The sequence below is a fragment of the Gopherus evgoodei genome, chromosome 4 (genome assembly GCF_007399415.2).
Source record: "Gopherus evgoodei ecotype Sinaloan lineage chromosome 4, rGopEvg1_v1.p, whole genome shotgun sequence".
Lineage (NCBI taxonomy): Eukaryota > Metazoa > Chordata > Testudines > Testudinidae > Gopherus > Gopherus evgoodei.
The window spans coordinates 126,901,751-126,972,798 of NC_044325.1; the positions used below are offsets into that span (position 1 = coordinate 126,901,751).

A 71,048-nucleotide genomic window follows, 5' to 3' on the forward strand; every position below is an offset into this window, starting at 1 on the left:
TATTGTAAAATGTCCATCTATGTCATAGAGTCTTAGCGTTTAAGGCCAGAAAAGACCACCAGATCATCAAGTCTGACCTCCTGTAGATCATAGGCCAATAATACCATCCAGCACCCACACACCAACTCCAACAACTAGGCCAAACAATTACAGCCCTCTGGACACTAAACTATTGTGTGCCACAGGCAGAGAACAGGAGCAACAGAAGTGTTGAATAAATATTTCTATTCTGTATTTGAGACTAAACAGATGCTAGTCTCATTGTACAGTTCCATTCCACTGGTTATCTCTGGAGGGTATTAAACAGCAACTACTAAAGTTAGACACTTTTAAATCAGCAGCTCCAGTTAACTTTTATCCAAGGGTTTTTAAAGAGTTGACTGAGGAGCTCACTGCACAGTTAATATTGATTTTCAGTAATCCTGAATCACCAGGGAAGTTCCAGAAGACTGTAAGAAAGCTAGTGTTGTGACAATTTAAAAAAAATAGTAAAGGTGATGACCCAAATAATTATAGGCCAGTCAACCTGGTATCGATCCCAGGGAAGAGAATGGAGTGGCTGATAAAGGACTTGACTAATAAAGAATTAAAAGAGGGTAGTATAATTAATGAAAATCAGTATGGGCTTATGGCAAGAAGATCCTGTCAATCTAATGTAATCTTATAAAAAAAAATTAAGTTTGGTTGTTAAAAGTAATAGTGTTCAGAGCAGCCCAAAGTGGGGACACCTTAGCCCCTGGCCTAAGTGAACATGACATGATTGGGGGTCAAGATCCCCAGGAATCGTGGGCCCAGCCTTGTGGAGAACTCTGCCACACTGGAGACTGGAAGAGGAATCTTCAAGGTCAGGCAGGCATCTGAGTAAAGGGAAATGGAGTGAGGACTCAGATCCTTCCGCTAGCCAAATCCAGTGAGGTAGTGTATAGGCCAGTAAAGTTCCCCCAATAGTGGGATCATTCCCCCTGCTTACATCTGGATGCTCTACAGGAGGAGAACAAGGCAATAATCAATGAAGAGACAGATCGTTGGTTTCTAAATCAAGCTCAGATGTTTTTCTCAAAGACATGTGCTAGTTCCAACAGGAATGTATCCAGGGTAGTCTCTGGCCTGGATTATGCAGGAGGTCAGACTAGATAATCACAATGGTCCCTTCTGGCCTTAGAATCTATTTATATCCAGGGCTGAGTCTTGCATCTCCTGGGGAGCTTAGAAATCCCCATCACAAGGCGCTTCTTTGGCTACCCAGTGAGAAGCCCTGCCTCACCTGTTTTCATAGTCTCTCAGTCATACGCACCCAGGCTGGTTCCCTTTCACCACAAGAATATTTATTCTTCAGTTCCATAGGCACCGACTTCCCCACTTTCCCACAGGAGCTCGACTCCCGCATCTGTCCCTGGGCCTGCCCCCCTCCACTCCTTCCATGAGGCCCCGCCTCTGCCCCGCCTCTTCCCACCCCTTCCCTGCCCCCATTCCAACTCCAGCCCCGCCCCAGCCCCGCCTCTTCCCCTGTGCACACCACATTTCTGCTTCTCCCTCCGCATCTCCCGAAGCGTGCTAACATTGCCAAACAGCTGTTTGGCAGTGGCCGGGCGGGAAACGCTGGGAGGTAGGCGGAGGAGCGGGGACGTGGCATACTCAGGGTGGAAGGAGGAGGTGGGGGGAGGGGAGCTTGGCTGTCAGTGGGTGCAGAGCACCCATTAATTTTTCCCCAGGTGTGCTCCCAAGCAAAACAGAACCTGACACAGGTACACAGCAGGAGAAGACTTACCAGCAGCCTTCTCTCCTCTTCCAACTCACCCTCTGAGATCCAGTGCTTTCCATTACTCCCAGTTACATAGTCAACTCTCTCACTACTCCAGCAATTACCACCAGGTGTCAGCAATCTCCCCAGCAGATGCCGGCTAATTGCTTCCAATTAACTTCTTCATGCTGCAGTCACCTCAGCCACCATGCTGCTACAGCCAACTCTCCGTCACCCCTCCCCCTGCCATGTAACAAGTTCTGATGTTGTCAGTGGTGCCCAATGGCAGTAATAGTGCAAGACCTGGGGGCCTGCCCATCAGGCAAAATTCTTACCTGGTTTTGGTTTGAATTCCCTTCCTTAGCCTCCCTCACAGGCCATCCCTCTCAAAGCTATTAAGGCCACTTGGCTTCCCTTCCCTGCAGAATGCAATCATCATTCAAAGGTTCCCCACTTTTGAGCCTCTTCTGTGTTGTTCCTCAACTAACTTGAGAGCGTCACGTGTGATGCAAGAGCCTCCCTACCAATTCTGCCAGTGCAGACCCTTCTCCTGCAAAATGGCTCGTGCACATTGACTTGTGTTTGAGAATGGGAGGGGGAACAGACTCACCAGTCGTAACACTGATTCCTTCCCAAAGAGCTTCTCCATGTTGCAGAGAACATGGGCTGACCTGGTGTCACGGACTCACAGATCGTGCCCACTCTTGGCCCTGTGCGGTCCGTGGGGGGTGCCCCTTTCAGTGAGACATCCCTTCTCGGGGGTCCACTCTCTCTCGGGGTCAGGCCCCTCCACCTCCTGGAGCTGCACCTCTCTGAGCCTTAGCACGTCTGTCTCTGCCATGGGCCCCCTACGGGAGTCCACGCACTCTGGACCCCCTGGGCCTCTTCACCCCCGAAAGGGCTGATGCAACCCTGTTCTCTAGACCGGAGTAACTCAGCCAGCATAAAACAGGAGGGTTTACTGAGAGTTGAACACAGCACAGAAAACTCTCAGAGCCTCAGGCCTGGCCTCTCACAATAACAGCACATCCCAGTCTCCCTGCATCCAGGTGGACTCTGCCTGCTTCCCCTCACCAGCCCCGAGCCCCCCTGCTTCCCAGCTGGGCCTCTGATATCCCCGGCTTCAAGCCCTGCCTCTGTCCATTGTCTTCTCTCCGGGTAAACAGGGTCGTAAACAGGAAGACCTGGGTCTCCTCTCCTTGCAGCTCTCCTCTGGCTGGAACCGGCTCGTCAGGTCACCGGGGTCCTCTCTCTGCAGCCCTCTGTCCTCCCACTGGCCAGAACCGGTTGTGTCTCCTGAGCTGGGGACCCAAGTCCCTCGCCTGTCCTCTGTAACAAACTCCCTCTCCTCTCACTTCGTTAAACCAGTAACACCCAGGGACATTGAGTCCCACTCCCTGTGCAGGCAAAACCTGGAAAACAAAGAAAACCCCAAGAAAACCCCCCACTTCGTCACACCTGGCTGTTGAAATCTGGAGGAACGTCCATGACTATCCCATTGGCAAACATTGATAATTCCATATGGACAGTATAGGAGCTTCAAGAGATGAGGAAGATGAAGAGAAATTTGTTTACAAGCAGAGCGGTTCTCAATGACTGTGGGGCTTTTTCCAATCCCTCATTTGTGCATGGATTAGTGCAGAGTTCCTGTGGGTGGTATCTATTGATTCCTTCCGAGGGCAGTGGGGGTTGCCCTGGGTTCTATGCTTGGTGTCACTCTCTGGATCCTTTGTTTTGATCCTGTGACCTGCATTCCCATTCCTGTTTTTCCATTCGTTGTCTCCCTAATCAATTACGTTCTGGGTTTTCTGGACCCTTCTTCCTCTGGAGGGGTGGGCCTTTTGTTTTTCTCATGGGCTCCACCCACCATCCCAGGATTCAAATAGGTTCATGCTTTGCAAATGGGTTCTTTGTTTCCTTTCCCTTTGGAAAGGGGAGAAACAAACAGAAGACTCAGGAGACAGAGAGAGAGAGGCAGAAGAAGAATGGAAGTAGAGAGAAAAATGGAAAGATAGAGAAGCTGGAAAAAGAAAATGAAGGAAGTATTTTTTCTCCACAGAATAGCCAAACTATTTTTGCTAAAACTTTATTATAAAGTTTACCTTTGGGCCAAAATATCAGCCTGAAAGATAAAAGTTTTGGAAAGTTATGACTGAAAACAGGGGATTTGGAAAATGGAAACAGTTAGGCAACCTAAACTAGAGGTATCACTAATGTTCCACCTATAACAGTATATGATCCTCAAAGCACAGACTAATGTAATAACACAGGCACTGAAGGTATGTCTATATGCAACAAAAGCCCATGCTTGAGCCTGGGCTCAAGCTAAACCCCCTTAGCTTCTACACTGCTATCATGCTAATCCAGTACTAACCCAGGGCTTGCAGAAATTTAACTTTGACCCATTTGGGGCGGGACACATTCTGAGTCCTCCCACCACACACACACACACACACACACACACACACAGAGCAGGAGTTTGCTCTTCTCTTCCTCTCTCCCCACCACCATGACCCCAGGGCTGAAGGAGTTCTCTGCCCCCAATGATCATGTGAGGCCCATTCTTGCACCCCCTACTTGTGCACGCCCCCGTCTTGAACCCAGAGTCCAGGACCCTGCAGGGCTGGATGGTCTGAGCTTGAGTTAAGCCAGGACCCAGGGTATGGGTCTTGTTGCTTTGCAGTGTACCCACAGCCCTGCTAGAGTCAGACCCCAAGAGTTGGCTGGAAGTATCCCACAATTCCACAGGACTACTGCCTTAGTCCTCTCTGTCTCACAATCTGCAATCTTCTCTATTGAAAATAGAAGCAACCCCCACTTTTTCAAGGGCAGATCTCAGGTCAGCATTAACCCATTCCTTTCTGATCGCCGATCTGCACGCACACTACGAGAGAGCCTCCTCAGTTTGCAATGAAGAGCGAACTGACCAAGCCTTTTGCAAAGCGAGCTGCTTCCTGATAACATGCAGGTCAGGCAGTAATGTTTTCCCACAGTGCACCACGGTTCTAGGGCTAGAGTAGCCACATTTCAGAGGCGGGATGGAGGGTGCCAAGGACTCTGGGCATGATTACTTTGACTCAGGTCTGCACACTGCTATGTGGACACCAGAGACCTAGGCTCAAACACAGGTTAGAAATGTCTTAATGTAGGGTTAAAAATACAATGTAGATGCTCAAGTCCCGTGTTTCCTAACACAGGCCAGTTGACTCAAATCCCCGTCTGCAGTGTAGACATATACCCACAGAGGGCAGAGCTAACATTGCATGTACAGGTAATTCTGGTCTTTCAATTAGCTTAACTGGGCAACTTTTGGCTCAGGCTACCTAGTCTCTACCTACCAGTGCTGATGAACATAGGCACCCACTCCATGGGTGCTTGGGAAAAATGGTGGGTGCGGTGGGTGCCCTACCAGCTCCCCCCAACCACCCCCGTCCCCAGCCAGGGCTGGCTTTAGGAAGTGCGGAGCCTGATTCGAATACCTGGCGGCGGTCCGGGTCTTTAGCAAAACTGAAGTACCCGCCGCCAAAGTGCCACCGAAGACCCGGGCCACCATCGGGTTAGTAAAAATTGAAAAGTTAGGTGCTTATCTCTAGGGTGTGGGGCTCTCTTAGGCACAGGGCCCGATCTGGGGGAATCGGCCTAAAGCTGGCCCTGCCCCTAGTGGACCCCATTGATCAGCACCTCCCCCGCCCTCCCAGCACATTCCGCCCACCGTGATCAGCTGTTCTGCAGCATACAGGAGATGCTTGGGTGTGGGAGGCAGAGGATAGGAGTGAGTGTGTGGTGTACTTGGGGAAGGGCAGGAAGAGGCAGGGCCTTGGGTGAAGGGGTGGAGTGGGGACAGGGCCTGGGGCAGAGTCAGGGGTTAAGCACCCCCTGGCACATTAGAAAGTCAGCACCTATGATAACAAAGAACAGAATGCTTTCCTGTACTTTTAATCACACAGTTGTGATGCTGATTCTAGCTTTCTTAAAGGCAATTCACATGCCATAGGAAAAAACTCACTGCTTTCTAAGTTTTTTATTAGACAAACATGCTGATCGTGATCATTCTCTGCTCACCATTAAAGGCCCAATCCTTCAAAGTGCCCAGCAGCTCACAGGACTGGGTGCTGTGATTCCATGTGCCAGCCAGCATCATTAGACACACAGCTAGCGTGTTTATATTGGAAACATGAAACCAGTTTTAAACCAGTCCTCTCTGGAGTACATTTCTCCCCTTGCACCTGGGCAGTCTACAACTACAGAAGCTGTACAAATTTTAAGCAATAAGCAAAGCCAACGGTTTTGAGTCCCCAGTACAAAAGCACGTCTTATAATCATGATATGAAGGCTGGAGTTTTCATATGAGCTGAAGGCGGTTGGTGTTTAACTCTGTCGGGTTCCTATGAAAAATAATTCACAATCAAAAGGAACAAGGAAGGGATGATTAAAGATCTGAGTCTCTCAGATCAAGATTGTGGCTCCCTTACACAAGTGGCAAGTTGTTCCACTGGAACCAATAAGACTACTTCAATAAGTCTTCATTAGTAGAGCTGGGTGATTTTTTTCTGGTGTATAGTTAATTTTCCAAAGAAAAGCAGTTGCAGGTTGACTGAAACTGATGGCAAATTCGGGTTGAATTTGGCAGAAAAAAAATTGGGATGGGGGGGAAATGTTTCAAAGTTGAAATGTGTCAACATTTTATTTAGAAATTCAGCTAGATTTAACTAAAAAACCCAAAACACCAACAACTAAGAGTAAAAGACCCCAAAACAAACATTTTGGATTGAACAAACATTTAATTTGACCCAAAACAAAGTTTTTGTTGGCGGTGGTGGTGGCGGCGGCGGCTTTGGTTTCTTGCTGAAATTTAAAGATAGAGATTGTCATTTTGGGTTGATCTGAAAACAAAAAGCTTGTCAGATTTTTTGGGTCAGCCACCAAATCAAAAAAAGGCAATTAATCTCCCAGTTCTACTCACTAAAGTAAAGGCTCCACAAACTGCCCCTAAGGGAAGCCAGACTTAAGGTAGTTTGGGTTATTTAATAGTTACTTTCCACATTTTCTAACGTTGGGTTTCCTGTAAATTTAACCTTAACATTGAATTGCCTGGCTTTTAGGTAACTAAGATACCTGAAGGGATTTTTACCCTTATTTAATTGATACCTACCCTCAGCCTTTGCTGCCAAATTCAAGCTGATCTTCACCAGAACTTTCCAGGGTCCTTCCACTAAATGAAGGCTATTTTTCTAGGAAATTTCATCTTTCTACTGCTACCCATTTGGGCAAGAGAACCATTCAAAAGAGTGGCATTAGAATTATTTCATAATTCAGGAATGTCAGATATTTGTCACTCTTACAGTCTGAGATGTAGCGGAGCTACTTCCCCTTTTAAACTCCATGTGCACCTAAACACAGAAACCAGGGATTAGAAAATTTCAGCATAACAGGGTGAAATTTGGGAGCAAAGGAAAAAGAAAATCCCAACAACTATCAATAGAGGTTGCTGCTGCTATAATAGGGCTCTTCTGTTCTTCGTGCTCTGTCTGGGAAACACAACAGCTCATCACCATGTGACATTTCAACACAGTCACAATGGCTTCCAGGATTTCTAAAATTGCTGGGAAATCCATCTCATTTGGGAGATGAGAGGACAGCCCACCATCCCCATACACTCAGATCAAGTGAGATTGTAAGAACCAATTCACTATCCCTTTTCAACCCATTATTGAAAAAGCTGGCGTAAGAGTCATTTAGGATGCATTTTCCAAGAGGCTGGATAAAGCTAGTGAGTAATTATTGTCCATCTTCCCTTTTGCGTACTGTGAAAACACATGCGATCCCTGGACCAGACTCAAGGAGAGAGAGAAGGGCATCTTATCTGCAATGGGAGGGAGAGATTCAGGTGCCATGCATATACGCTGTTTACCCATGAAAGCTGCTTGGAGTTTGTTGGATGCTGTTGATAGACTGCTGCCATGGAGGACTGGTTCCATTGCTGAACTGTGGTTGTGGGGGTGACAGCAAAGGAAACACTTGGTCTGCGTTATGATACTGTGACTTACTCTGGAAGAAAAGACAAAATCATCACCTGGTGGGTCTCCTTGCCACCATCTTCCTTCTCCATCAACTCCCTCAGCCCAGACAAAGAACCCCCACCCTGATACAGGCACTGACTTAATATCTTAAGTCCTCACCTAGTCAGAGGAGACACCAGCTTTAGAAACAATGTTCTGGATTACAGAGAAGATCAGCATCAAGGCCAAGATGCCCTATGCCAAACCGCCAAAAAGAGAGAGATACAATTAGTGACACTATCCTCTGTGGACTAATAAGGCCAAAATCTGGTGTCAGCTACACTAGTGTAAATCCAGAGTCAATTCCACTGAAGTCAATGCAATACACCAACATAACCAAGAGCAGAATTCAGCCCACAGAGAGAAAGTAACACAAGGGCCTGAGTGGGGAGACCAAAACCAAAAACCTATCAGTTTGCATAAAACAAGACTTGAACCTTCTCTAATGTTTCAGAGAATTTGCTGAGCATTTACTAAAATTACTTTCTAACAATGTTCCTCATGCTACCATGCATCCAAGTTCCAGGCAGTGCCTGTCGTCGTTAAACATCTCCCATGCTAATACTAAGGTCAAGGAGATTCCAATGAACGTGGATAACTCTCCAAACCCAAGCGTTGACCCTCCTTAGATGCTGAGCCATCACCAGTTCTAAATAGCTCAGAAGACACAGAATTCATAGCACTTACCGTCTTGTAAGAACCGATGCTCTGACAGTAGTCCCAAGGGATGGGGCTTTCTTCACAGTGAAGAGGGAGAAGGAAGCTGACTACGCGGATTTTATCCAAAATCGGGATGGAAACTTTATACTTGTTTAGAATGCAAATCTTAATCAAATCAATTCCCAACATTATTCCTCCAGCTAATGAGGCAAGGAAGCTGATGGCACTGAACATATTGCTGCCTGCCTCCTGAAAGAGACATGCAGAGGGCATAGGTTAGGACAGTTATATCAATACCCAGACACTTGGCCACTGAGTTTTGAGCCATGTACATACATAAGCACAGCAACCCATATTTGCAACATTCCAGCCTTCTTTTGCCCTGTTCCCTCGGACTTTATCCCTCCACACACAGATTAAGAGAACAACAAAATACACATATGGCAGAGAAGCACTTCCTTTTAATAGACAGAGTGATTAGCAACACTCTATAGTTAAGATTGCCTGAGTGTGAAAGGGCTTTTCAGTTACTTAGAACTTATTCAAACTTTTCACTTTCTAGGCTGCAATTTTCCATATTTGTTTTAAGCCCATGAGTGAACTTTAGGGGAAAATGTGAACAAAAACAGTTCAGCAATTTTTTTTAAGTACTAAAAGAGAGAAAAAAAATTACATCTTACCTTGGCCATCGGAAATAAATGATTAAATTGCTAAATGAAGGACGGAGAAGTCAGGAAATGGCGAAGTTAAGTATGCTAAGCACACCTGGATTCTGTCTCCTTAATGGGCAATTTTACATAGTATCATAGGATTAGAGTTGTGCAAATCATGGATTTTTTGGTTCACTAGCAATTTTCAAAAATTAAAAAAAAATGTTTTCGCATCAAATTGAAATAAAACATTTTCAGCAAATCAAAAAAAATCATTTTGAGCCAAATGAAACATTTCGGCACAACTGCAAACATTTTAACATTTTTTGAAAATTTAAAAATAAAATTCAAGGATAATTTGATTTGAAAAGTCAGTTCAAACCATTTCAAAAATGTCAAAACATTTTTTTCTGATTTTTTTGTTTGTTTTCTAAATAAACAATTCAGTGAAAACACCACAAACTGGCAAAACACCACAAACTGGTCAAGTGTGTGTGCCTGCAATCACAGAGTTTGTGGAACGGGGTGGCACCCACCTCTTGCAAATGCCCCCGCCATCTGATGGTTTCTTTGGCAAGTCTTCAGTGACTCAGCCCTCCAGACAAGCCACACACACTGTTTGTAGGTGGAGCATAACAAACCCCTTCCAGGGTATGCCCTCTTTACTTCCCCCGACCCTGGTATGGGGCCATAGCCCCAAGACGTCCTCTCTGGAGACACTATCTTCCTGCAGCCCTCCCTGGGCTCAGTCCCAGCAGCCAGCCAGGAGCTCCTTCTTAGCACCTCCAGTTCCTTGCTGCACTGGCTGCTTTTTCAGCCAACCAGGAACACAGTCCCCTCTTTTCCAGCTCCAGGCAGCAACTGACTGACTCTGTCTCCACTGCTCCTTTTTATATAGAACTTCTGCCCCCTGATTGGCCACTCCTGCAGTCATTCTAGGCCACTTAGAGGACTTCTCTTCTGCTCCTGTCTGGGATGGGGTGTGACAGGACCATGAGGCCTCCAGCAGGGGCCCTTTGGGCCTACTCCACCCCATCACAGCACTGAAAATTTACACCCCAGCTTGCTGTGCACTAACTCTCCATCTAGATAAGCCCTTAGAATTCCAGTATCAGACCCTAGTTGTAGGTGGCCATCTAGGTTGCCATCCCCAACTCTCCTGAGATTCCTTCCTCTTCTCCAGAGAAAATATGGCATAGATCCACTTCCTGGTCCCTAATGGGACAATTAATGCCTCCACAGGCAGGCAAATATCCACATCCTCTGGGCCCTCTCCTTTTAAAGGGAAGACTAATTCTGCAGATGAATTTAGACAGGGTCCACAAGAGATCCTCAAACAAATGAAGTCTGGGGTGGGGGAGGGAATCTGATTGGTCTCTATAAATACATAAGGTTTGTAAACACCAAGGATGGAGATGAGATATTTACACTAAAGGACAATGCTGGCAAAAGAAGGAATGGAGATAAACAGGCCATGAATAAAATTAGGCTGGAAATGAGAAGAAAGTTTCAATTCATACAGGGAGCAAGGGTCTGGAACAGCCTCACGAAATCTGGAGTGGGGGCTAACAACCCAACTAGTTTTAAGATGGAGCTTGGCATATTTATGTGTTGGATTCTATGATGGGGTTTTCTACCATGTCAGGTGCCTGGACTCAATTACCCAGCAGGTTCCTTCCAGTCCTATCTCCTTTGTTCCTAAACAGCGGTTTTTGGGGAGTTATTTTAAATATCAGTCCAGAAGCTTTTTCCCAGACCCAAGTTTGGATCCACGTGACCTAGTGGTTAGATTTTTCAGTTTTCACCTAGGTGGCTGGGTCTTGACACCTGGTGTGGGGTGAAGATCCAAACCAAAATGACACAGCCAGCTCTGCTTCAGGAGGAAACAGCCTTCATCTCAGTTCATTGACTCCTGTCCAAGTCCCAAATGGAAACAAACAGAAACTTTTTCTCCAAGGATCAGATGGATCACTGCCCTCAGACCAGAAAGCTGTCGTCTCATAACTGCTGCAGACTGGACATCTAGGAGGCTAATGAGCCCTAGCAGACTGATCTCTGTCAATTAACCCTTGCCTTCCCTACCCTGAGTCCTATGGCTCTCTCATGCCCAGGTCTCTGAGGGATGGTATGTCCTGTCACACCCTGCCATATTAACCAAGCAGTTCAGATGTTGTTCAGTGAATGAGGCAGGAGGTCCACTCATGGAAGAGTTCAGGATAAAGAAAACTATTGAGCAGAGCTGGCTCATTCACTGAGCCTCATCCAACCCATGCTCTGAAATCAGACTCGGTCATGCAGAGAAAACAATCTACTGCAATAATGCAGATACACAAGGGGGCACCATTAAAGTTGTGTGGGCAACCTTAACTTTGGCATTTTCTAGCTTTTGCATGCATGATGCCACATGTAATGCATATTTTTATAGAATCATAGAAGATTTGGGTTGGAAGAGACCTCAAGAGGTATCTAGTCCAACCCCCTGCTCAAAGCAGGACCGACCCTAACTAAATCATCCCAGCTAGGGCTTTGTCAAGCTGAGCCTTTAAAACCTCTAAGGATAGATATTCCACCACCTTCCTAGGTCACCCGTTATAGGGAATCATGTTTCAAGCAAACTCACATGCACTTCTGTAGCAACCCATCTCTCGAGTGAGAGAGGAATTTGTTCAATTCTGAGTTTCACCATTACATGCTCCTCCCCATGGGACACCAGTTGTATCCCAGAGGGCATTCTTGACAGACAAGGGCTCTGATTTCTTCCCTTATTGTTAACCTGTAAGTATCTCCCAATAACAGGAAACTGCATAGCTCACTAGACCCTCTGCAATATTCTTTGCAGTTGCAGCTGCAGCTGAGAGGGACCCAGAAATGATGAACTGTAAATAAAAGAGGAAATGATCATTAATTAAGGTGAGGGTCACTTTAAAGTTTTAGATAAAGAGCTCCTCCCCCGACCCATCCATAGGTCTGAACATTCCATCCACCCACCCCATCCATCTACACCCACCAACCCCAAGCATACAGACCCATCCCTCTCACACCTATTCATAGCTTTCTCATCTGTCCATCTCATTGACTACATCCTTTCTGTGACAAATTAGCCCGATTAGAGTGCCCTTGGCTGGGACTAACATGTCACTTAGCCTACAGAAAGAAAGAAAGTTAAAATAAAACTACTTGGTCCTGTCCCTTGAATGTTGATTCAAGTGATCAGGGAGCAGCCAGTAGCCCCACTAGTGTGCCAGTGATCAGAAAGCAACCAGTGGTCCATGGCAAGACATATGACTGGGTCAAATCAAAACAAAAATAGGAACATCTTATGAAACATCTGTGTCACTGTTCTCTCTCTCTCTCTTTAATGGAAGGATGATGATTTATGATCTATTCAGTCCATAGGTAAATACAAGAATGCATCTGTCCAGTGTATCTATAATTAAGGTTGGATTCAGTTTTTCACTTAAAGCATGGATTCACCTGCTTTGTTGTCACTATCCAATATAGTATTTCTGTAACACACACTGAGTCTTTGTCATTTTCCAGTGGCTTGTTCATATAAAAAGTTTTAGACTTACACAGCTTCCAGCTATAGAACTTAGTTCTTTAGCATAATCAGTAGAGGCTTTCAGTGTTTCCTGGTTCAAATCCCACTGCTAGCCCTAGCAGGGTTGATTGCATATTGTTCTCCAAATTGCAGGGGTGGAATAAAGACTGAATTTGCTGAAGATTTTCAACTAAAATCCGCTATTTAGTTTCGCAGAGGAAAATAATTAAAAATGGAACCTTTAAGCCTCCCCCTCCCCAGCATCTCACCTTCTTTTGGACCCTGTTTGCTAACAAGTGACTGTGGTATTTTATCCCTGACACTCCTATATTGCTAAAACTCGCTGAAATTAGTGACAGTGTACATTTGAAGAAGTTAGGTTGCAGTTAAGCAAAGTTATGAAGGATCACTGTTTTTGCCATTGTTGCTGCAATTTTTCCTTACTCAAAATGACTGCCATTTTCCATGATTCGCAATGAGATTGAAGCTACTCATGCCCTCAATAAACATGGTCACTGGTGTATGCCTCTACTAAAGATGGCTGCCATGGCCCATTGTTTCCATTGGAACTGAAGCCATAGACTGTCCTCAAGGAAGATGGTTTCCATTCCACTGAAGCCTTGTCACATAAAAATGATGCTGCTTCTGTGAACACTAGGGTTGCTAGGTGTCCGGTTTTCAACCAGAATGCCCGGTCAAAAAGAGACTCTGGTGGTTCCGGTCAGCACTGCTGACCAAGCTGTTAAAAGTCTGGTCAGTCACGCAGCAGGGCTAAGGCAGGCTCCCTGCCTGCTGTGGCTCTGTGCAGCTCCCAGAAACAGCAGTATGTCCCTGCATTGGCTCCTATGCTTAGGGTAGTGAGGGGGGCTCCTCTGCATGCTACCCCCACCTCAAGCACCAGCTCTTCAGCTCCCAATAGACAGGAATTGCAGCCAATGAGAGCTGTGGGGGTCGTCCCTGCAGATGGGGGAGCATGCAAAGTGCCTGGCCTCACCTCTATGCAGAAGCCAGAGAGGGACATGCTGCTGCTTCCAGGAGCCACCTGAGGTAAGCACCACCTGGAGCCTGCACCCTTGACCCCCTCCTGTGCCCCTATCCCAGCCCAGAGCCCCCTCCCTCTGAATCCCTCAGCCCAGAGCCCCTTCCTGCACCCCAACCCCCTCATCCCCAGAGTCCACCCCCCCAACTCCTTGTCCCAGCCCAGATTCCCCTCCTGCACCCCAAATCCCTCATCCCCACACCAGAACCTGCAGCCCTAGTTGGAGCCCTCACCCCCCTGCCCCAGACTGGTGAAAATGAACAAGTGAGTGACAGAAGGAAGAGCTGAGTGGGGGTAGGGTGGGGCAAGAGTGTTCACTTAGAGTCATAGAATATCAGGGTTGGAAGGGACCTCAGGAGCTCATCTAGTTCAACCCCCTGCTGCAAAGTAGGACCAATCCCCCATTATTTATTTATTTATTTAGCCCCAAATCCCTAAATGGCCCTCTCAAGGATTGAGCTCCTAACCCTGGGTTTAGCAGGCCAATGCTCAAACCACTGAACTATCCCTCCCCTGGTTTTGTGTGAGTAGAAAGTTGGCAACCCTAATGAACACAACTTCCTATTGTTTCTAATAGGATTGAAGTCAAGGACTGTCCTCGAGGAAGATGGCTGTGCCATATGCTCTGTGTTTAGAAATCAGGAGTCAGTCTACGCTGCAGGCTCCCACTCAATCAGTTTGGCCTCAAACTGAGGGGAATGAATCCACTGCCTGTAAAGTGTTTCCTTATCTCTTGAAGGCAGCCTGCCTCTATAAGTAGGCCCACGAGGTGTGGGCATTATATATGGATAAGAGACAGGCCACATTCCCTGGCCTGTAAGGGTTTGTATCTCTGCTGCCCCTGGCTTACACTAGGGGCACAAGTTACAGGAACTGTCACAGATATGCTGCTGATCCCCCAGAGCAGTGTATAGCAATTGGGGTCCTCAGGGACCATATATCAAGTGGGTGTTGGCAGAACACCCCTGCCTAACCCTCCTTAACCCTATCTTGCCTCTGCACTGAGGAATGTGAGGCAGAAGTCAGCTCTGCTTGTTGTCTGCCTGCCCTGCTGGGGATTCCCCCATATCAGGGGTATTCCCAGCAAGGGAAGATTCTGTTCATAGAATCATAAATATTATGAATCATCATAGAATATCATGGTTGGAAGAGACCTCAGGAGGTCATCTAGTCCAACCCCCTGCTCAGGGCAGGACCAATCCCCAGACAGAATTTTGCCCCAGATTCCTAAATGCCCCCCTCAAAGATTGAACTCACAATCCTGGGTTTAGCAGGCCAGTACTCAAACTACTGAGCTATCCCTCCCTCCTGTTATGCTGCCCACGTGGTGCAATCATAATGTGCCAAATCTGTGTGGCAGTATTTATGGAGATCACATTTAGAATCCATGAAGCCACCCCTCCACTGCTTTTCTCAATACCACATTTATCCAGCCATCAATCCATAACTCCTAATCATTCCTATCTCTAGAGCTAGTATCCATATAGCCTCCCGTGTTTCAGCAATAATAATTCCGTGTATTCCACTTACAAGTCCTGCTCCCCAGAACGGGTACCAGGAAGCCATGCATAGCGGGACAGATTCTTTTGAAGAGAAGAACAAGGTGCCCCCGAGGCCAAGGTGTATTAAGGCGATGATCTATATGGCCTGCAGGCAGAGACCAAGGTCAGTATAGTCAGTAGGGTTCTCCCAATGATAAGCGCTTACCCACCGCTGAAGGTGCCCAAAGCATTACATGCTAATTAATGAGACATATTAATTACTTAAACCTCACAACTCCGTATGGAGTTGGAAGAGGCTACCAGCTGCCATCATGGGCTCTTGGATCTTAACACAATCACAAACCTCATTACAGCTAATGGATGGGCCAAGCACATTCCTTAAGGCTAAACAGAAGGTGCACTCAAGCCCGTTTATGTAGTAAAGACAGCAGAAAACAATGGAGGCTACTGCCCAAGGCAATAGGTGCATGGCAAGTCAAAACTAAACCATGTGGCCTGTGGGATTTTCCTGGCTGCGAACACAAGGGCTAGGAGATTGGTTGCAGCTCTCTGAGTTGGAGGCAGAGAAAAGCCAGGAGAAGCAGTTACAAATGTGACCCTGAGAGGAAATAGAAACAGAGCTATTTGGGCACAGTACTTACTGGAGAGGCAGACATTGGGGATTTCTGAGCCAGGAAGCTGCATGCTACTGTTTGGTTCTAATGTATTCAGGAAAGAAGACTTTGTGGACATTCTTTGTAAATAAACAAGAGCACACCAAAGAATATACCCAGCTTAGCATCAGTTTCTCAAGCTCATGGAAACAACTCTGCAACGTCTTGAAAACTGGCTAACTGCTCATGCCAAAGGCTAACAGTATAGATATTAAAGTGTGAGTATTATGTTATTAAAAGAGGGGGAAACTGAGGCACTACAGCAGTTAAGTGGCTTGCCCAGGACCTCACTGATTCAGAAATCGAGCATTATTCCCATGCTCCCAGGGGGGTTAGCAGCATTGCAGAATGAGTTGTCCAAGAGGTGTTTGGAAACCTTACCATAAAAAACCCACAACCTTATGCAATGTTCTTATTGTCTCTTCCCCAGGCAAGGTGTGGGTGCATAGCATTAGTCTCTTCATTGGTGAAGATCAACCCCAATTTCACCCCTCCTCGAGGCCATATCGTTCCCCCCCCCTTTGGCCCATAGGGTGGTAGTTCACATGTGGTTTGGCAGCCCCTTAGGGGAATAGCAGACATTCCTCCACAGTGAAATGTGTGCCCCATCTCCCTGCATGCACGTTTGAGAAGGTGACAGATTACTCCTAGCGCCTCATTCTTTCATGGGAATTTCCTCTGAGTGTCATCAGGGCTGTATGGAGGGATGAGCAGGGTCACATTGTTAGCTGCAGTCCCGGGAAAGGCCATGGCATATCAACGGCTGCTGCAGAAAAACACAGCAGAGACACGGCTTATCTAGGGAGAGAGATCAAGGGAGGTTAATTTATGAGCAGCAAGATCACTATTGGAATAATTGTTACATCATGTTGTTCATCAGGGACATGGATCCCATGTCCAATTCTCTTGCAATCTGGGGCACAGGGAGCGTTCTGTAGCACACAGGAAGGGCATGTCTCCATATTTTCCCCATGCCCCACCTTTCTGCAGGAGAACAGAGGGTTACCACTGTATAAGGCCCCCTTTATAGCTGCCAATTTGGTTTAAGGGCTGTTCTTCAGCTTACAGTAAATGGGAAATCCATCTAGGGACAGATTCTGATCTCGACTGCACCAGTGTAAATCCAGAGTCACTCTCTTAAGGCTGATTGTTGGTGTAGCCAATGGCCCCTTCCCCTACTGGATTTCTGCTGGTATAACGGAGAGCAGAACATGGCCCTGACAGTCAGTGGCTACCCAAGGAGCATGTTTGTACTGAATGACTGCAAGATGGCTGGGTGAATGGGGAGGAGATCCCATCAAGCCAGTTGGCTTTATATGGCTGCAGCTGTATTTCTTCTTCTTCTGTCTTTTAGAGTAAGACTTTTCAAAACTGATCTTCAGTTTTCCTTGGGGGGCCTAGACATCCAGAGCCAGAGCCTTAGCTGAAGTCACTGGAAGGAATTTTCCTCCAGGCCAGATTGGCAGAATCTGGAGGTTTTTTGCCTTCCTCTGCAGCATGGGGCATGGGTCACTTGCTGGAGGATTCTCTGCAGCTTGAGGTCTTCAAACCACAATTTGAGGACTTCAATAACTCAGACATAGGTTAGGGGTTTGTTACAGGAGTAGGTGGGTAAGATTCTGTGGCCTGCATTGTGCAGGAGGTCAGACTAGATGATCATAATGGTCCCTTCTGACTTTAACATCTACAAGTCTATAACATCAGAAGAGGCTCTGACACCTAGCACCCAATCAAGAGTGGATATGTGAATTAGGTATGTGTCTAAGGATGTTTATAATGCCTCATCCACTGGTGGACCCTTCCATTGCCTCAGTTTCCCCACTCTTCAGTCAAACCACCACAACTGGTGCATTTGAATTACGATCCCCTTCTTGGTCACAACATAAAATAACAGCTTAACTCAAAACCAACCTCACAGTCCATTGCATCCCTCCTTGGCTTCTAATTCCCTCCGAGGAGTTTTGCTCCCGCCCCATACACAGATAGCTCCAGCCAGGCATTTCCTTCTGGCCTAGATAATCTCTTCCCTGATCCCCTATGGTTCCCTGCAGGTCTCTCTCTCTTCCCAGGCCCCGAGTCTTCCTTCCATTCCTTTGAGTCTCTTCCTCAGCCAGGCCTGTATGTCCCAATAGGCTTGCGTCTGAATCACATGCTACCACTATGTGACCCCAGGACTTTTCCCCTTCACCTGGGGAATGGGCTAAGCCTGGCCCAAGTGCAACTGAGCCCCGGCCCCCTTAAAGGGCCAGCTGCCCTTATAACTGAGACTAAGGCCCAGATCCACAAAAGTATTTAGGTTCCTAACTTCCACCCTCGATGGAAGTTAGGAGTCTAAATGCTTTTGTGGAGCTGGGACTAACTCCTCACAGCCCTGCCCTTTGAATTGCTATTCACATCCCTGCAAACTGAGTGTAAAACAGTGCCATTCTGCTGTGCACACTCATTTTGCAGTGGTGTATAAATGACAAAACGAGGCACCGTGCAATGATGAAGTTTGAGTGCTGTCAACCAGAGTAGTTCCAGGGAAGTCAGTGGTCCTATGCCAATTTACACCAGCCTTAGGCTCACTTCTCATATAATCATAGAATCATAGGGTTGGAAGAGACCTCAGGAGGTCATCTAATCCAACCCCCTGCTCAAAGCAAGACCAACCCCAACTAAATCATCCCAGCCAGGACTTTGTCAAGCTGGGCCTTAAAAACCTCTAAGGATGGCGATTCCACCACCTCCCTATGTAACCCATTCCAGTGCTTCACCACCCTCCTAGTGAAACAGTGTTTCCTAATATCCAACCTAGACCTCCCCCACTGCAACTTGAGACCATTACTCCTTGTTCTGTCATCTGGTACCACTGAGAACAGTCTAGATCCATCCTCTTTGGAACCCCCTCTCAAGTAGTTGAAAGCAGCTATCAAATCCCCCCTCATTCTTCTGTTCTGCAGACTGAATAACCCCAGCTCCCTCAGCCTCTCCTCGTAAGTCATGTGCTCCAGCCTCCTAATCATTTTTGTTGCCCTCCACTAGACTCTCTCCAATTTGTCCACTTTCTAATTTCTTTCTTTTCCAATTTCTCTTGTTTACATGGGAACAAACCAGAAATAAACCAGATGAAGTCAATGTGTGCAAGAGAGGAGAGTCAGGTCCTTGGTTTTTATCTGCCAGCACAAGATAATCTCTGTCTGTAGAGCTCATTGCTGGTCTGTGTAACTGGACCTCATTCATTTCACAAATGCTTTCTCGCTCCTTTCACAAGCCCCTTCTGATATCTTTGTTACATCTGGAGCTTGCTGCTTTTGACCACAGCACCACTGCAGCGCACTGAGAGTAGAGATGTTTTCCTTCCTGAGCAGCATTCAACACAAGCAGAGAGGAAGTAGCCAATGGTATTTCTTTGTTCTTACCAGCCTTAATAGAATCTACTGTTCTCTCTGGTCAGGAAGGGCCATGAAATATTTTAAAAAGCTGAGATTACAGAATAAAGGGAGAAGGGACCGAAACCACTCTTTTCCCCCCATCAGTTTTGTGTATCTCCCCTATTCCACTAAACGGAGCTAGCTAATGTGGGCGAGGGGCATAAGTAGCAGTCATCTGACTTGTGGTGTCCTCTGTTGATTTAGTTCCCATGGGGAAGCATACGTCCTAGGAGTCCTTCTGTCTCCCAGAACAACTTTAGTATCCGTGGTCCCCGAAGGAGCCAGGCAAGGCACAGGCAATAAGAACTCCTGCCACACAGCATGGGGAGGGGGAAATTCATCAGGATCCACAGAAGAAAAGAGTCAGGGGAGTGAGTTTATATAGCAAACAGAAAATCAATCCTGCTGCCACTCCACACCTCCCATTCCCCCAGAGCTTCAGAGCCTGCCCCTTCTACAAACCCCTACATTCACCTCTGCCTCTCTCCCCACTCGTACTTTGGAAAGGGGAGCAGCCACAGCTTGGAAAGGGAAGCAACTCCATTTTCAGGGCATGCATTATTCGAGGGCAGAAAGCTTTGCTCCCTGAGTAAGCACACATGGTACAGAGAGGCATAATGTGGTCAGCCAGGCCCAACTCTACAAAGTGTAACTTGCCAATGTAACAAGCATGTTCATGGCTCCATCCTGCTCCTGATGAAATCAGCTGGACTTCCACCATTGAGTGGAACCCTCCATTGCTCAAGAAATCATAGAAGTTTGTTCTTGGAATCATAGAATCATAGAATATCAGTGTTGGAAGGGACCTCAGGAGGTCATCTAGTCCAACCCCCTGCTCAAAGCAGGACTAATTCCCAACTAAATCATCCCAGCCAGGGCTTTGGCAAGCCTGACCTTAAAAACCTCTAAGGAAGGAGATTCCATCACCTCCCTAGGTAACTCATTCCAGTGCTTCACCACCCTCCTAGTGAAAAAGTTTCTCCTAATATCCAACCTAAACCTCCCCCACTGCAACTTAAGACCATTACTCCTTGTTCTGCCATCTGGTACCACTGAGAACAGTCTAGATCCATCCTCTTTGGAACCTCCTTTCAGGTAGTTGAAAGCAGCTATCAAATCCCCCATAATTCTTCTCTTCTGCAGACTAAACAATCCCAGTTCCCTCAGCCTCTCCTCATAGGTCATGTGTTCTAGCCCCCTAATCATTTTTGTTGTCCTCCACTGGACTCTTTCCAATTTTTCAACATCCTTCTTGTAGTGTGGGGCCCAAAACTGGACACAGTGCTCCAGATGAGGACACACCAATGTCGAATAGAGGGGAATGATCACGTCCCTCAATCTGCTGGCAGTGCCCCTACTTATACAGCCCAAAATGCCATTAACCTTCTTGGTAACAAGGGCACACTGTTGACTCATATCCAGCTTCTCGTCCACTATAACTCCCAGGTCCTTTTCTGCAGAACTGCTTCTTAGCCATTCGGTCCCTAGTTTGTTACAGTAAATGGGATTCTTCTGTCCTAAGTGCAGGGCTCTGCACTTGTCCTTGTTGAACCTCATCAGGTTCTTTTGGCCCAATCCTCTAATTTATCTAAGTCCCTCTGTATCCTGTCCCTACCCTCCAGCGTATCTACCACTCCTCCCAATTTAGTGTCATCTGCAAACTTGCTGAGAGTGCAGTCCACGCCATCCTCCAGATCATTAATGAAGATATTGAACAAAACCGGCCCCAGGACTGACCCTTGGGGCACTCCACTTGAAACCAGCTGCCAACTAGACATGGAGCCGTTGATCACTACCTGTTGAGCCCGACAATCTAGCCAGCTTTCTATCCACCTTATAGTCCATTCATCCAGCCCATGCTTCTGTAACTTGCTGGTAAGAATTCTGTGGGAGACCGTATCAAAGGCTTTGCTAAAGTCAAGGAATAACACATCCACTGCTTTCCCCTCATCCACAGACCCAGTTATCTCCTAGAAGGCAATTAGGTTAGTCAGGCATGACTTGCCCTTGGTGAGTCCATGCTGACCATTCCTGATCACTTTCCTCTCCTCTAAGTTCTTCAGAATTGATTCCTTGAGGACCTGCTCCATGATTTTTCTAGGGACTGAGGTGAGGCTGACTGGCCTGTAGTTCCCTGGATCTTCCTCCTTCCCTTTTTTTAAAGATGGGCACTACATTAGCCTTTTTCCAGTCATCCAGGACCTCCCTCATTTGCCATGAGTTTTCAAAGATAACGGCCAATGTCTCTGCAATCACATCCACCATCTCCTTTAGCAGCCTCGGATGCAGCGCATCCGGCCCCATGGACTTGTGCTCGTCCAGTCTTTCTAAATAGTCCTGAACCACTTCTTTCTCCACAGAGGGCTGGTCACCTCCTCCCCATACTGTGCTGCCCAGTGCAGCAGTCTGGGAACTGACCTTGTTTGTGAAGACAGAGGCAAAAAAATCATTGAGTACATTAGCTTTTTCCACATCCTCTATCACTAGGTTGCCTTCCTCATTCAGTGAGGGGCCCACACTTTCCTTGACTTTCTTCTTCTTGCTAACATACTTGAAGAAACCTGACTCTCACCCCAGTGCAGTGTCAGGGAACTGATAGGGGGTGTACTCCCTATCCCCCCCATGTGATGCAATGCAAGGGAGCTGATGGGAGGCCAGGCCTGGTGCAGTACAAGGAAGCTGATGTGGGGGTGTAGTCTCACCCCAGTTCAATGCAAGGGACCTGATGGGGGGTTTATATCCGGCCTCACCCCGGTGCAATGCAAGGGAGAAGGAAGGAGGCTAGTCATGGGGTGTGAAAGTGAGGCTAGCTACCCTCCCCCAGCACACACACTCCGCAGCGGAAAGTGCAGATTGTTCTGCACTTGCATGCATCCAATGAAGTAGGTATTCACCCACGAAAGCTCATGCTCCAATACGTCTGTTAGTCTATAAGGTGCCACAGGACTCTTTGCTGCTTTTACTGATCCAGACTAACACGGCTACCCCTCTGATACCTGAAGAAACCCTTCTTGTTACTCTTAACATCTCTTGCTAGCTGCCATTCCAAGTGTGATTTGGCCTTCCTGATTTCAGTCCTGCATGCCTGAGCAATATTTTTATACTCCTCCCTGGTCATTTGTCCAAGCTTCCACTTCTTGTAAGCTTCTTTTTTGCGTTTAAGGTCAGCAAGGATTTCACTGTTAAGCCAAGCTGGTCACCTGCCATATTTACTATCTTTTCTATGCATCAGAATAGTTTTTTCCTGCAACCTCAATAAGGATTCTTTAAAATACAGCCAGCTCTCCTGGACTCCTTTCCCCCTCATGTTATTCTCCCAGGGGATCCTGCCCATCAGTTCCCTGAGGGAGTCAAAGTCTGCTTTTCTGAAGTCCAGGATCCATGCTTCAATGGTAACTCCTCTCCAGTCACCAAGTGACATAAAGCAACATCTACCTAAGATCTTTAACTTCCCAACACCCCTGTGAGGCAGGGCAGTGCTGTTGTCCCCATTTTACAGACAAGGAACTGGAGCACATAGATATTCAGTGACTTGCCCAGCATAACACAAGAAGTCTGTAGAAAAGCAGGAAATTGAACCTAGGTGTCCTCAGTCCCAGACGAATGTGCTAACCACTGAACAATCCCATCTCTCCTAGATCATACATGGAATTCCATGTAATAACCCTTTGCTTACCTAGGTATTTCTACAGCACTTATACTATCAATGCAATGAACTGTACTAAGCATTGGATTGGGTTCTGATCTCATTTTAGCTCGAGTAAATCAGGAGTAACTTAAACAGAGTTATTCCAGATTTAAACCTATGCCATTAGGATCAGAATCTGACCTCAAATGTGCCATAAATCACATGCCCTTCAACCCCATTAATTCCAGGGACATTGCATATGAGATAAGCTAGGGTGAAATTTGACCCATTCTTGGTAATACATTAATTTCAGAACCACACTATCATTCACCCTGAGAGTCAAAAATCCATTTCATCCATTCCTCAGAGCTTGGAGAAGAATCTATGGGTCTCTTGACTTTCCTGAGCTAACAAACTTTCATTAAAGCTTCTTGCAGGTAAGAGACTGTGAAATTATTGATACACATTAGCTAGTACATGAAATTAACAGGATATCTGTCCCTTCAACTGCCAATGCCGCCTTTGTCACGTTGCAATGAAGAGCTGGACAAGGTCCAAACGGAGATTCAAAAAGTCACTTCCTATTCCTTGTCTGAGTGAAGACAAACAGGAGAGCGGGGCTGGGACCTAGCTTTATCTCAGGCAGTAGAAATAGAGAGGGAAGACGCCTCCAAAGGAAACATAGGATTTATCTGCCTTTCTTTCAGGCTTCTTGCCTCTCCTCTTAGCTTCTTGTAGCCAACTGGGTGCTCAACTTGTGCTGTACAGTCACGTGGTTTCAGAATCTGATTAGAAACGAAACTTTTATTTCCTGCCAGAACAAAAGAAAAGGAACTAGACGTGGTGAAATGATGATTTTAGTGCCATGATGGGTGGCCGAGGGAAGCAGCCAAACAATCAAAGATCAGAACATCTCTCTGCCCCAAGGGCTGTTCTTGGGCAACACTCCTAGTTCCATTACAGCTGAGTAGGAGTTTTGCCTTTGACTTCAATGGGACAGGACTCTTTAGCCCAGATCTTCAAAGGTGTTCAGACGCCCAGCACTCACTGATGTCAGTGGAAGCTAGATGCAGTTGAGGATCTGGGCCTCAGTGTTTAAAAGAAATCCTTGGGCCAGATTTTCTACGAGTGTAAATGGGGCTGGGGGAGGTTTATTGACTTCTCTGGAGTGTCGTCTATTGGCATCAGCAGAGAAATTTTTCTATGTGTGTGTGACACACACACACACACACACACACAGAGTGGCTTTTTGCAGGCAAGTACTCTTCGTTTTTCTGTTGCTATTTCCCATTTGGTCAGAGCCATCTCCATCCAGCCATTCCCAAGACATAGCCGGTAAAAACTTCTTTAGCGCAGCGGCTGTTGATCAGGGTATGGCGAGAATGCTGCTGTCCACGCTCCCCAACAGGCTGGAGAGGTTGGATTGCTTCAGACTCAACCGGCTTTCAGCCGCTGGTGGCCCCTGAGAAAGTTGTCCAAGAGTCATGATTGGCTGGTTTGGTCCTTGCCCATCAGTCAGCTGCCAGGGCAGCAGTGGACTGGGTGAGGTTTACATGACCTAGGTGAGGAAGTCACCAGCATCCCATGGTATGAGTGTAGTTGCTGGGTCCAATGAAGCCTTTTTGTATTCCCTGTATCTGCCACCACTGGCTTTCACAGTGGCTGTTCTGCCATCATGGAGGGTTAACCTTCCCCAGCCATTGGACTTTCCTCGCCACCTTGTAGAAGAATCACAGAATATCAGGGTTGGAAGAGACCTCAGGAGATCATCTAGTCCAATCCCCCTGCTCAAAGCAGAATTAACCCGAACTAACTAGTGTCTAGGTTGGCCTATGGGAGCTGCTTGTCTAGTTTCTATGCAGATGCCCACAAACATTTCTAAGCAGTTTCATCAGCAAGAGGTTTCCCCACTGGATGGTCCATCCCTTGGCAAGCCTAGTCCTCTGCAGCCTGGGCCCAGATAGCAGCACTTCCCGTCTGATGATGTTTGACTTGTGGGGGTGGATTGTAGAGCTGGGAGTCTCAAGACATGGTAATAGCTGTCACTGCAAGCCATGGTCCCACCAGAGATAAATGCCACTGAGGGAAACTGCAGTCACGCACTGAGCTGAAGGGAACGGTAGCTCCACAGGGCCTAGCAGTTCTACGGAGCTTGTTATAGAAGCAGCGTCCATGTAACATCTAACAGTTGTCTGCCCTTGTAAAGAGGCTTTGCTTTAAAATATGTTAGGTCCCACTCAGAAACCTATGACCATATTATCTCCCTCAGCCCTTAGCCAACCCCACCATAGCACCCCAGCCAAGTGGTAGACATGGACCGATGAATAAATACCAGGTCGGGTACGAATCAGAAGTACTGAGCCCCCCCATCACCACCACCATGCTCCCACTGATAAAAGAGAGAGCAAGGTGCAGGCTAAGCACTTTGAAAATCTGGCCCAAAGGCTCAGATCCTCAAAGATTTTAAGCCCCTAGAACCCATGGATTTGAATGGATCTGGGTCTAATTGTCTATATCCAGATCCCCTGCTGGTGTAAATCAGTGCTACTCCAGTGTAGTCGATGGCTTCAGTAAGCTGTGCTTTATGGCTTTAGTTTGGCTGTGGTACACTCCTTGCAGTGGTTTACCATAGACCCAGATAACTTAATCCCTTCCCCAGGGAAATCTGTCTCTATCTGGGCTATTTGATGAGTTGGCCTTGAACCCTGTAAAAGTCTGTATGTCCTGTGGAGACACAGGGCCTATACCGACCTCCCCTGGGTGTTGTTGTGAGAAATCAGCCTGGGTGGTGGTTTTCCTACTCTTAATATGCTTCACAAGTTGAAAAGACCTGAGTTTTGCAGCTGGCTGTTGTGGTTTCCACCACATCGAAACACAAACGCACAGACATGACAAAAACAAAGCGAATTCAAAGACTTGACAGTATATTGTGTCAGTTATGAAACAGACAGCTTTCCAGCTGGGTCCTCGCTCCTTCCCTGGAGCTACTGCACATCAGCTTTCACTAAGGGGCAAATCCTCATGTGGTCTCAAGAGGTGTCATTTACTCCAGGGCAAGGAGGGCAGTTGCCCCCTCCCGTCTGTGGTTTGCCTCGCCTTCCCAGACATGTCATTGTGCTCCAGTTTTGCCCTCTCCCCACCCTGACTTTGCAGGATATAATATAATCACATATAAGATGATTGAATTTCCCCAGCTATATAATCAATCATAAAGTTTGCTTCAAAAACTTATAGAAGACGTGCAGTTTTTCAAACATTGTTCTTTTCTGATCTAGCCCTACAGAACACAGGTGGCTGCAATACAATGTAATCATGCAGCTCTCAACCCTTCACCATGCCAGTGGACATTCTTTACTAATCTATTGCCCCCTCTCCCCCATGTGTTTTTCTTAAATGACACCCCAGTGGTGTCACTTGTTATAGCTCATTGATCTCAAGCCAACAGAGCTATAACAATTGACAGCAGCTGAGGATCTAAGTATTTTTCTTGGAACCTTCTTGGCTCTTTATCACTTAATTAAGTATATAACATTAACTGAAAGCCCAGGCTGTAATTTACTGGCTGAGAACTTAAAAAATTGAAAGGTAACAGATTGTGAATCCCAGTGATGAATCAAGCTGGCAATATTCTGACCAAAAAGAGCTCTCGGCCATGCTTGTAGCCACCTCCACCACTTCATACTGACTCAACAGGCTTCCAAGTGACACACACAGTGACAATCCTGCAAGCTTAATAAATATATGGTTTGCAAATAAACACAGCAAGCCTGCTCTGCTGCAGTTTATGGGTTTGTAGTGTATAGGAATGGGATAACATCCCTTTAAATAGTTTGGAAGTCATCTAGTGAGCCTCGATGTCTTCTATGGGAGAAACCACATTATATAGCTAGCTAGGCCTTATGTGTTAGTAAAGAGTTATCTGGAACTCAGCTTTGCCTGTGCTGATTCCTGTTATTCTCAGGGCTGGTCTACACTACAAGTTTAGGTCAAATTTAGCCTTGTTAGATCTATTTAACCCTGCACCCATCCACATGCCGAAGCCATTTTTGTTGACTTAAAGGGGTCTTAAAATTGATTTCTGTACTCCTCCCCGACGAGGGGATAAGCACCGACATCGACATTGATGGGTCAAATTTGGGAGTCTTGTGGATGCAATTCGACAGTATTGGCCTCCAGGAGCTATCCCAGAGTGCTCCATTGTGACTGCTCTGGACAGCACTCTCAACTCAGATGCACTGGCCAGGTAGACAGGAAAAGCCCAGCAAACTTTTGAATTTTATTTCCTGTTTGGCCAGCATGGCAAGCTGATCAGCACAGGTGACCATGCAGAGCTCATCAGCAGAGGTGCCCATGGAGTCTCAGAACTGCAGAAGAGCGCCAGCATGGACCGTACGGGAGGTACTGGATCTGATCGCTGTATGGGGAGATGAATCCATGCTATCAGAATTCCATTCCAAAAGACAAAATGCAAAAATATTTTAAAAAATCTCCAAAGGCATGAAGGACAGAGGCTATAGCAGTGCTGCGTGAAACTCAAGGAGCTCAGGCAAGCCTACCAAAAAACCAAAGAGGCAAACGGTCGCTCCGGATCAGACATCCAGACATGCCGCTTCTATCATGCAGCTGCATGCAGTTCTAGGGGGTGCCCCTACAACTACCCCCCCCGTACGTGGACTCCTGCAAGGGAGTCTCATGCAACAGGGATGAGGATTTGGGGGATGAGGAAGAGGAGGAGGAGGAGGCGGTTGAAGATAGTGAACAGCAGGCAAGTGGAGAAACTGTTCTCTCTGACAGCCAGGAACTATTTATCACCCTGGAGACATTACCCTCCCAACCTGCGCTCCCGGACCTTGAAGGCAGAGAAGGCACCTCTGGTGAGTGTACCTTTGTAAATATAAAACATGGTTTAAAAGCAAGCGTGTTTAACGATTAATTTTCCCTGAAGACTTGGAATGTATTCGCGACCAGTAAAGCTATAGAATGCAATCAAGCAACATCCGTTCTTTATCTCTGTGTTATCCTCAGGAGAGTGATATCATTCATGGTCACCTGATTAAAATAGGAGAATTTTATTAAGGGGACATTCAGAGGTGGCCGTTCCTGCCGGTCTGGGTGCCTGTGGCTGAAAAGAAATCATCCTCGCTGTTAGCGGTGAGGTGAAGCGAATTGGATGTTGGGGGGGTTAGTTGGGTTTGTGCTGCATGTTAATCCAAAAACCACAGCCTCTCCTTTTACATGGCCAACTCATTTTAAATAGTCAACCCAACTCTCCCTTTTTTTCCTCCCGCAGCTATAAATGTTTCAGTGCTACCACTATCATCTCCATCCCAGAGGCTAGCACAGATAAGAAGGTGAAAAAAACACACTTGCAATGAAATGTTCTCTGAGCTCATGTAGTCTTCCATCACTGAAAGAGCCCAGCAGAATGCATGGAGGCAAACAATGTCAGAGTCCAGGAAAGCACAAAATGAACACGAGGACAGGAGGGATGCGCAAGATGAGAGGTGGTGGGAGCAAGAGGAGAGGTGGCAGGAGCAAGAAGAGCAGTGGCAGCAGTGTGATGAAAGGAGGCAGGATGCATGCTGAGGCTACTGGAGGATCAAAATGATATGCTCTGGCATATGGTTGAGGTGCAGGAAAGGCAGAAGGAGCACAGACCACTGCTGCAGCCCCTGTGTAACCAACCGCTCTCTTCCCCAAGTTCCATAGCCTCCTCACCTCCAGATGCCCAAGAATGGTGGGGGCAGCTCCAGGCACTCAATCACTCCATCCTAGAGGACTGCCCAAACAACAGAAAGCCGGTATTCAGTATGTTTTGAAGTGCAGTGTGGTCTTGTCCTTCCCTCCTCCCCTCTTCCACCACCCAACCCAGTGCTTCCCTCCTCCACCATCCCTCCCGGGCTACCTTGGCAATTATCCCCCTATTTCTATGACTAATTAATAAAAAATGCATGAATCTGAAACAACAATGACTTTATTGTCCCTGCAAGTGGTGATTGAAGGGGGAAGGGGAGGGCAGTTGGCTTACAGGGAAATAAAGTGAACCAAGGGGGTGAGTTTTCATCAAGGAAAAACAAACAGAACTTTCACACCATAGCCTGGCCAGTCATGAAACAGGTTTTCAAAGCTTCTCTGTTGCGCAGCACACCCTGCTGTGCTCTTCTAACCACCCTGGTGTTGGGCTGCGCGTAATCAGCGGCCAGGAAATTTGCCTCAACCTCCCATCCCACCATAAACTCTCCCCCTTACTCTCACAGATATTGTGGAGCACACAGCAAGCAGTAATGACAATGGGAATATTGGTTTCGCTGCGGTCTTCCTGAGTCAGTAAACTGCACCAGCGCACTTTTAAACATCCAAATACACATTCTACCACCATTCTGCACTTGCTCAGCCTATAGTTGAACAGCTCCTGACTACTGTCCAGGGTGCCTGTGTATGGCTTCATGAGCCATGGCATTAAGGGGTAGGCTGAGTCCCCAAGGATAACTATAGGCATTTCAACATCCCCAGCAGTTCTGGTCTGGAAATTAAGTCCCTTCCTGCAGCTATTCAGACAGATCAGAACTCCTGAAGATGCGAGTGTCATGTATCTTTCTGGCCATCACACATTGATGTTGGTGATCCAACAATGCTTGAAGCACCATTTAAAAGTACCTCTTGTGGTTTACGTACTGGCTGCCTTGGTGGTGCAGTCCCAAGATAGGGATGTGTGTTCCATCTCTAGCAGTTAGGGAATCCCATTGCAGCAAAGCCATCCACTATGACCTGCACATTTCCCAGAGTCGCTACCCTTGATAGCAGCAGCTCAGTGATGGTGTTGGCTACTTGGATCCCAGCAACCCCCACAGTAGATTTGCCTACTCCAAATTGATGCCCGACTGACCAGTAGCTGTATGGTGTTGCAAGCTTCCCTAGGGCTGTTACCACTCACTTGTGAACTGTGATGGCTGCTTTCATCTTGGTATTCTTGCACTTCAGGGCAGGGGAAAGCAAGTCACAAAGTTCAATGAAAGTGCCCTTATGCATGCGAAAGTTTCACAGCCACTGGGAATCATCCCAGACCTGCAACACTATGCAGTCCGACCAGTCTCTGCTTGTTTCCCGGGCCCAGAATCGGCGTTCCATGGCATGAACCTGCCCCATTACCACCATGATGTCCAAATTGCGAGGGCCCGTACTTTGAGAGAAGTCTGTGTCCATGTCCTCATCATTCTTGTCACCGCGCTGCCATTGCCTCCTCACCTACTTTTGCAGGTTCTGGTGCTGCATATACTGCACGATAATGCACATGGTGTTTACAGTACTCATAACTGCTGTGGTGATCTGAGCGGGCTCCATGCTTGCCGTGGTATGGCATCTGAAGGAGAGCAGGAGAGCAGAGAGGCAGTGGAAGCGTGACAATGGTTTGCAGCCCAACTGCACCATCTGCTGCCAGAGCAGGAGAGCAGAGTGGCAGCGGCAGCAATCATTCGGTCATTCAATGACAATGGTTTGCAGCCCTATTGTACTGTCAGCTGCCAGAGCAGGAAAGCAGAGTGGCAGCAGAAGCGTGATGATGGTTTGCAGCCATACTGCACCGTCTGCTGCCAGCAGCACCCAGAACACAACAGTGGCAGCCGAGCTGAGCGGGCTGCACACTTGCCATGGTATGGCGTCTGTGCAGAAAAAAGATGTGAAACGATTGTCTGCTGTTGCTCTCACAGAGGGAGGGGCGACTGACGACATGTACCCAAAACCACTCGTGACAATGTTTTTTCCCCATCAGGCAGTGGGAGCTCAACCCAGCATTCCAATGGGTAGCAGAGACTGCAGGAACTGTGGGATAGCTACCCACAGTGCAACGCTCCGAAAGTCAACGCTAGCCTCGGTATTGTGGACAGGCTCCACCGACTTAATGCGATTAATGCGCTTAGTGGGGACACACACAATCGACTGTATAAAATCGCTTTCGAAAAGATCGACTTCTATAAATTTGACTTAATTCTGTAGCGTAGAAATACCCTTAGTGTTATGCAGAGAGAAAAGACACTGCTGCAGTCATGTTCTTCATTGCTCATAAGTATTTGGAGGCCATCATTTTATTCGGGAAAGCAGCTGCAAGTCCTGATAACTTCACAGATTTTAGCCCAAATTAGAATTCATTCCTGAGATAAGTTATTGCTCTCTGTTACTGGTTATTCTCCTGCTTTAAAGGTTTTAAACATCCAGTCAAGGAGTAGCAGGTGACTAATCACACAGCACAACTAACAAAGAAAGAGGGCAAAGTGAACAACCCCGTAAACTGAAATCTCTCTGTGGATAGTTGCAAAGAACAAACTTGTGAGGAAAAATCATACATGATCCCCACCAGGGAGAATGACTCAGTCAATATGATAATTTACTCACAAACAGAGCAGTGCAAATAACAGGTTTTTCAGTTCACTGGCAATTCCTGGGGGAAGGGGCTAAAAAAAAAGTTTGGTTTGAGTTGAACAGAAAAAGAAATTTTTGGCAAGTCAAACGTTAAAAATAAACCCATGTTTTGACAAAATAAAATGTTTTGTTTTAATCCTGCCCATTTTAAATTTTTTAAAGGAAATTTTGAAACAAAAAGTTATTTTGAATCCCTCACCCTCCCAAGTTTAGTTCTGAAAATGTGTAAACAAAATGTTGGGGGGGGGGGTTAGGTTTATTTCCAACACTTTCCAAACAATTTGGCAAAATGGACATGAATTCATCTGTTGTTTTGGTGAATTTCCATTTTTCACCAGGGAAAAAAAAGGGTTGCGGATAAGAAGTTTTGGCCAAAACCTTTCACCCATCCCTACTCACACTGGTAATTCCACCAACTCTATCTGGTTCATTCGTATATGTGGGTGTCTAAGACTTCTCTGCCCTTTTTCCTGCTGGCCCTGTAAGGCACCACCTCCCTCCCAGTAGGAGAAAGATGCAATGTCTCCTGTACACTTTCTGAGTTGCTTGACCCCCTCTCTGCCCCAGGCCCTGCCCTCCACTCAACCCCAATCCCAAGCCCCTGCCCTGCCTCTTCCTGCCCACCTCTTCCTGCCCCTCCCCCACAGGTGCATCTCCCTCACGCCTTCCCCCCTCCAAACTTCCTGCATGCCACTGAACAGCTGATCCTTGCTGGGCAGGAGATGCTAGGGGAAGGGGAGGAGCTGATCTGCTGGGCCTGCTGGTGGTAGCTGAGCACTCACTATTTTTTCCCCTGGGTGCTCCAACCCCGGAGCACCCACGGAGTCAACGTCTATGCTCATATAGTTTAGAGGAGTCCAAGAAAGGAATCTCATCCCCAGCCTCCTTCAGCCTAATCATACCAAATTTGAGGCCTCACTGGCTAGTATCCCCATCCCCATGCTCCTGGGATTACAGAGCCAATCAGCATAAAACTTTTGAAATGCAGCAAGATCTATTTTCGGGTTCTGCTGTGATACATGCAGTACAAACTCCTAGAGCAATTGGGTAGAAACAGTCATGACGGCACCTATTGTTCTGACTGTTATTCGGATGCTCCTATCAGGAGCCTCGATTGTGTCTGATTGAGGAAAACACTCAAAATTCTACTCTAGGTCTTAGAGGGCTGGGGTCATCTTTCCTTATGGTAAAATTGCCCTTTGGCATTCAAGCATTGGGGTGTTATGTTGTGACTGGATGGAGGGCTGGCTGGTGGCTCAGGGCTGTGGGTGAACAGCCCGTAAGGGCCTAGGAAGGAGCAGGCTTGTGAGTCCTTCTACATTCAGAACAGTTTGTGGAATTTAATCATTTTTAATTTTATCCTTCACCAAGCATGAAACGCCGCTGACTTTCAGATCAACGTGTCAGGAAACCAGCCCGCAGGCTGCATGCAGCTGCCAGACATGGAATGCTACAAGAGAACCACAGATACCCAAGCTACTGCATAACCAACTGGACTGGCAGGAACAGGGCAGAAATTACTTTGGAGTCCTCCGTGATTCAACTGAGGAGTGGGGATACCGGCAGGGCAGGCGACTGGAGCTGATGGGCTAACACTCCATGTTTTCACTCAGCAGTGAGAGATTTCAGAAAACTGTGGCTGCATACCCTCATGGCACAGACCACCAGCACCGCGGAGACTTGGCCTCTGTTTTCCTCTGGGCCAGCTGATCCACCCAGCCTCCAACACTTTCCAGGCTGAGGTGAAGCAGCCTGCGAGCTAGGTCACATCAATGTTTTGCCCCTTCCAGGGCAACAAAAGTCCAAACTGAACATAAAGAAATAAAAACTCTTCCCTTCCCACAGGGAAGCTGCAATAGGCATCAGCCTCCCCGTCTTCCTGGCCTCCACCAGTTTTATCTCTCTCAGTGAGTGCTCCAGATCTGCTCTCCTACCCAACCAGGCTGCAATGGAGCTGGCTTCTCCCTTTTTAGCTCTTCCCTCAAAGCCTGACATCTGCTCAGGTGTCATAGAGCAGGGCTGACTGGGCCCTGTTAATCCTTTCCTGACCCCTGTGGGGTCTGTAAACCTCATCACAGAGATGAACAAACCAACCAAACCATGAGCAAGGTGAAACTAGTTTGTTTGTTTATTTTTTGAAGAAGGGGGTGTTCTACACATTAAGAAACTATCTTGCAGGGAATGGCAGCACACCTCAATCAGCCACAAAGCCATTCCTCTGGAGCAATAATGCATGTCATGATCCATGCCTGCAGCTTCGCTGATAGACCCACCCATTAAAGCAGGAGGAGATGCCCCCGATAGACTTCTTGTGGAAGATCAAATACCAGGGCTCTGTAATCGAGCAGAGAAAAGCATAACGAGAACTGGTGGCTGTAAACTGAAGCCAGACCAATTAAATTAGAAATTAGGCACATATTTCTAATGGTGCACACAATTAACAGACCACCAAGGGAAGCGATGGATTCTCCATTTCTTGATGACTTCAGATCAAGACTGATGCCTTTGTGGAAGAGGCTTCAGTTGAACATAAGTTATCAGGCTCAGTGCAGGGGTAACTGAGTGACATGCGCTGACCTGTGTTATACAGAAGGTCAGAGTAGATGATTAACGGTGCCTTCTGGCCTTAGAATCTATGGCTCCATGAATCAGAGAGTTCCAGGTTTCAGGGAGATGCCTTCAGATAACAATTATACATAATGGATGAAGCTAGGTTCAGAGCTTGGTTGAGGGTCGCCATCCACTGTGCCAGGCTCTGGGCCTCTCTCTAGCCCACTTCCTGTTAGCTAGCTGCAGGGCCCATCAGATGGCACTATACCATCCTCTCCCCATCCAGGATTTTGCAGGACGGACCCTTGGCTTGCAGTACATTAATAGATTTTGGGGGGCACTTGCGCCGTGGTGCAATGGTAAGGCAGCCCAGCAGTGAGTGTGTGAACAGCAATACCACACAACGGCAGTTAGCAGGCTTTTCCACTAGGTGGGGGGATGATGGAGGGAAGGCAGAGAAGGTAAAACAGAAACACCTCTCACTGAGGGACACGGGGTAGCTGCTTGCTGTGGGGGGCTGTTGGTCTCACCACCAGGGGACACTCACACCGTGGGTCCCTCTGTTGCCACAGGCTCGGGCTTCATGGTGGCCTCATGGGAAGCAGGCGGATTCGTCAGGGTGGTGACCGGCTGGGAGCAAAACAAAAAGTCATGGAATGAGTGTGATGGCTCAGGAGGGGTAGCCCTGGCCGATCACCCCCCCAGCCATGGGCAGCTGCTCCCTGGCCTGTCTATTCACTGCTTTACTATCTCCCTGCCCTTATCTAGGCACAGATGTAAACACTTCATAGACACCCCATGGAGCATTTGCTCCCCTCTGCCTCTCAGTCTTACCTCTTTGCTCCCCTTTCTTCTCTACTCAGCCATCCTCTGCCCGTCTCCCACACTCTCGCCATCTTTGCTCATCCTCCCAGGGTCCATCCCTAGTTTCCTTCCATCCCTTTCCCCCCAGCTCTGTATTAACCCCACTTCTCCCAATATCTCCCATAGCAGCAGGGTAGTTACCCCATCATCGGCAGAGTTCTGGCGACACACCGCTTTGCATCCAAATGCTGCCAGGGCAATAGAAACAAAGAATCCCAGCGAGGTTAAGATCAGGATGATGGCTCGCATGCCTGTGCAATAGTGCTGGGAAACAGAGCAGGAGATGGGGAATCACAAACAGGCCCCTGGACTCAGCACGGATCAGAGGAACTAACAACCAGACAGCCCTGTTTGTTCCATTGTCCATCCCCTGGTGGGAATGGGAAGGAGTGTTCCCTGCAGTCTATTCTCACATCCTGTCCAGTTCCAGTGAGTCAAGCTCCAGGAAGCCGTCAACAGGAGGAGGAATTCCAGGAATTAATGACTCCCCCACCTACCCCAGGAGACAGTTCCCAGGGGGACAGAGAAATGAAGCCCAGGCCTGAGTTCCTCAGGAGATCTATCCCCTCCTCCAACTCCCATCCCTGATCCTCCTTGCTCCGATCTCAGCCAGCTGGTTGCCCCAACATTGCTCTTCTATAGCTCTCCATGGAGAAGGCACCCACCGAGATCTGGTACAGCCGCCTGCAGTGCAACCTGTTGCTGGAAGGACACTGGATGTACCGGTTACGGGGATCGTACACCAAGTCCACCAGGTAGAATAAGTTGATCACGCCGACCACCACCGTGCAGATGATGTAAATGACCAGGCAGGCTTTCACCTGGAAGATGAAGGGATAAGGTTGTCGCTGCTAGGAATACTGAAGAGTAGGAATGAGAGACTGCCAATGCTCCTGAATAGATAACACTTATAAACCCCAGCTTGCTCCCCTAGAGTCTTTCCAGGGTACGGAGGGGAGTTGTCCCATCAAGAGATCACCTCCTAGTACAGCCCCTCTCTGGATCCATCTCACACTAACGTATGGGCTCGGCCTCTTGTCCTGACTTGCCATTCCCTCCCAACTAGCTCTGCCTTGCCTCTTCTTAGGACTGGGCCAGGATCACCCCTTTATTCCCCAGGGCTGCCCCATCCTGGCTCTGTCCCCTTGATCTGCCTCTGGCTTCATCTCCCCTTCATGCAGCTGGGCCTTGGGTACCACAGCTGCCCCTCAGAGCACCACTGCCAATGGGGTTCATCTCAGCCATTGCTCCAGGCCCATCCCTCACCAATGGCTTCCTCCTCTTCTCCCCACCTCGCACTCTGACAGAATTCCCCAGTGCAAGGCAGAGCTACCTTGGGTCTCACAGCCCCAACTGGCCCAGAGGGTACAGTCCTTCTTAGGAGGGTCACTTGTCTGAGGAGAGGAATGAGGAGGGATGTGACTTGAACGCTGATGCAGCCCTGGGCCAGGCTTTAACAAGAGGCTACTCACCAGGGCCAGGCTGTGTGTTGTGTCTGCAGCCAGAGTGATAATGCCAGCCAAGAGCAACTGGAGAGGAAGAGAGAATGAGAGAAAGTAATCAGGGGAATCAGCAGAGCTGGGGTGGGAAGGGATAGTAGAAGACTGCATGTTAGGGTTAAGGTGTATTGGCAGAACTGGGGGGCGACCCGAGGCTGAGATAGCAAGAAGGCTGTGGGTTAGGATAGGGGGACATCAGTCAGGCTGGGGGTAGGGAGGGAACCCAGGGGTGAGATAGCAGGGGGCTGCAGGTCGGGACTGAGAGGCACCAGCAGAGTTGGGCATGAAGGCTCAGGAGATGGGTCGGTCACTCACCAGCACTGCCGAGTAAAAGTGGACGTGCAGCTCATCCCTATAGACGCAGGGGGAAATGGCCAGGAGGACACCAAAGGCCATCTGCAGCAGCCCCGCCAACAGCAAGAGGGCCTGCAAATGGGAAACAAACCGATCATCAGCATGCAGCTCTGGGCAGGGGCAGGACAGCCAGCAGGGGGCAGAGACAGGCGCCGTGTCCAGTCACCTGCTAACAGGCACCAGGGCCTGTCTGACAGGATCCCAAAGATCCCAGGTGCTGTGCAGGGCCAGCAGAGGGGGTGAGGCCGGTGCACCAAGGGATGAGCTGTGACATGGGGCAACAGGGGGCGTGTGTGTGTGTGTGTGCGTGTGCGTGTGTAAGAGACACTCTCACCCTCCACACACGCTGCTCACCCCCAAGACTCTAGGCTGCCCCCGCAGGAACAGCTGCATCAGGGGTCCCGCTTCTGACATGGCAGAACCCAGCGTCTTGATATAGACCAAACTCCTCACAGGCTCTGGAGCAGGAAAGACAGCCCTGTGGGTGCAAGAGGGACTGGGTCATTGGGTGCACTGGAATGCTAAACTGCATCATACCATTCAGCTGCTAGGTGCCGCTGTGTGGAATATATCTTAGTTAAGCTCACAACAGCCATTCCTGGCAGTGCACTAAAGGATCTTATAGCAAACACATGGCTCTATGAGAAAGGCTCTGCTGCCAGTCCATATCTGGTACAAGAGCCTGACTTGCTAATAGCAACTCAGTAGCCTCATGTGCACAAAACATACAGGGGGCATGTAATGCTAGCAGGGACTTTGGAGTAACCAGTTACCCATAGTGTCGTATGGGTAAAATCATTATGTAATGAGCCTTATCACCTTGTACTTAGAGCCGAGCCAGCAACACTTATCTGTACATTTCTTAGCCGCAAACTCAGGAAAGTGTTTACTGTTAAAGTAACTCCCCACTTAACATCCTCTCACTTAATGTTGTTTCAATCTTACATCTCTGCTCCATTACAGAACATGCTCCGTTTAAAGTTGTGCAATGCTTCACAATAACATCCTTTGTCTGCTTGCTTTGTCCACAGCTGGCAGCCCCCCCCATCAGCTCCCCTACGCCTCCCGCCCGCTGGCAGACCCCACAGATCAGTGCCTTCCCCCTTCTCCTCCTGCCCTCCAGCTGGCTTGCGGCATTCAGGAGGGAGGGGGGAGGAGCAAGGACTTGGCCTGAAGTCTTCCCCTGCCTCTCAAACACCGCAAACCAGCTGATTGCTGTGGGCAGAAGGCAAGGGAGAGAGGGAGGGGCCTGCATGCGGAGTCCTCACTCCTCCCCCCTCACTCCTGCCCCCTGAACATTGCAAGCCAGCTGATTGCCACGGGCAGGAGGTGCACCCTGTCCTCACTCCACCCTCCAGCTGATTGCTGTCGGCAGGAGGCAGTGGAGGGAGGGGGGAGGAGCGAGGACACAGCCTGTGGAGTAAAGAGGGGAGGAGAAGATGTGGGTTAAGGGTGGGGTCTTGGGGGAAGGGGTGGATTGGGCAGGCCGAGGGTTGAGCCCCCCACCTCTGGTGCTTGCAGTGTAGGGGAAGCTGCTGCGCAATGTGCTTCTCCTAGCCTAAAGCACCTTCAGCCTCCTTGCCTGCCTCATTGTCTCCAGTGCCAGTGAGCTGTGCCTGTGTGGGGTAAGGGAGGGGCACCTCCCAACTACAGTACTGTATGGCAAAAAAAAAATTTCCCTGGAACCTTACCCCCCCGCATTTACATTCATTCTTATGGGGAAATTGGATTCACTTAATATCATTTCCCTTAAAGTTGCATTTTTCAGGAACATAACTACAACATTAAGTGAGGAGTTACTGTACTTAAGTCTCTGGTATCTTTTCTGTTGTTATAATAGCAAGTTGGAAACAGCTATTCCAGTGTCAGAACAAAACTGAAAGTAAGACTAGAAGACAATGAATCTGGAAAACAATGGACCAATTAAAGTCTCCAGGAAAGCTTTCATCTGAAGGAAATGCAGCAGAAAACTGGGGAAAATGGAAGCAAAGACAGCACTGGGAGAGGCACAGACAAAAAAGACGAGTGTCTACAAAGAGCATTAATTCTTCATGTGGCAGGTGAAGAAATGAGAGAAGTATTTAACACTTTTTTTATTTGATGATATAGCAGATAAAAAGATATACAGGTTTTAAAGAGTAAGTGAGGCCTACTGTCCACTGCCAAGAAATATCCCATATGAGACTCGAGCAGTTTTCACTAGAAGTCAGACAGATGGGGAAAATATAGACCAGCATGCGACTGATGGAAAACTGGCAGCACCATCCTCCAACTGTGAAGAAGTGTGTGACTCGCTCATTAGAGACCTCATTGTGTGTAGTATTGTGTCTGACTGCACAAGCAAGTTTAACCCTTGAATGGGTCGTGGATGTATGACATGCAGATGAAAAGGCTGCAACCACAAGTGTCTTGAGGCCATTTTCAGAAAACCTTTTCACAGTACTCCATCAAGGATTCAAAGGTGGTTGCTACTACTCCAGAAATATCAACAGGAAGTTGGATACAGACCACGTAAAGAATTACTGTAGTAATTGCTGACACTTTATCCAAAGTCTACACGTTGCATGATGGAGGAGTAAGTTCAGAGGAAGCTGATGTTGCACTACATCAGATTAACTTTTATTTGCTTATTGCCAGACAGAAATTGAAGGAATTTCAAGCGGATACTGCAAATGATGTTGTTCTGCAAACTACTTGGCAAGGAGGGCCAGACAATAGATCTGTAGTGCCAGAGGTTATTCGTGCTTATTGGTCACATAGAGAGGAACTAAGTGTGCAAAATGGACTCGTCTTTAAAAGTGACAGAATTATACTACTGAAAAGTCTCAGAAAAGAGATCTTGACTATTATTCATGAGTGGCAACTGGGAGCAGAGCTATGTAAAAGGAGAGCTCAAGATGCTGTCTATTTGCCCAGCAGGTGTAGTCAAACTGAGGACACAGTACGTGCTTGCAATGCATGTCAAACTTTCAGAAACAAAATCGAAAGGAACCAATGCTACCACAAGAGGTCCCAAACAGACCTTGGCAGGGACCTTATGAGGCTGGCAGACTAGGTGCCAGCTCATGCCAAGGTCCGTAGGCCTCAGATAAACACTGACCAATGCATAGCTGGAAACCAGTCTGGCTCACCTGCATGCTAGTGGTATTAAAACAGATGTTAAGTGCATAGTGTTTAGACTTTATGAAATACTTGTAGGATGCTGCATGTGTTAATCTCACTGATAACATATGATAAGGTAATAGTAAGCATTTGCATTATAAACTCCTGTAACTGTGTAACACACTGAACAGGAAAGAAGCATGAACTAATGTCAAATGGTACAGAGGGTGTTATATCCTGCCCACCAGAAGGCCTATTGAAACCAAATGAGTCATTGTGAAACACCAAAGAACAAAGACTCTGTTAATTCCGCACCCACACACCCCCACCAAAAAAAAATAAAAAGTCACTATGAAGAGGAGACATGCGCATGAACTCATCCCATCAGCTTGAACTCTGGGAGGAAGGGAATAAAAATCCCTTGCAAGAAGAAAATGGATTTCTCTGCTCCTTGGACTTTGGGAGGGCCAGATTTCTAAGCATGAGCAAGGAATCCCCAGCTGCTTTGCCTGGGTTAGCCCTAAAGGACATATAGAGCTTGCATATCACAGCAGCTGTCTGCCATCACCTTCAGAAACCTAGGACTGTAATCTGTTTGTGTGTATGTGTTTACTTGCTTTAACCTTGTAAATAACTAATTTCTCTTAGTTAATAAATCTTTAGATAGTTTATTATAGGATTGGCTCCAAGTGTTGTCTTTGGTGTGAGAGCCAAAGCACTGTTGACCTGGAGTAAGTGACCAGCCCATTGGGATTAGGAGTAACCTGAATATACTGTGATTTTTGGCACAAGGGACCATCTATCACAAAGGAAGGCTTCCCTAGGAGGTAAGATAGGTGCAGCCAAGGGGACTGTGACTCCTTGGGTAGGTGGTTACAGGACTTGAGGAGTTTACCATTGATATCTGGTTGATGAAATCTCAGTACAGAACTAACACGGGGTTTGTGCCTTGCTTTTTAACAGCCTAGCCAAAGGTTGTTGCTCATGCTCTTGAGCCACTTCAGGACAGTTTGATGGATATGTTTGTGTTTCAAGGTGCAGATTATCTTATTCTGGTGGACTGTTATTTAAAATACTCAGCAGACTACTTGCCTCAGGACCACCAGTGCATCAGTCATTGATGCTGCATGTCTATATTTAGAAGGTATGGAGGCCCTGAGGAACTCATTAGTGACAATGAATCACACTTTTGCTCCAGAGGCTTCAAAACCTTTGTAAAGCAGTGAGACTTTTTTCATAAAACATCAAGTCCATTGTTCCCACAATCAAATGGAATGGCTGAGAGAGCAATTCAAATGTGCAAAGTGTTCTTTAAAATAAAAAATCTAGCATGGATAACACAGATCCATATCTTAGCCTGTTGGACTCATACATCTAGGCAGTAAAGGAGATTGAAGATCAGCTGCTCAGCTCCTCATGGGAAGACATCTAAGGACCAGATTGCCAACTTCATCAGAGCTGTTGCAACCCAAAGTAATACAAGGAGACATACAAACTAGCCTTAAGTGAGACAAGTGTAACTTTAGCTCCTTCGTGGCCTAGATGGAGTCTGCTCTGCAGTCAGCTCTGGCCAAGAGAAGGCAGGCACAGGAATGCAGCAGCAGAACTCCCTTCCACCCCAGGGGCACCTGTCCCAAACCTCCCAGAGTGAACAAGCTCCCCACCCCTAGGAAAAGTACAGTGGATACAAGAAAGGGAGATTTATTTACAGAGGGATGAGAGGAGAAAAACAAGGGGAAAATATAGGGAGAGCAGTAGAAGGGCTGCATTCAAACCAAGGCCCCACTGGCCCAGTGGTAGCACAGTCTGAAATGGCAGACACCAAGCAATGTGTCTGCACACAGAGTTCAGGAGTCCAGAGCAAAGTTCCAGTGCAATAGTAAGTCTTGGGTGCTCCTGGTCATCTTCAGCACCAGTGAACCCCCCTTCCCCCTCCCGCCCCTCAACCAAACTCCCTCCGGTGACCTCTTCTGCTGCTCTCTGCAAAGCCACACAGAGCGACCCACCACCCAACTTACTTAAGTTGGGAGGAGGGTCGCTGCTAGATAGCTATCTAGCAACCTCCCTCCTTGTTCCCAATGCAGAGCCACAAGCCCCAATACTCACAGCCCCATACAGCTCTGGGCAGCTGTGAAACTGGGTCCAGTTCTGGCCTGTTCATCTCGGGCGATTTCTCCCTGGCACAGGGCTCCTCCTGGCTCCTGTCCTGGGGTGTACCCGATCAGCTGCCTGCGGGCTGCTACTTCTCTCTCCCTCTCAGCTCCAGAGCCACCCTCTGGAGTTTCCCTCCTCTCTCCCCCCACCCCAGTCTCCATCTCTCCTCTAGGAAAAAAATGTAAAGGGGCAATGCTCTCTAAACCCCTAAGGGATTGCACAAGCAAAGCAGAATTTTTTTGACAAAGGTGCAAAACCTTTATCACCACTGGAAAAAAGGAGAAATAGTTTGTATTTGTGGGGGGGGAGGGGGAAGCACAGAAACCTGCCAAGGCAATTGACCGATACACTGCTCCAAGATCTTGTTAACACAGAGGAAGATGTATACAGAAGAAACAGAAATGATTTGATGGGCACTGAAAGAATTGGGCAGGAGGGGAATGAAAATGTGGAACAAACAGAAATGGTGTCAACATCCAGCTAAGACATGCAGGCAGTACCAGACCAGTCTACTGAGTCTCAAGTGGTCATTTTGAATATAGAAGAAAAAAAATGGGAGTCTGATACTCCTGTTACTACCTCTAAAGGCAGAGCAATAAGAAAACCTGCTAGATACACGTCTCCACTGCAATAAAAAAACCACACACGCACACCCTCCATGGCAACAAGTCTCCTAGCCCAGGTCATCTGACTCAGGCTTGCAGGGTTCAGACTGAAGGGCTATAAAATTGCAATATAGATGTTGGGATTCAGGCAAGAGCCAGGGCTCTGAGACCCACCCCTTGCAGGGTTTCAGAGCCCAGGCTTCCCCCATGCCTGAATGTTTATGTTACAATTGAATGGCACTGCAGCCCAAGCCTCATGAGCCCAAGTCAACTAATCTGGGCCAACCCTGGGTCTTTTATTGCAGTGTAGATGTACTCACAGAGACTAAAATTCCATTCAAGTTTATTTGAATGTTGTTTTTCTGTTTGTTTGTTTTTAAAAAAGGGCAGATGTAATGTTAGTAGGAATTTTGGAGTAAGAACCAGATACTGTATGGGGGGAATCATTATTCAGTGACCCTTATGAGCAGACGCACAGGGCTTGTGCTTGGAGCCAGGCAGACAAGCTGTCAATACCAATCTGTACAGTTCACAGCTACAAGTTCAGAGAAGTATTCACTGTTACTTAAAAGTCTCCAGTGTTTTTTGTTGAGTTATAGTAGCCACTTGGCAACAGCCATTACAGGGTATAAAATATGAGGAGCTAATGGGCTTGTTACTCTAACAGAGAAAGAGAAAAAGAACCATTGCCTGCAAGCTGAAGCCAGACAAACTCAAAGTAGACACAAGGTACATATTTTTAACAGTGCAGGTGATTAACCATTGGAACAAGCTGCCAAGGGAAATGGTGGATTGTCCTTCTCTTGATGGCTTCAAATCCAACCTGGAGGCTGTTCTAGAAGAAGCTTCAGCCAAACACAAGTTACTGAGCTCCACACAGGTGTAACTGAGTGACATTCTCTGGCCTGTCCCACACAGGAGGTCAGACCATATGACCTAACAGTCCCTTCTGGCCTTTAAATCTAGGAATCCATGAAAATGAGACAGGGTCAACCCAGCCAGAAACCTGAGAGAAATTGGAGAGCTTATACCACCTCCATGCAGCCCATTTCCTGACAGCATTGCTCCCATGTCCTGCTAAAGGAGTTCCATGTCCTGACCCCATTAAGAGCAAGTCTCCCTTGCCTCTTCTCTCTCATGTTTCCACCCTCTCTATCCCGCTGTATTTTCCCCTTTGAAGTCATCCATTCTCTCTCTTTCAGTCTTTCTGTCCCCAGCCTGTGCAGCCCCTCCCTAGAGAGGCACACCTGGGAGGATCAGCCTGGTCCCTGTGCTGGAAGCTGCAAGAGAGGGGGTACAGGCCTAGTTGCTAGCTAGGAGACAAGTTGGAAGCAGAGGATAAGGACACAGATTTTGGGTTCCCAGGGTGGGAGACTCCTCTGGCCAGGGGGAATGAGGGGCAGGAGTCTTGTCCTGCCCCAGATGGTCCTTCACCCCGCTCAGGCCAGCCATCTCTTCCTCAAGTTTTCCCAGCCCCAAACCCCTCATCCCATCCATTGTCCTCACTGTCCCCTCACCCACCCAGCCCTGCATCTCCCACCCAGTGCTCACCTGCGTTGCTCTATCTCAGCACAGGGGTGGGCTCCCAGCGTGAGTGCTGTTCACCAGCTCCACACCTGTTTCTCCTGCCACTCGCCTGCCAGACTGATCTGATCCTCCTTTTTACATCACAGCCAGGACACCCCCTTCAGGAAGTGTCCCAACCTCCCACAGGGCTGCTGGACGCTTACCGCAAACAAGGGACTTTCAACATCAGGCTTGGTCTGCTTCCCCACCCCCATCCTCGTTCAGGGATCTGTAGATACTTAGCACATCTGTCCTCCCCAGGAGTCATGGGAGTGACCCATCCATAGGCCCAATCTGGCCCATTCCTCCCTTCAGGAGACTTCCTCCAGCCTTAGAGCCAATACAGGGGCAGCTTTCCTGGTCCTGGAAAGGAGAGTTAGGTGAAATATTTGTCCTGAAGCTTTTTCTGATGAAAAATGCAGATCCAGATCAACTGAAACATTTTGCCAATTTGTGTTGAATACTCCAGTTCAGAGAGGTAAAAAACCCTAAAACTTTCTGAACAAAAATTGAAAAATAAAAGTTTCAACTCAACACTTTCAAAACCAGACTTTTTGGTTCAACACACCTTTCCATTTAAAAAATAATAGATCATTTTAGAAAATTGGGAAATCCTTAAGAAATAATAGCTCAAAGATGAAACATTGCTTATATGAAACCTTTTATTCAACTCTAAACAATATTTTTTCCTGACTTTGTGGTTTGCCAAAAAAGTTGACATTTTTGTTTTGGTACAATCCAAAGTGAATCCTCCCACCCCAACATTTTGGTACAGTCAGTGAACCAAAAAAAAAGATTATTCACAGGGCTCTACTTGAAAGCCCTTTCCAGCCACAGATTTTGTAGGGGCATAACCCCCACTCTCCAAAAGCACACTTGCCTGTTAACATGCTCCCACTGATGGGTTAGGCTTTAATCTCACTTCTGCCATGTGAAGCCCACTAGCTGAACTGAACTGCACAGAGCCTGCTGGGTTCTGCTTCATCACTGTGATTGGTAAGTGGCCATTACATGGCAAGAGTGGGCCATCCCTAGGTTCCATAACACATAGCATTTGATAACTCTCTTCTGGTAACTTCCTGTCCATCACTGGTAACTCTCTTCTTGTGACAGGGTTCACTGAGAACCTCTGAAACCTTACAACTCTGAGAGCTCAGTCAGTCTGGTCCCTGGCTCACTGCTTATTCCTATTCTCAGTTCATTTCACAATAGGTGTAAATATTTCTCCCTACCCCTGCAAAATACTCCTTTCCTCTCCCCACCCCCTTGCTGGTCTTGGCTACAAGTTAGCTCATACCCACTATGTGCCACAACTATGGGCTAATTGTGTGATTCTAACCAATCCCTCCCTGTCAACCCCTCCTGGGGTGATATAGTCTTTCATCAATGCCATTTATTGCTCTCCTCCCCGCCCCCCAGTGATGACCCACAGCTGTGTGTAAATGTGCATGACTCACCACTGCAGCACCTCCTGCTGGTCATCTCCAGGAATTAGTTCTTTTCCAGCCTGGGTGCCCTCTGCAGGCCAGTGTCCTGGTTTTCCTGGCCCCTCCATGTCCCTCCCAAACCCCAGTGCCCCTTTACCCTGGGGCTGCTCCCTGGTAATACTCCCACCAGTCTCTATGGGTATCCCCAACCCTCTAATACCCAGCTTGCCTCACTCTGGGCTACTGGCAATCATCACCAAGCCCCCATTCCCAGGGACAGACTGCTATGTAAAAGCCACTCATCGTAGGCAAGGGGGTTTTGGCCTACTGCCTTCCTCTGCCTCAGCCCTGAAGCCTGGGGAGTTGCCAACCTGGAGCTCCCCTAGAGCTCTCCCCAGCCCTTCTTCACTTTCAGTACCCTTTCAGCAGGCAGGCCCTACTCTCTCCCAACCTAGAAAGAGACTCCTCTTGGGTCTCTGGCTCACAGCCTTTTTATACAGGCCAGCTGTGACCTGATTGGGCCATGGCCCAGCTGCAGCCACTTCCCCCAATCAGCCCAGTTTAGCAGCTCCTAGCCACAACCTTCTCCCAGGACTGACTTTAACCTTTTTTCTGCTAGAGTTGGGGGGAGCTGCCCCACTATGCTGTGCCACTCAAGTTTGTGTATGCTGGTTGTGTTGTGCTAGAAGATTTGTGCAGGTGATGAAGGTGTGCTACAATGAGAGACTATACGTGCTTTGGGTTACTATGTGTGCTAGTTGTGTTGTTATATGGATGTTTTTGAAGAACTGTGGTAGGTGGTCCAAGTAAGCAACCAATGAAATTGTGGTTGGAAGGGACCTCAGGAGATCATGTAGTCTAACCCACTCCTCAAAGCAGGACCCATTCCCAACCTTTTTTTTTCTCTGCCCCAGATCCTTAAATGGCCCCCTCAAGGATTGAGCTGACAACCCTGGGTTTAGCAAGCTAATGCTCAAACCACTGAGCTATCCCTCCCCCTTGATTAACAGTGCTTTGTGCCCAACTGTCACAGGCTGCTTCCTGGGCTATGAGCTCTGCATTGTACCACTACCACACTCCCCTTTTCTTTTTTGGCCAGTTCTATCCCCCCTGCAAAAAAAACTTCATGTTTTCTAGCCATGAGGTTATTCAGTGCCACTAATTCCCCAGAAGAATTCCATTATCTTCTACAATAGATCTATCTTAAAGTTTTATGCTACCACTCATCACCCTGGCATCTGGTTACTTTCCATGTAAAATCAACTGCAATAGAGAAACAGAGTTTGGCACTTCTCCCCTGAGAGGGTCCAAACTCTGCTTGGGATAGGGAAGTTTTGATTGTTGGACAAGCATCATTCTTATGGTGGTGTAGAAAAGACTTGACTCACAGCAGGTGCACCGCCTTATCGGTGGGCATGGCATAGCAGCTCTTTTGTTTCTAGTACCCCCTTTCCATGGTTGCTCCAGTCTCACTGTGGTCCATATCTTCTCACAACTCAATCAGGCTACATTTTTGTTACCCAAAAAGTGGTGGAACTAAGTTCAACAAATAATATTCCCACTCCTTGTGTTTGCTGTGGGTCCCATGGTCCTTATATCAGAGCTCTCAAAAGTCCTTACTTTCTAATGTCAGGGGATATCACACAATCTTCATCCTATAACCCACCCAAGGTCCGCTTCATCAGCCTCCTTGCTGTTACCTGCCTGAAGTTCTTCCTACAGAAGCCTCCTCCTCCCCCTTTTAAAGTTTACCCTTCTCTCAGGACCTTCCCCCACCAAAACACCAAACTGAAATACAAATGTAAACCTGCTTCTGTCCTTCCTAGGCTTGACATTGTGTCCCTTCCTCTGTTGAAATGCCCCAAGGCTCTCTCTCCCTAGAAGTTCAAAGTGTGCCCTGTTATAAGGGTTCACCACCACAGCCTGCTTCTGCTAACCTTCTACCAGACTTCTCTAACTCAGAAAAGAATCCCAGTACTGCCTCACTCTCCCTCTGGGCTTCCCTCTTGACCCTCCTGATTTCCCTAGTTACCCATCCCCAGAGAGGGACTGTACCATTTGTTCCTTCTGCCCCAACAGCCTCTGCCTAATCTGTGCTTCCTTTCTTTATAGTCACCACTTTGTAGCTTCATCTCCAGCTGGGCTTCATCTTTAATTAGGCCTGTAGGGGCAGCCAGATGAGTTAATTGGCCTCATGATAATTAACCCTTTCAAAGCCAGGACTATCCCTTCACAGCTGGAAAAGCTTTCCTGAGGAGGAAGGTTTTGGAGTGATCCCCTGTGGAAGTTGGTTCTGTAGCCAGACCTCAGCTCCCGCAAACAGAGCATGCTTTATACCCAGCTCTCCTTGCCGTGGTGCAAGCCTGCATCCCCTTGGTACAGAGCTGCACCAGATCAGCTCCCAGCCCCTGAGAGCGGGGAAGAACAGGGGAGAGGCAGGCATGTGGTCAGAGTGCACCCCCTGATGGATATTCTCAGCTGCCTAGGCCCATGGAAGCAAACATAAGTTCAGGAGTCTCAGAGCTGCCCCAACATACACTGAGTACAGAGCAGGGCCCTATATAGCCTCAGAATGATACAGGGAAAGCAATGATCCCAGATGTTTTCATCCTTTGACCACAAGGGGCAGGGTAAAATCTAGGCCAATGTTGCTCATACCCATTTCTTTTGCAAAGAGTTTGAGATGGATCCCGATTGTCATAGTGTCCACAATAACAATGTTGGCTGCATGCCATTCGCAGAATACTGCTGTCTGTCCATGTCATTTCCTGTCTTGCTGACTGCAGCTTCATCCATGTGAAGAAAGATGAGAGATTCTGAATTCTCTTCTCATTAAAGTATAGCAGGGTAGCAGCCACATACCTTACTCAGGATCCGGACTCTGTAGTGCTAGGCAGCAGATAGGTACAGATGAAGAGACAATGCATGCCTGGGGAGCTTGCAGTCTAAAATTCTGGCACTTCCTGACTGAATGCAAAACTCAGGAGCTGTAATATGCCATTGGTACAGATGCATAATTTTACCATGACAAGATAGTATCAGTCACAGCCCAGTCTCACTTAAAAAGCGCATTTAATACTCTGCTCATGCAACAGAAAAATAAGGTCAGCTTCCAGGCATTAACAGTTGGTTAGGTTGCTTTGATCTAGTCCTCTCAGAAACAGGACTAAATCAAAGTGAACTAACAACATGCTAATGCACAGCCACAGGGTCCATATTAATGGCAAAATTTATGGGTTCTGTGACAGGGGTAACCACAATGACAGGATTCTATCCTTGACCATTGGCTTTCCATATGAAAGGTATATATTACAGCTGGTTAGGAATTTTCAAGGGGGTTTTGACAGAAAACAGTTTCTACAAAATCTAAATTATCTGTGGAAAAATTTTGATTTCTGTTGAATTTTTTCAGTTCTGTCAGAAAAATCAAAATGAAAGATTTAATTTTGGACCATTTCAACCCTAATCAACACATTTCAGGTGATTGAACTGAAGCAAAGTTTTGTTTTGAGACAGTTTGACATTAAATTAGGTCTGTGTTGGCACTACAGTGCCTCATTCTCCAATTCTCCTCCATGGGCCAGATACCTTTGACTGACTACATCTCCCATGTTGCAACTCAGCCTCCCCTCTAGCCAAGCTGCATGATGCATCTTGGGAAGTGTAGTCCAGCAAGGGAACAAAGCCCATAAAGAAGAATTAGAGCATCCTGCATCCAAACTATAACTCCCATGAGGCACTACAGCATCTAAGGCAGATGCTGTAAACACTGAAGTATCTCAAAACATTTCAATAGCAAATGGCAAAAGGAAGTGTTTAGACATTTCTGAATTAAAATTTTCAACACTTTGTGTTCAGTGAACAATTAATATTTTGTCTTAATTTGGATGGAAACAGCATCAAACTGTCAGAAATTCCTAATGGATGGAATTCCAGTGTTTGCTCAGCTCTAGTGTATAGAACCATTCTGAAGTCAGGACTGTTGCATCCATTGGGATGGGAGACACTGCATCCATGGAAGATCTTTTTCCTGATACACCAGAAATAGAAGAAATTCTGGGGTTTAATGAAATGTTTAATTTGTTTTAAAAAAATGAAAGCCAGAGACATTTTAGATCAGCAATAACCCAGGTCAAGTTGAAGCCTGTGTCTGTCCCTGAAGACACACTCACCAAGTACCACCACCCCTATTATCCCTGCATACACCCACTTTTGATAGTGCTGTCCTATATGAACAGGTCCCATATGGGGGATAATGCACTATCATGTGATGTGGTGACAAAACAAGTCAAATTCAGTCCAGGTGTAAATGGGTGCAGACTCCCTTTGAAGTCACTGTAGGGGCATCTCCCTAGGCCAGGGCTGCAAATGGTCGAGTGACTTTGTTCTCATGAATAACCCCATCCTTTCTCATTCCTTTGGATCTGAGTGGCTCAGGGGGCCCAGGGGCATGAAAGTGTTCTGGTCTGTTTGGTCAGTGGCCTGTATTTTTGCCTAGCTGGGTACAGTTTTTAATTGTACTCAGGTGGGGAAATAGAGGCCATTATTGACCAGGGGAGAATCCAGGCCATTTGCCAGATGGGTGGAGAAGCCAGTAGGAATAGTCACCGGGGCAGGGGTTGGTGGGGAATCTGCCAATCTCCACTTGGGAGAAGGTCTGCCTAGCTGTGCCCCTCGGCACAGAATCCTGCCCTGCTTGGGTACTTGACCCCACCCCTTGCCATGGGTTATTGCTCACAAGTGAAGCAGCACTTGCTCGGGGCAGGGGTACCACTGGCATCTCCATGAGGGAGCTGTCTGGTGGTGTCACTCAGGCTGGTGGCACGAAGAGCACCCTTCTCATTCAGGATCTGCTTTTACCTCATGAGAGCTAAGGGCAACAATGGGCTGGAAAAGAAATGAAACACAGCATGCTGAGTAATCCACACATACAGCAGTGATGAAACCCAACCCCCAGGCTGCCATCCTGCTTCTTCCCAGCACCCACCTATCCTGATTGCCCTGCTATAAAAAGGCACTGTACCTAGGAACTTCACCCTAGGCCTCCCTTCGTTCTCACCCACCTTCTGTGTAATGATATAATTTGTGTGTAGCATATTACTCAGCCACTAGGTGGCTGTTCTGTATAAAGTTCCAAGCAAGGTGTAGCCTGCAGTCAACAAGAAAGACAAAGCTGGAACTGGAGCTGTGTGTGATTGTAGTTATAGCTATTTTGTTAAAATAAAGATCCCTGTTTTCCTAGTCTCTCTCTCTGCCCTTTCTCCCCTATTCAGCTGCTGTTTAATTACCACATCATCTTCAGAGTTCTGGTAACAGACAGCTTTGCATCCAAATGCTGCCAGGGAAACAGTGAGGCACAACCCCAGAGTTGCTGTGAACAGTGCAATGCCCCGCATGCCTGTGCAGTAGATCTAGAGAACAGACCAGGGACAGAGTGTTACAGACAATTCCCTGGAAACCAGCATAGAAACTATAGCTACACAACTACATCTATTCCCACAGGCAGTCTGTGGGGGATGGTCCCTTATACTGCTGCAATATCTTCTTAAGAGTTTCGTCCAGCCCCCTTGTAAGTGATGCTGGGGACTATAGGAAATGTGCACCATAGGAATTCTACACTGGGTGAATAGTCATCATTCATTTCTTAGTTATGCAGCACCTAATATGTGCTGGACACTTTACCAGACTATGATTATGATTTAATATTACAGTAGGATCTATAAGCTTGGGATCCCATTGCGCTAAGAGTAGATTGTAAGAGAGGATCTGTGTCCCAGAGATCTTACAGTCTAAATAGTCAAAAACAGGCAAAAGCTGGGAGACTAGAAGGACTGTTATCCCCATTTTATAGATGGGGAACTGAGGCACCAAGAGATGAAGTGACTTGTCCAAGGTGATACAGTAAGTTTGTGGTAGACTGAGGAACTCAACTCAGAACTCTTGGCTTCCAGGTCAGTGCCTTAACCACAAGGTTTCTTCAATCCAGCTCCCCTGAGTCCCAGGTTGCCCTAACTAAGACATGCAGTTTCAGAGGCACATTGCATAAAGTCAGTAGAATTGTTCGAAAACACCGAATGATCAGACAAACAAAAGTCAACTTGATTTCTAGTAACCTCCAATCCAAACGCCAACCATCCTATTCATGTCCAGGGCATTGAGGGACTATCCTACAGATTTTCCAACACAAATTGGGATGGGGTGGGAGGAAAAGGAAAATTGAGCAGGATTTTGAAAACAAACCCCCCACAATTCCCCACAGTTATCCAGTGGCTTTAGTGATGGGGGGTGCCTATCTTGAGACACTGGACTGCTGGGACAGCTTCCCATGGGCTGAAATCTCCACTACTTGGAGTCCTTAAATCGAGACTGGTTCTTTTTCTAAGATAGATTCTGCAATTCAGCCCACAAGGTATTGTTCAGCTGGGCAGGAATTATTGGGTAAAGTCCATTTATTGGGAGAGGAAGGGTGGTTCAATCATCCCTGGCTGTGCCATCCATGTCCTGTGTGATCTACGGCAAGTCACTTAGGCCCAGATCCTCATGAGTATTTAGGCGTGATGATAGTTAGCCTTTCCTATCTGTAAGATGGAGATAATAGCACAGCCCTGCTTCCCAGGATCCATACATTAAAGCATGTAAAGTGTTCAGATACTACAGTAATGGGGTGAGAAAAGAACCTACGACATGACATTCTCTGGCCCATGCTATGCGGGAGATCAGACTAGATGATCACAATAGTCCACTCTGGCCTTCAGATCTATAGCAACTGAGGGGGTGAGTGGAAGCCCAGGCATAAAAGATAGAGGCTGAATCCCCCAGGATCATATACCTCCCCTAGAAAAAAAGTCAATGGCCTCCCAAAACAAGGCAGGGGTGGGCATGGGATTGCAGGGGACCCACCAGGATCTGATCGTGCACACGGCAGTTCTGGAGCTGGTCCTGGAGATCACAGGCAAAACTGAGATAGGAGAGCAGGTCCCTCAGGTAGAGGAAGTTGATCACCATGACAACAGCTGCAGCAATGATCTGAATCACCAGACAGGCCTTCATCTGGAAGACAGCAGAGCTATGCTGTCAAGGCTGATTCCTCACTCTGGTACTCCAAGTGCAGAAGGTGGGGGCCCCGCAAGGATTCTAAAAATTAACACTAGCCACTCCAAGCTTGTATTAAACTCCCAAGGTTACAGCTTCTCTCTGACCTTGGATTGGTAGATGCTGCCACCTCCCAAATGTCAAACCCCTTGGAACCCAGGAAGAAGCACTTGGGAATTTCTTCCTGTGGGGTACCCTCAAGCCTTTTCACCTCCCCTTCAGGGAAAAGCTGAGAAAGGAAAACAAAGAAATCAGCTGTTGCCACCAGCCAACTAAAAAACATGTGCACGAACCTCGTAATACTCAAAAATCCAAACCCTGTCTTAAAAATTGTAAATTTCATTAAAAACAAAAAGAAATACATTTGAAAAAACTAAGACTATTGCTAGATTTTTAAAAGATCAATTTCAAAAATTAAGCACCTCAAATAATTTTTGGGAGGTTCAGCTTAAAGGTTACAAGCAACAAAAGCATCTGGGGTTAGCATAGAGGAGTCCACAAGCCATAAGAAATAAACAAAATAAACCTAATTGGATCTTTCTAGACATTTTCTGATCCTCTTACATATCTGGGTTCCAAATAAGCAATTCTAGGTATGATTTTGATGATTTTCATACCTGGCCAAAGAAACAGGGGCGATCCGACAGGTGGCCCTCCAATACCGTCAGGCATTAGACATAGTGCTGGCGGCCAAAGGAGGGACCTGTGCTCTCATTGGAAAAGAATGTTGTGTGTTTATACCTGACAATACCAATGAGGTAATAGATCGCGCTAGCCACTTAGAACAAATCGCATATCTTCCCCATGAAGAGTGGAGTTCTTTATGGAAGTGGCTAAGTAACCTGTTCAATTTCTCTGGCATAGGAAACTGGTTGTTTCAGGGAGCCCTAACTATCCTGTTTGGAATTTTAGTGATTTTTGTATGCTTTCAGTTAATCTTCTGTTGTATCCAGAATTGTATCACCCAGATAGCTGCCCCAAACCAGAGTGCTAATATGATGATTTTAAATATCACTGATGAAGAAATAAAGAACTATTGATTTGTGGAACCAGTAAAATTTTGGTCATGGCGTGAGCTTGACCAAAAGGAGGGATTGTGAAAGTAGAATGAATTAAATTGTAAAAATAAGAATAGATTAAAGAAATGTTGTATGTACCTTTAAGCAGAAATAAGAAATGTTGAAATCCAGGTGCCAGGAAAAGAAACATTAGGCATAAACAAGGGTGCTAATGGCGAAACATTAACAGAGGATAGGTAATAGTTAGTAAAGAAATAAGATATGCATGCCTAGCCCAGGTAAACTTATCAGATTCTGCTTCCTTTGTTATCTTGTTAAGTGCTCGCCCTTTTATCTGTATAAATAAGATAGTTTGTGTCTTGCATGGTGCTCACATTATCTGGATGTTATTAGCAGAGCGCTGTGCTAATAAAACAGAGTGGTCTGACAAACTGTGAGTCCTGAGTCTAACTTTGACAGGTGTCATCTAGGGTTGCCCCTTTTAGTGTCCACAGCGACTGCTACTAGCTTTCTTCTTCTCCGCCACCTCCGTCCATTTGGCTCCAATCTCCCCTGCCTCAATTACAATTTTGAGCTTCCCTTTCTATTTCCTCAGGATGTACCTTTTTATTTCCTCAGGAACACCCTCTAAGAATTGCTCCATTTGTATTAGGAGACACAGATCTTCCAGAGATTTAACATTTGTCCCTGATATGCAGGTATCCCAATTTTTTACAACGTGGTAGGCATCAGGAAAATGCCACATTTGGTTTCTACCTTAGGGCTCTGAACCGCTCGCTGATGGGCATGCTCAGGTGTTAGTCTCATCCTCGTTCTGATCTTTTGTTTAAAAAGTTCATACTCATTCACGTGTTCTTTAAGCATGTCAGCTGCTACGTATGCTAAGGATCCACTGTGTTGTGGCCTCAGCTCCACCATATAGTGGTTTATAGGGGTGTTGTATCCAAAGCAGGCCCTTTCAAAATTTTCTAAGAAGGCCTCTGTATCATCGCTTACCTTGTATGTGGGGAATTTCTTGGAATGGGGAGCAGTACCTGGAGAAGGACTGTTAGGGTTACCTGATGGACCCAGCTTAGCCCTTTCCAGCTCTAACTCTGCCTCCAAGCACTTTGTTTCCAAGCGTTTCACCTCTCTTTTCTCCTCCACTTCCAACTCTAAACGCTTTGCCTCTCTTTTTTGCTCCACTCCAAGCGCATCATCTATAGGACGAAATTCCTGTCTTCCACAGTCAGAACTCAGTCTCAGTTAAGGGTATCCCTCCGTGTTGGATCTTGGTTGGGGGAGGGCTGATCCTTCCCTCCTGGGAAGTTCCCGGTCCCCCATTCCCTCCCTGCATTTCCATCATGGAGCTGGATGTCTGGGCTTGATCTGGGTCTATCTTCTCCATGGTGTGCTGCTTTGGGAAGACTGGTTTTTCTAAGGTTTCGGTGCCTGACCTCAACCTCATGCACAGGCTGCCCTACTCTAGCCTAGTTATTTTATTGCCACAAATCTAGAAAAAAAATAAACTGCTTGTTGGACTCCCTGGCTTTGCAGGCTGAACCCTTTGTGTGCCTGTTCCCCCTCAGGCAGCAAAGAAAAATAAAAAAACCTCTCTGGCTTTCAAGCAGCCAAAAGGAAAAATATGTCCTTTTAAAATCCTGAGGTCTGTGCTTCTGGTTCAAAATGATCCCACCTCTCCCCCATGTCAAGGCTGATTCCCCACTCTGGCACTCCGAGTGCAGAAGGTGGGGGACTGCAAGGATTCTAAACATTAATACTGGCCACACCAGGCTTGTATTAAGCTCCCAAGGTTACGGCTTCTCTCTGACCTTGGATAGGTAGATGCTGCCACCACCCAAATGCAAAACCCCTTGGAACCCAGGAAGGTCCAAAAGTTCTAGCCATCCCATTGGCTCTTTTGGCCAGGTGCCCACTCACTTCCCTTTACCTCTCCATGCAGTCTGACTTTTTAACCCTTTACAGGTAAAGCAAGTAGAGAACTGCTACCAAAAGGGATTCTCTAGTTAACTGGCTGGATGGGTGTCCACAAAAGGAAGCTCCCTGCTCCCCGGCACTTATCACAGCTGCTATGGATTAACATGCTGTTCACGGGAGTGTGGGGGGGGGCAAAATTGGTCACTCACCAGGGCCATGCTAGGTGCTCTGTCAGCAGCGATGGCAATGATGCCAGCCAAGGATAACTATAAGGAAAGAGTCAGAGCACAAGGAGTAACAGTCAGGGCTTTGAAGGAGAGACAGCTACTCAGCACTAGGAAAGCAGGGCTGGCACTGCAGGGCCTCAGCAGAGCTGCAGGAGGGGCAGGGCTGGGATTGAGAGGCACCAAAGTTCTGCATGTAGGGAGCCCAGGGCAGGGGGGCTATAGGTCAGGGTTGAAGGGCATTGGCAGAGATGGGTGGGCCAGCACGGGTAGCTGAGACAACTCATTCTCTTACCAGGATTCCTGGGAAGAAGTGGATGCCGACACCATCTGTGTAAGTGCAGTTGTCGATGACGAAGATGGTTCCGAATGCCACCTGAAGCAGCCCCACCACCACTAGCACCGCCTGGCAATGAGAGACGCTGCAGCCATTGGCAAGGGGGCGGGGAACATCACAGTCACTAAGGATACCAATGTGCAGGGATGCCATCCCTTGGAATGCAGGCAGCACAAGCCAGCCTTGCTGAACCAGGCATCTGGGCCAGGGTGGGGGGCTGTGTGCTGATAAACCACATGGGCATTTACTTGCCCCAACTCTTCTAAGTTTCAAGCCTTATCAGAAGGGAGCCCAAGTAGCCTTATGCGCCAGTGCAGAGCCCCGAGACCCAGAGCACTGAAGACCCTTAGATAGGTGATTGGAGTCCTGGCAGCAGAGGAGCAGGCCCTGGAGAAGATTGGCCTCTCCTTTTAACCAGAGCAGGTAGTGGCACTGCTGGATCCCCACCCATCTTCTCCCCATCCCCCAGGATGCCACCCTCATCTCTAGGGGGAGGTAAAGGAGCTGAGCCCCCATTGCCCACAGAGCCAGGTCTAGGGAATCTGCCCCAGCTGTGGGTGGAGGGAACATCAGGGAGGCCAAGGCAGGAGACATGGGAAGGAAGCCCCAGATCTGTGTCTCCCCGGGAAAGGCCTCACCCCAAAGACACTGGGCTGCACCCTGAGGAAGCTGTGCAGCAGGGATTCCAGCTCCGACATGGTGGTCCCCAGGTGTGGTGACACAGAACAACTCCCACGTGGACTCCTGAAAATGAGCCTGTGAAGAGAGTAACGGGGTAGTGTCAATCTGAGGAGAACATGGAGCAGTCATCTCCCCCACCCCAGCCCATACAGCCCCCTCATGAGAGACGCATCCCCAGGAGTATCTGCCTGGTGCCTGTGGGTGATGCCCCTAGGGAGGGCAAACAGGCTGGTCTAGCTAGGAGACAAGTTGGAAGCAGAAGGGACTGTGATAGGGGCATAGATTTAGGGGTCCCAGGATGAGAGACTCTTCTGGCCAGGGGTCCTGTCCTGTCACAGAGGGTCCTTCACCCCACTCAGGCCAGTCACTCCTTCTAGTGATCCAGCCCCCAAACCCCTTATCCTATCCACTGCCCTCTCCATTGACACCCCTCATCCATATCTCCCTCCCCACACTCACCTGGGTCTCTCTGTCCTGGCACAGAGGTGGGCTCCAGGCTCCCAGCGTGGGTGCTAATCACCAGCTTTATGCCTGGTTCTCCTGCTGCTCCCCTCAGATCGAGTGGATCCTCTGTGTCTCCTTGGAGGCCTGCCAGGAAGTGTCCCAACCTCCTGTGGGGCTGCCGGATGCTTACCACAGAGAAGGAGCTTTCAACACAACTCAGCACATGCTTCCCTGCACAGTCACCATGCCCCTGCTCTCCCCCTGCATGGGGATCCTGAGGCAGGAAGGGGCCTGTCAGCTCCCACATAGCCAGGAAAGATCACAGTGCCTCAGGCGCCAAGGGGCATAGCCCATTTGGGAGCCAAACCATGCATCTGCCTGTGTGCCTGGGTGGCTCCAGAGGATGGGAATGAGTGGCTGCAGGTGGCTGAGGGGATCTGCAGTTCTAGAGATGTGAATATGTTGGAGAGGCCACCAGGGAAAGAGATGTATACCAAGATGGCCACGCCAAGGAGGTCACCCCTCTCCCCAACCACTCCACTCCACTACCCTTCAGCACTCAGGGAGAGATTATCACAACCACCAGCCATTCCTGGAGAGCTGCCCCCACCTCCTCCAGGATGTACACACATCTCCCCCTACCTCACCTCTAGCTCTCCCTGTTGACCCCATACAACATTCTGTCTCCCCACTGAGGCAAGTACTCCACTTCCCATACACAGCCTTCACCCCCTGGGACAGTTATTCAGGCAGTCGCACCCAGGGTGATAATTATCTACTGAGGGGGCAGGGGTTGGCATTGTGCCCATGCCACAGCACCTCCCCTCCACAAATAGCCTAATCACAGGGCCATTTCCTGTGTCTGCCCCCATCCAACACACCTCCCAGATAGACAAACACCTTGGCCCCAGTCAGCCTCCTCACTTCCCAATAGACAGCAACATTTCTCTCTGCCCATCCAAGAGCTGCCCCCACAAATCTGTTACAATCCCAGCCCTTGTCCCCTCCAGGCCAGGCAGAGGACCCAGCTGGGAAAGCTGCTGCAAGTGCCTGTTGATTTACAAGGCTTCTTTCTGGGGGGAACCCCACCAGCCATGTAGAACCAGTAAACCTTGTGGCTTTGGTTTTGTGGCCAGACTATCAATTCTGCTAAAGCACAGCTACCTCCCTGCACCCCACCAGCAACCATCACCCCCCGCCGCCCAATCCTAGAACAGTTAGTGCTGGGGTCTGGAGTGGGGATGGATGGTCACAGCCCCATACACTGTAATGTTTGCAGTGATTGTATAAGAGAGAGAGAGACACCAGCTCTCACAGTTACTGCCAGCACCACCCACCTAGAATAGATTCCAAGGCACCCCAACCCCCTGCCCTGAGCCCTTGCCACACCCTGCACCCCAACCCCCTGCCCTGAGCCCCCTCCCACAGTCTGCACACTTCCTGCATCCTTGCCCTGAGCCCCCTCCTGCACTCTGCACCCCTCCTGCACCTCAACCCCCTTCCTTGAGCCCCCATACACCCCACACCCCTCCTCTGCTCCAATCCCTTGCTGAGCCCCCTCCTGCACACCACACCTCCTCCCACACTCCAACTCTCTGCCCTGGCCCTGCATACAATTTCCTCACCCAGATGTGGCCCTCAGTCCAAAAAGTTTGCCCATCCCTGTCTTAGCCAAAGCTGTAGCAGGCACAAGCGCTAGTTGGCCTACCTACCACTAGAGGGGGACAGAGTGTTCCACTAAGCAGCTATACTTTATACCAAATAGATTGAGCTCCTCCAGTCTGTCCTTATACCACGTTTTCCAATCCTTAAACTATCCTCATGGTTCTTTCATGAAACCCCTCCAATGTGTCAACACTTTTTGAGGGCTGCATTTAGGGTTTGAGCACCAGTGCCTGTTTGAAATCAGCATCCATGCCCGAAGATAGCAGGGTTCTGAGAAAGCAGATTTAAATTAGACTGGATTGAAGAGAGAGATTCAAAAGGCTGGGACCGTTCAGCTTGGAAAAGATACGTTCAAGAGGATATATGACTGAGTTCTACAAAATCATGACTACTGTGGAGAAAGTGAATAAGAAAGTGTCATTTACCCCTTCACATGACAGAGGAGGGGGGAGTCACCCCGTGAAATTAATAGGCAGCAGACTTAAAACATAAGGAAGTACTTTTTCACACAACACAGAGTGAACCTGTGGAACTCCTTGCCAGGAGATATTGTGAAGGTCAAAAGTATAATTGAGTTTAAAACAATTAGATAAATTCATGGAGGTTCATCAATGGCTATTTGCCAAGATGGTCAGACAACTCCATGCTCTGGGTGTCCCTAAGCCTCTGACAGCCAGGATCAGGGACTGGCCAATAGGAGGTGATCACTCAATAAGCTGCCTCATTCTATCCATTCCCTCTGAAGCATCTGGGACCAGCCACAGTCGGAAGATGGGATATCAGGCTCAATGGACCATTGGTCTGATAGAGTATGGCCATTTTGTGAAGAACCAACATTTTTCACAAGGGTGAGTGAGATTCTTTGTTTTAACAAAAAATTTTCCTTAAAATATTTTAAAGTGAAAGATTTTGTTTTAGTTTTTTAAAGCAAGTATTTTTAGAAGGCTCCTTTCTGGAGCAGTTTGTTTAAGCTATCTCCAGCCTTCCATCCCCCATCACCTCGCCCCAAAAAAGTAGACAGAAGAAAGTGAGAGAAATGAAAACCCCACACTGCTTCTCTGGCCTCCAAAATAATCTGAACATTTTTGCTTTTCCAAAACCTAAAACAGAAAATTCAATTTCACCATAAGCTCGTTTGCTAGTTGTCAACAAGTAAATATTTGTTGTGGAGAATGTCAACAAACCCCCATTTCCCCAGGAGTGTTTTGATCAATTCTAGTTTAAACCCACTTGGAAAAATGGCTGCCCCCACCATTGCCCCCACCATAGCCCCCCACAACATTTGGTTACAAAGAGATGAAATTCCAGGAGTCACTTCTCATAGGTCTTCATGAGGGTTCAGGCAGCAGTTGTGGTACAAAAGAAGCAAGGAATTCATGTGGAAATGCAAAGTTAAGACAACACTGTTTTCTCCACTACTCATGGGCTTTGTCTTCAGAGTGCTTTAATTCTCTCAAAACTGTCATGAGAATCATAGAATATCAGTGTTGAAAAGGACCACAGGAGGTCATCTAGTCCAACCCCCTGCTCAAAGCAGGACCAATTCCCAACTAAATCATCCCAGCCAGGGCTTTGTCAAGCCTGACTTTAAAAACCTCTAAGGAAGGAGATTCCACCACCTCCCTAGGGAACCCATTCCAGTGCTTCATCACCCTCCCAGTGAAAAAGGTTTTCTTAATATCCAAGCTAAACCTCCCCCAATGCAACTTGAGACCATTACACCTTGTTCTGTCAACTGCTACCACTGAGAACAGTTTAGATCCATCCTCTTTGGAACCCCCTTTCAGGTAGTTGAAAGCAGCTATCAAATCCCCCATCATTCGTCTCTTCTCTTCTGCAGACTAAATAATCCCAGTTCCCTCAGCCTCTCCTCATAAATCATGTGCTCCAGCCCCCTAATAATTTGTTGCCCTCTGCTGGACTCTTTCCAAGTTTTCCACATCCTTCTTGTAGTTTGGGGCTCAAAACTGGACACAGTGCTCCAGATGAGGCCTCACCAATGTCAAATAGAGGGGAATGATCACGTCCATCGATCTGCTGGCAATGCCCCTACTTATACAGCCCAAAATGCTGTTAGCCTTCTTGGCAACGAGGGCACACTGTCGACAGCTTCTCGTCCACTGTAACACCTAGGTCCTTTTCTGCAGAACTGCTGCCTCGCCATTCAGTCCATAGTCTGTAGCAGTGCATGGGATTCTTCCATCCTAAGTGCAGGACTCTGCACTTGTCCTTGATGAACCTCATCAGATTTCTTTTGGCCCAATTCTCTAATTTGTCTAGGGCCCTCTGTATCCTATCCTTACCCTCCAGCGTATCTATCACTCCTCCCAGTTTAGTGTCAACTGCAAACTTGCTGGGGGTGCAGTCCACACCATCCTCTAGATCATTAATGAAGATATTGAACAAAATTGGCCCCAGGACCAACCCTTGGGGCACTCTGCTTGATACTGGCTGCCAGCTAGACATGGAGCCATTGATCACTACCTTTTGAGCCAGACTATCTAGCCAGCTTTCTATCCACCTTATAGTCCAATCATCCAGCCCATACTTCTTTAACTTGCTGGCAAGAATACTGTGGGAGACCATATCAGAAACTTTGTTAAAGTCAAGGAATAACACGTCCACTGCTTTCCCCTCATCCACAGACCCAGTTATCTCCTCATAGAAGGCAATTAGGTTAGTCAGGCATGACTTGCCCTTGGTGAATCCATGCTGACTGTTCCTGATCACTTTCCTCTCATCTAAGTGCTTCAGAATTGTTTCCTTGAGGACCTGCTCCATGATTTTTCCAGGGACTGAGGTGAGGCTGACTGGCCTGTAGTTCCCCGGATCCTCCTCCTCCCCTTTTTAAAAGATGGGCACTACATTAACCTTTTTCCAGTTATCTGGGACCTCCCTAATCACCATGAGTTGTCAAAGATAATGGCCAATGTCTCTGCAATCACATCCACCATCTCCTTTAGCACCCTCAGATGCAGCGCATCTGGCCCCGTGGACTTGTGCTCATCCAGCTTTTCTAAATAGTCCTGAACCACTTCTTTCTCTGCAGAGGGCTGGTCCCCACCTCCCCATGCTGTGCTTCCCAGTGCAGCAGTCTGGGAGCTGACCTTGTTCATGAAAACAGAGGCAAAAAAAGCACTGAGTACATTAGCTTTTTCCACATCCTCTGTCACTAGGTTGCCTCCCTCATTCAGTGAGGGGCCCACACTTTCCTCGACTTTCTTCTTGTTACTAACATACCTGAAGAAACCCTTCTTGTTACTCTTAACATCTCTTGCTAGCTGTAACTCCAAGTATGATTTGGCCTTCCTGATTTCACTCCTGCATGCCTGAGCAATATTTTTATACTCCTCCCTGATCATTTGTCCAAGCTTCCACTTCTTGTAAGCTTCTTTTTTGTGTTTAAGAACAGCAAGGATTTCACTGTTAAGCCAAACTGGTCACCTGCCATATTTCCTATTCTTTCCACACATTATGATGGTTTGTTCCTGCAATCTCAATAAGGATTCTTTAAAAAAATCAGGGGGAGGGATAGCTCAGTGGTTTGAGCATTGGCCTGTGAAACCCAGGGTTGTGAGTTCAATCCTTGAGGGGACCATTTAGGGAACTGGGGTAAAAATCAGTCTGGGGATTGGTCCTGCTTTGTGCAGGGGGTTGGACTAGATGACCTCCTGAGGTCCCTTCCAGCCCTGATATTCTATGAAAATACAGTCAGCTCTCCTGGACTCCTTTCCCCCTCATGTTACTCTCCCAGGGTATCCTGCCCATCAGTTCCTTGAGGGAGTCCAAGTCTGCTTTTCTGAAGTCCAGGGTCCATATTCTGCTGCTCTTCTTTCTTCCTTGTGTCAGGATCCTGAACCCAACCATCTCATGGTCACTGCCTCCCAGGTTCCTATCCACTTTTGCTTTCCCTACTAGTTCTTCCCTATTTGTGAGCAGCAGGTCAAGAGCAGCTCTGCCCCTAGTTGGTTCCTCCAGCACTTGCACCAGGAAATTGCACCCTACACTTTCCAAAACTTTCTGGATTGTCTGTGCACCGCTGTATTGCTCTCCCAGCAGATATCAGGGTGATTGAAGTCTCCCATGAGAACCAGGGCCTGTGATCTAGTAACTTCTGCTAGTTGCTGAAAGAAAGCCTCGTCCACCTCATCCTCCTGGTCTGGCGGTCTATAGCAGACTCCCACCACGACATCACCCTTCTTCCTCATACTTCTAAACTTAATGCAGAGACTCTCGGGTTTTTCTGCAGTTTCATACTGGAGCTCTGAACAGTCATACTGCTCTCGTACATACAGTGCAACTCCCCCACCTTTTCTGCCCTGCCTATCCTATAACAGTTTATATCCATCCATGACAGTACACCAGTCATGTGAGTTATCCCACCAAGTCTCTCTTATTCCAATCAGATCATAATTCCTTGACTGTGCCAGGACTTCCAGGTCTCCCTGCTTGTTTCCCAGGCTTCTTGCATTTGTGTATAGGCACTTAAGATAACTCACTGATCGCCCTGCTTTCTCAGTATGAGGCAGGAGTCCTCCTCTCTTGTGCTTCCTCCCGGTATCCCATTTCCCCCACTGACCTCAGGGCTTTGGTCTCCTTCCCCCGGTGAACCTGACATTAAGCCAGGCCAGAGCAGAGCTGTGGTGAAGAGGCCAGCTGAGACATTCATGAGCACTAGTGCATTAGAGCTTCAGTCTCTATCACTTTACCTCACCATGTACACCAGTGGAGTGTGTGCATGGCATTAGCAAATCAGCATTGCACTGGTGCAGGTGACAGGCAGGTCACATGGACATCAGGCCCCACCAAGGCTCTGCTCAGTTGTGTGTTCCTGCAGCTAAGCTATGAATATTAAAGACCTGGGCAGCATTAGTTGATGAATACCCAGCCTTGGTGTGACAGACCCAGCAACCACATCCCACCCTCATCAGGACAATCCAGGACTCCTGACTTCCTGGCCATTAGCAAAGCTCAGTGGGGCAGCCCTGAAATGCCAAGACCACCCTTGGCAGGAGGGTGAACAAGTCCAGGTAACGGGGAAAGACTTTGCTCCTTGAAGCAACTTGGGACAGGTCTCAGCACCCAGCACTGTGTGGAGGATGCTCACTCACCTGGGGTAGAAGTAGTTTATGGGGAGGAAGATGGCGCTGGCTCAGATCACTCCCCTCACAGCAGAAGGTCTGTAGTGGAGGAAGTTTCTGCAGTGGATGGTGTCAAGGAGAGCTATGCAGAGCAAACACAGCCAAGGGTCAGTATCCCTTAAGGCTACTCAGCTGCAACCTGCTCCATCTACCCAGCAGCACAGCATCCTGTCCAGCCATAGCCTAGGAGGTTGGCTACTGCGATCAACCAAAAGTTTGCAGGTGGGGTGGGGGGAAAGAGACATACACGATTAAGAGACACCTCAGGGCACCAGGTTCGGCCCCTCCAGCCACTGACATTCAGGGGTCAGGAATGGGGATGGGGAAATAGTAAATAGATTCCAGTTAGAGGGAGAAGAGAATTAATTCTTCACTGCTATAGCATCATCAGCCCTGCTTAATCCAACAACAGGGCTTGGACCTAGCACCACGACTCCTAAGAGCAAGACCTGCTACCACAAGAGCTAGAGGAATCCATCTCCTAGCCAGGAACTGTAGCAAAGTCAAGCCTCAGTGGATCAGCCACTAGAAGGGACATGCAGGGCCCTTAAGAAGGAGTTACAATGGTACCTTCCAAATGAGTGCATCATCCCATGTGAACAACAATGAAGACCCAGAGCCCCTCACCACTGAGGAAGGCAGTTAGTCTGCCATTTTCCAGCTGAAGGAAATGGAGACACAGAGATAGGAGAGTCCTTTCCCATGGGGGCATAGAGAGTATGTGAGGCGCCCGGGATACTGCTTCCAGCTCCACAACTTCCCAGGCCTGTAACTTCCCACCTTAGATCAGCCCATGCACCACCTCCTCCTGTGAATGCAGGAACCTGTGGGCATCTGAGGAAGGCAGGAGTTACGCAAGCAATTTCACAAGCCAGCATTCACAGATCTGCTTCAGCCCTTGTGCGGCACCAGCCCATCACCAGTGTTACTGCAACACTGACTAAGCTCTCCATTGTCCCTGCAGCACACTTGAGTCTGTGCACCTTTCCCCTGATAATAGAGAGCACAAGCCTGGAGCGAGACAGGGCTGTGAACCAAAGTCACATCATGTATTAAAACAGATGCTTACAAGTTCACTGTCCAGTGCAGGAATTTGGCAAAGTTGTTGCTAGTGTATTAAGCACTAGATATTTACATAAATCTATTCCAGCTAGTATAGATACATCCCAATCTAGTACGAGACAGTTAGACACAAAACAACAAATAGGGATGATTTGTCCAAGATATCACAACAAGAGGGACAGATGTCCTCATGAAACACGTAAGGTGGTACGTAAGTTATTTATCCCAGTTGTTCGTCTCAGTCTATAAAAGTCAGAGTACCTCACCTTAACTCTTTGTCTGGCCTATGGGGCAGCAGAAAGTCCCACTGCTGACTGAGCTGGTCTATTGTAATGGGCATACATGTGTTAGTGTACCTGTAGAATCTGTGAGGTGCTAGTACTGTGTGTGACTGGGATGGACAACAATGAGAATGCCACACTCAGAGCAGAGTGCAAGAATCAGGGCAATTTTATAATTAGGTTAATCAAGCCAGTAACAAAGAACTTCTGCAGTACAACCCTGGTTAGAAGCCAAACAGTCCAAAACAAAACAAGTCTAATATAGTGAGAGGTTATTGAAAACCCAGTTCACCATATGTGAGGTTCTTACTGATCCCAAAGGATCAGACACTTACCCCCAGGTCAATCTGGATCTCAAGTCTTACCCAAATACCACCCTATCAGCCAATCCTTAATAATCTATGTAAAGATTTATTACTAAAAAGAAGAGCATGATAAATGGTTAATAGATCATATCCATACAAATTATTCAAAGTCCCCTTCTATCAAGTTTGTAGCAGTGACGGATTAGACTGCTGGCTTGCAAAAGTCACTCTGGTAACTTTCAAAAGATTGGAAGGTCCTTAGTCCATAGTTCAAGATGCTCCTTTTTGTTGTAAATCCACAGTCCAGAGAATCAGAGCAGGAAAGAGGCAGAATGGAGATGTCTCAGGGGTCTTTTATATCCTTTGCCATGTGCTTGGAAATGTATTGTCCCAAACAAAGCCCACAGTCCTTGTTTGTGGAGAGTTACTGGCCCAAGATGGACTCCAGGGTCACATGAGCATATCACCTGCCCTACATGTTTTGCTGAATCACAAGAGGTGGCCATTGGCTGCTCGCTGGCTGAGGTGTCCACAGGAAGTTCTACTGGGCAGATGAGATTCTCCAATGACCCACTGTGAGAGTAGAGTGCCTTTAATGAGCCATCAAGACATAACTGTCTAGCCCTGACTTAAATCTATCTGGGAGGGAGGGGAGGTGTCAACCAGGAATACAACATGTGTTTAAAATACAAGTACATGGCCAATATCCATAACTTCAGATACAAAGATGATATATGCATATAAACAAGATAATCATACTTAGCAATTCATAACTTTTCTATTGATACCCTACACAACATACATAATTACTTGGTATAAGGTTTATGGTAACAGTGATATAAACGCTCACCTTTCTTATACACAGCATCACACTGTGCTTCATTGACAATAAACGTGGCAGAGTACCTTCACCACCGAACGGAGTTTGTGGTCTTTCTGGATATTACGGTCGAGGTCTGCTGTGTCAGCTACCTGTGCAGAGCTAGGATAGTGCATGGAGAGAACACAACCAACAAGATCCCCACTTTAGCTGTAGTCAGGAAACGAGATACTATGGCCTGGGTTACCCATCCAATACCCAAAAGCCTCCCCTGGGGTTCAATCCAGCAAGGGCTTGCTCCAAGATAGACCCTTATTAGTCCTCTTCTGCATGGGATAGGGTGTATCCAGTTTTAAGAAGAGCATCATTGCAGTGTCCAGCAGTGGAGTGGGTGAATGTAGAGGACTGGATTTCAATTATCCAGGATGAAGGGGAAGTTGGGTGTGGGGTGAAGATTGAAACCAGGCTTTCCTGAGCAGGAAAAGAGATTGACACCCACCCACTGACCCAGCCCCCATTAGTCTCTGCTCTCATCTCCATGGTGGCCCCGCATGCCAATAGCAGATATTCTAGCTGGAATCTATCTGACCCAACAGCTGTCATGGCACAGCCAGCCCCCAGTGTCAGCTCCCTGGAAGCGAGGGTCATGCCATTCCCAAAGAGATCTGCCAGCACCGTGATCTGGAGCTGTGAGCCGCGCACACCACCGACACTGCAGACAGAGAGCACAGGGATTACCAGACTCACAGCCACAGCATCCTCCAGACATAAACACAGAGATCCTATCTTGGGATTTACACCACTCCCAGGACACAGGAGTTCAGGGAAACCCAGGCAGCCCAGACATGGTCAGAGATGCTGGATATCTACATACATCACTACAAGGCTCAGGGCCATAATTACATTTGATCCAGTAGCTGTGACCCCAGCATGCTCCTTCTAGTCCATTGCAAACATCTCCTAGGCTTCAGCTACCACATCTGTGCTAGCAGGAGAGGGGATCTCCCCACCACCCCAACAGATCATCCCCTGGTTGAAGAAAGGGTGAGTGTCAGTGATGTTGTTAGAGGATCCATGACGGACAGTGACGTGTCCTTTCCACCTCATTGCACTACACCAGACAGCCCTTGGAGACCTATGGCAGCTAAGGAGTCCCTGAAGCCTCTAGGTTATGTCTGCACTGCAGTTAGTAACCCACAGCTGGCTCACGTCAGCTAGCTAGAGCTTGGTCAGTAAAACTGCAGTGTAGACCTTCAGGCTCAGGATAGAACATCAAGTTCTGGAGCCAACTCTCCAGCCTGCAGGTCTACACTGCAGTTTTACAGCCAAAGCCTGAGACGGCTGACACGCACCAGCCTGAAGTGTGTAATTGCAGTACAGACATACCCACAGTGGTCAGATGGCTTTTGAGTTGCAATGGCCCACCATGGACATGCAGGGTCTATGGTGATTCAGGTCCCATCTAAACTAAAAATGTTTTGCCAGCACAGCTATACCAGCAAAGCGCTCTAGTGTGGACTGAGCTTATGCCAACAGAAGATGATTTTCATGTTTGCACAGTAATACCACCACTGTCACCATCCCTGAAAGACATTTGCCAACCTGATAGAAGTTCTCTTCTGTTATTATAGCTGCATCTAGATTTGGGGGTTTGCCAGCATACTTGGCTAAGGGATGTGGGTTCCTCCCCTTACCCTGGCTGCTCACTTGGCCCCAGTCTGCCAACACTAGGTCTCCAAATAGCCCCCAGCCACCCACATCTCACACACATGGGCCTTCAGTAATCGCCTCCATTTCAGGGGAGTGGAAACTGGAGCCAGAGCAGTGCCAGGCTCTACCAACCCCAGAGATGAAATACCAGACAGCCGCCTTCTGCTACCTCCCCCTGATTGTGGAGGAGAAACAAGGAAGCTCTGCATCAGCCAGCAGGTTACGCCGGCTGTGACAGATCTCGCTGATAAAGCCAGGAGAAAGCGAGAGCATTAATCCTTGAAGGACCCAAAAGGCATTCAGGAGCACCAATGCTTCCAACAGCACCATGCCACATGCACAGCAGCTTGCTGCCAGGTGGGCAGGAAATGGAGTCAGATGTTGGGCAGCAGCCACTGAATCTATACGTGCCTCAAGTGAGACGCCCAAATGAGGTACCCGGAAATCCAGCAGCTACTCTGGAAAGCTTTGGTTTCAGCAACATCACCCCTGCAGAGCTAGGACTCAAACCCAGGGCCTCAGACTCAGACCTCTCACCTGGCCTAGCTACTAAGGGACACCATCCCACAAGCCTCTCAGGTGGGCAGACAGAGTGTCCAGCTGATAACTGTTTGTATTGTAGGCCTCATGCAACCAGAAGCACCAAATTAGCCCCCACAAGAGAAACTTTCGCTATTGTCTCTGTACATTTTCAGTGGCAGTCTTCCTGGGTCAGTGAAAGCAATGCTGGGTTTTGTTCTTTGAGTGGGCAGTTCTGATAACCCAAGAACCACTCATACCCATCCTGCCTGGGACAAAGGCAAGGCATTGGGGTTCAACTGATATGTTACTGAAGATCCCAGCCATATCTCATCACCTTTCTGCAGCTCGATAGCAGTTTCCCCAACCCCCATCACCAACAGACAGGAGTGTAGACTGTTAAACATCTGGCTTAACCAGCAGCCTCCACTGTTTTACTAAACAGGATAGTGGCCATTTAACTCCTAGGGAAATTGCATGAAGAGGGAGTTTTACATGGACTGATAGACGGCACAGAGCCACTTCCACATTCAGCATCTGCAGGGGAACTGAGGTTTCCCACGTAGGCCAGGGATATGTGAAGCTTTGTAGGCACCTTGCCAGCAGATAAGTCACTGAGCAGGTGCCCAGAATACATTCTTATCAAGAAACCCCAGGCTCTACTTTCCCAGAACATAGAGTTACAAGGAGATATGCAATCAACAGGACTTGGATCCAGCTCTGCCCCACATCAACCCTTCTTTGAAGCCAGAGCAGGAAGGCCACACAAAGCTAAAGGATAAATCACAGCAAGAGGCTCAGTTTGCACCCAGCCAGCACCCCTCATTCCCCACACTTTATCCAAAGCATTTTGACCCCAAGCACCAGTGACTAAGACGAGCAAAGCCCAGCAACCCACAGGAGCTCCCATCTTCCACCCTCCCTTCAGGAAACAGCCACATGAGGAAAAGCTGCCTCCATTGACTCATTTTATACTGGGGGCAGCAGCACTCAGGTGTCTGTGATTCCTCCATTAGCAGCATGGGCCACAGCTCCAGTCCCATCCTCTGCAGCTTTATGGGGTAGGTGAGAGTAGCTGGCCAAAGCCAGGCAGGCTCTAGCTAGTAGATGTGTGCAACCCTGAGCCCTTGGGGTTGTAGGGTCAGCTCCCAGGGATGGTAACTCTGCCCCTTTTCTAGTAAGCGTATATTGAAAACCACCTCCCACTTCTGTAAGAGACTTTATGTCTGTTCACAGCACCTTTGTGATAAGAGCTGGTTTGTTTGTAAAGTTTCTGCCCATTGTTTCCCTGTATCCCTCCAGCACTGGGGGATGAAACTATCATACTCAGGCAATACCGTGACACCCCTCCTCCCAGGCAAGGATCTCCTAGTGCTACACACAAATAGATGAACTAACTCTCCCCTCATCTCAATTGGTGAGTGAGGAAGGGATGATCACCCCCATTATACTGATGGGAAACTGAAGCACAGAACATTCAAGGGGTAATTTTTCACATACTCACTAGTTTTGGGTGCCTAATTTGAGACTCCTGGAAGCTGCTATTCAGAGGTGCTGGGCAGCCCTGGCTTCAGCTGAAATCAATTGAGTCCTGGACCCCAGAACCACTCACCTCAATCCCATCCTGAGCCCCCACCCACTTCTGCTGATGCCTGTCAAACCTGACCCTAGATCCCACTATCCTATCCCTGGGACCCCTGCCACACACAGCTCTGATGATGAGCCTCAATCTCAACCCACAGTCCCCTGTCCCCCCAGGCCTGGCCTCACAGCTATGGCAATGTCCCTCAGTCCCAAACTCCAATACTCTGGTATCCTAGCCCTGTGCTCCCTCCACCCACTGCTTGACTGATATCCTTCAATTGCAAACCACAATCCCCTGCTAGCCCAGCCCTGAGCTCCCCACCACAGCTCTGGTAATGCCTCACAATCCCATCTATAGCCACAACCACCTGCACACAATGACCTTGGAAAACAGATATGGATAAAGCCAAGACGCCCGAATTCTCTCTCCCTTACACTGGTGCACAACTTCACTGGGGTGGCCCATGGTGTCAGAGTGTCCATGCAGAGGTGTTAAGCAGCTCTGGTCTCACAGTCGTATGGCCCCGCAGTGAGATGTGACCCAGGGCCCTGTGACACCAAGTCAACTGGGGAAGTGCGAGTATGGATTGTGTCAGGGAGAATTGCATCTAGGTCCCTGGTGCCAGTTGGCTCTTTGCAACACCCAGAGGCCATGGGGAGGGAGTAGTGGTCTGACAGCCCCAGCCAGCTCTGTCTGTGCCAGTCTCTGGGACACAGAACTGCCCATATTACTGGGCATTCCTCAATGTGTCCCATCTGCTATGGAGAAGCAGCAGGGTGAGGCAAGCCAGGGAAGGAGGGCAGGGTACCCTAGTATCCCCGTCT

The 71,048-nt window shown here is 47.8% G+C and overlaps 2 protein-coding genes and 1 pseudogene across 3 annotated transcripts; all 3 read right to left on the reverse strand.

The window, feature by feature from the left end:
* Nucleotides 1-7,648: 7,648 nt before the first annotated feature.
* On the reverse strand, nucleotides 7,649-16,595 carry LOC115650476 (annotated as a pseudogene).
* Nucleotides 16,596-33,406: 16,811 nt separating this feature from the next.
* LOC115651577 (membrane-spanning 4-domains subfamily A member 4A-like) lies at nucleotides 33,407-44,066 on the reverse strand. Its single transcript, XM_030562647.1, has 8 exons — nucleotides 43,981-44,066; nucleotides 36,923-37,046; nucleotides 36,530-36,640; nucleotides 36,188-36,244; nucleotides 35,381-35,536; nucleotides 34,857-34,979; nucleotides 34,399-34,481; nucleotides 33,407-33,635 (listed from the first exon to the last, which is right to left on the reverse strand). Exons 2-8 carry the CDS (start codon nucleotides 36,980-36,982, stop codon nucleotides 33,578-33,580), a joined length of 648 nt encoding a protein of 215 aa, XP_030418507.1. The 5' UTR covers nucleotides 36,983-37,046; nucleotides 43,981-44,066; the 3' UTR covers nucleotides 33,407-33,577.
* A 6,093-nt stretch (nucleotides 44,067-50,159) lies between these two features.
* LOC115651578 (membrane-spanning 4-domains subfamily A member 4A-like) lies at nucleotides 50,160-57,270 on the reverse strand. 2 transcript variants are annotated; one of them, XM_030562648.1, is made up of 7 exons: nucleotides 57,152-57,270; nucleotides 56,650-56,767; nucleotides 55,970-56,080; nucleotides 55,660-55,716; nucleotides 52,323-52,472; nucleotides 50,711-50,833; nucleotides 50,160-50,309 (listed from the first exon to the last, which is right to left on the reverse strand). In XM_030562648.1, exons 2-7 carry the CDS (start codon nucleotides 56,707-56,709, stop codon nucleotides 50,262-50,264), a joined length of 549 nt encoding a protein of 182 aa, XP_030418508.1. In that variant the 5' UTR covers nucleotides 56,710-56,767; nucleotides 57,152-57,270; the 3' UTR covers nucleotides 50,160-50,261. The 2 variants fall into 2 exon arrangements, with proteins under 2 accessions (XP_030418508.1, XP_030418509.1); XM_030562649.1 differs by lacking the exon at nucleotides 55,660-55,716.
* Between the last annotated feature and the right edge of the window lie 13,778 nt (nucleotides 57,271-71,048).

Coding starts and splice junctions, on each gene's coding strand:
- LOC115651577 (XM_030562647.1), bottom strand. CDS start 36,982: ATGTCAGAAGCGGGACCCCTGATGCAGCTGTTCCTGCGGGGGCAGCCT. Junction 35,537..36,187: donor CAACACACAGCCTGGCCCTG/GTGAGTAGCCTC, acceptor TTCATCTTCCAG/GTGAAAGCCTGCCTGGTCAT. Junction 34,980..35,380: donor GGCGGCTGTACCAGATCTCG/GTGGGTGCCTTC, acceptor TCTGTTTCCCAG/CACTATTGCACAGGCATGCG.
- LOC115651578 (XM_030562648.1), bottom strand. CDS start 56,709: ATGTCGGAGCTGGAATCCCTGCTGCACAGCTTCCTCAGGGTGCAGCCC. Junction 55,717..55,969: donor ACTTCTTCCCAGGAATCCTG/GTAAGAGAATGA, acceptor CTTTCCTTATAG/TTATCCTTGGCTGGCATCAT. Junction 50,310..50,710: donor AGAACTCTGAAGATGATGTG/GTAATTAAACAG, acceptor TTTCTTTTCCAG/CCCATTGTTGCCCTTAGCTC.